The 69358-nt window shown below is 52.0% G+C and overlaps 3 protein-coding genes across 4 annotated transcripts in view; 2 read left to right on the forward strand and 1 right to left on the reverse strand.

The window, feature by feature from the left end:
• Positions 1–1060, reverse strand: part of CIB3 (calcium and integrin binding family member 3) — a 5592-nt gene extending 4532 nt beyond the window's left edge. Inside the window, exons 1-2 of the mRNA XM_025885633.2 lie at positions 1010–1060; positions 772–806 (exon numbers count right to left, since the gene is read on the reverse strand). Coding sequence (XP_025741418.2) covers positions 772–806; positions 1010–1060 — 86 coding nt within the window. The remainder of the gene's footprint in view (positions 1–771; positions 807–1009) is intronic.
• A 10481-nt stretch (positions 1061–11541) lies between these two features.
• FAM32A (family with sequence similarity 32 member A) lies at positions 11542–16050 on the forward strand. Its single transcript, XM_025885398.2, has 4 exons — positions 11542–11681; positions 11801–11942; positions 15450–15503; positions 15787–16050. Exons 1-4 carry the CDS (start codon positions 11608–11610, stop codon positions 15853–15855), a joined length of 339 nt encoding a protein of 112 aa, XP_025741183.1. The 5' UTR covers positions 11542–11607; the 3' UTR covers positions 15856–16050.
• A 3022-nt stretch (positions 16051–19072) lies between these two features.
• Positions 19073–48229, forward strand: AP1M1 (adaptor related protein complex 1 subunit mu 1). Of its 2 annotated transcripts, XM_025884854.2 has the most exons (12): positions 19074–19233; positions 24778–24934; positions 26961–27028; positions 28670–28800; positions 29783–29930; positions 39201–39327; positions 40421–40563; positions 41028–41099; positions 41484–41642; positions 46468–46593; positions 47147–47222; positions 47352–48229. In XM_025884854.2, exons 1-12 carry the CDS (start codon positions 19192–19194, stop codon positions 47372–47374), a joined length of 1272 nt encoding a protein of 423 aa, XP_025740639.1. In that variant the 5' UTR covers positions 19074–19191; the 3' UTR covers positions 47375–48229. The 2 variants fall into 2 exon arrangements, with proteins under 2 accessions (XP_025740640.1, XP_025740639.1); XM_025884855.2 differs by lacking the exons at positions 24778–24934; positions 26961–27028 and having other exon boundaries at positions 19073–19233.
• The last annotated feature ends 21129 nt before the right edge of the window (positions 48230–69358 follow it).

A 69358-nucleotide genomic window follows, 5' to 3' on the forward strand; every position in this document is an offset into this window, starting at 1 on the left:
TTGGAGCTCTGCCCATCTGCAGAGCTCAGGTCAGCCTCCCCTGCCCAAGCCTCAGTTTCCCCATCAGTAATCTGATCGTGATGGCCAGGGTGACCCTATGAGCTGTCCTCACCCAGACAATGGGGCTCACTGGTGAAAGGTGTGCCCATCAATAATGGATATCCCGTGCCCATACAATTGGGGCCTTGGCCCCTATCACTCTGTATCTGAACCCCGGCCAGCTTGGGTTTCACACCTCCAAGTTCATGGGTCAGGGCCTCTGGACAATGGCCCCATGAGCTGAGCAGTAATGTGGGATACCCCACTATGCCTCTCTCGCTCATGCCAGCGACCCGCAGCAGCCGCAGCCTGCCTACCCGCACCCTTACCTTGATGCCACCCCCACAACCCAGAGCTGACTCTAGCCTCTGCCCCCTGGTGCCCAGCCTCCAGTCCCAGCCTCTTCACACTGGCCTCAGGGGGATCTTTTTAACATGCTGATCTGTCTCCCCCACCACACACACACACCCCTCTCCCCGCTCACATACTCTCCATGGCTCCGCACAACCCTTGGGAGAAAGCCCAGGCTAATCAACCTAGAGACCGTGACAATATGACAAGATGTGGCTTCTCAGCCTCCCCATCTCTGCCTCCATCCACTGACCGTGCCCGCAATCCCTCCCTTTGTGTTTTAACCACCACGCAGCACTCAGTCCTGTCCAATTGCAAACATCCTCCAACAATGGAGAGAAAGTTATTACCAGGTCTTCCTCCCTTTCTGCCCAGACTGACCTCATGATTTCCTTCCTTGTGAAGAAGGTGCAGTCCTGCGGAGAGAGATGTTGGCTTGGCCCAGAGCCTGCCTCAGGGGCCTCCTCCCTCTCCCTCCCACTGCATGCCCATCCCTGCCTGATGCTGCACACAGAGCTGCACCAGGAACCCTTGCCAACTGCACACCCTGGACAAATGGTGCTGTCCCCACCTCTCAGGCAGGGAAACCAAGGCTGCCGAACCTGCCTATCACCCCTACCTGATATGCTTCCAGCTGCTCATGAGTGAAGACTGTCTGCTTGTTGCCCATGGTGAAGACCACTGCCAGGAGTCTGGGACAAGCTCCCAAAGCCCCCAGTCTCCTCAGGACCACACAGGTTGCCAGGCTGCAGCACACCAGCGTCTGGGCAAATGTCCCTGCCCTGGCTGTCACCTGCCCACCCGCCCTGTCACCCCCAGCCTGGTGAGATCAAGTTACAGCTGAGCTCTCTGGGCAACTGCCCGAGTATGTCCATGGCCACTCAGGACAAGAAGGACTGTAGGAGGTCACAGAACAGCAGACCACATCTGCCACAACTGGGTGAGGCTTGGGGGGGGTATGGGGCCCCTTCTGGAGACAGACAGGGTGATGGAGAGACTGCAAGCAGATCCCAGCTCAAATACTAGCTCTCTACCCACTAGCTGTGTGCCTTACACAAGTCACCTGACCCTCTCTAAGCCTTGTTTGTAAGATGGAAGTTATATTAGTACCTAACTCATTGAGTCGTCCTGAAGATCTAACGAGATCATTAATGCAACCAAAGAAAAAATTTTTAACTATTGGGTTTAAGCCAGTTTTAGGCACTGGGAGCATAATAACTGGGTGAACAAGCTAAATGAGGTCCCCAGATGTGCACTGGAGATGATGATGGTGATGATGATGATGATGATGATGTTATAGCTTAAGAAAAGTGATCCAAGGTGTAAGTGAGAGAAACAGTCAGTTAAATAATACCAAACAGAATTCTTTATTGCAGGACTTGTCAGAGCCTTTAGCATGCTAATGTTCACCACGCATCCTTAATGTAGCAGCTGCCAACCTTATTAAGACCCAGGATTCTTTTGGGCAGAACACCTGGGAGTCGAAATTCTTAACCTAGTGTTCCATGCTCTTCTTCCTCTGGGTCTGTCTTGTCTCTCCACTTTCTTCTCCTGCTAAGCCTTTTCCATTGCCACACCCCAGCCCCCTTGAAGTGCTCTTGGATCTTCCCCTTCCCTCATCCCCACTCTCTCTGGCCTGGACGATCACAGTTCTTCCCAGTCTCATCAACTCTCTTCTGCCCCAGTGTGTGAAGCCACCTTGTAGAATGTGACTATGATCAGGCTTTAAAGACCCCTTTTGGATGATTTAAAAGAAAAAAAAAAAACCTGACAATATCAAGTGTTGGAGAAAATGTGAAGCAACTAGAACTCTTATTAATTGCTGATGGTGATGCAAAATAGTTCAGCCACTCTGGAAAATGGATCGGAACTTTCCCATAAGGGCGCTTGGGTGGCACAGTTGGTTAAGCCTCTGACTCTTGGTTTCAGCTCAGGTCGTGATCTCAGGGTTGTGAGATTGAGCCCTATGTGCAGCTCCATGCTCAGCGCAGAGTCCACTTGAGATTCTCTCTCCCTCTGCCCTTCCTGCTCTTGTTCTCTCTCTTTCTCAAACAAATCTTTTTTTTTAAAGATCTTATTTATTTAGATGAGAGAGAGAGAGAGAGAGCACGAGTGGGGGGGGAAGGCCAGAGAGAGGGAGAAGCAGAGTCCCCTCTGACCAGGGAGCCCGATGTAGGGCTTGATCCCAGTACCCTGGGATCATGACCTGAGCCAAAGGCAGATGCTTAACCCCCTGAGCCACCCAGGCACCCCTCTCTCAAATAAATCTGAAAAAAAAAAGAACTTTCCTATAGTTAAACATACACTTACCATGTGACTTAGCTATCCCACTATGAGTAGTCATCCAAGGGAGATGAAAAGATGTATGGGCACATGAAAACCTGTACATGCCCACAGCATGGAGAAAACATTTGCAAATCATATATTTGATAACTTACTAATCTCCAGGATATATCTAGGACTCCCACGAGACTACAATAAAAAGACAAATCGCCCAAATAAAAAAAAAATGAGCAAAGATTTGGGGAGGGGATGAATAGATGGAACACAGAGGATTTTTATGGTAATGATTTTTTTTTTTTAAGTAGGCTCCACACCCAGCATGGAGCCCAGTGCAAGGCTTGAACTCACAATCCTGAGATCAAGGCCTGAGGTGAGATCAAGAGTCACATGCTTAGCCAACTGGGCCATCCAGGCGCCCCTACGGCAGTGAATCTATTCTGTATGATACTGTAATGGTGGGTACATGTCATTATATATTTATTCAAAACTATAGAAGGTACTACACCAAGAGTGAACTCTAATGTCAACTTTGGATAATATGATGTGTCAATATAAGTTCAACACTTGTAACAAAGGCACCAATCTAGTGGGGGAAGTTAATAGTGGGGGAAGCTGTGGGTGTGTGTGGGCAGGGGCACATGGGAAATCTCTGTACCTTCTGCTCCATTTTGTTGTGAACCTAAAACTGTTCTAAAAATAAAGTCTATTAAAACAAAACAGAACAGGTAAAGGATTTGAGGAGACATCTCTCCAAAGAAGATATACAAATGGCAAATAAGCATATGAGAAGATGTGTAACATCATTCATTAAGGAAATGCAAACTAAAACCACAATGAGATACCAATTCAAACCCACCAGGATGCCTATAACAACAAAGACGGACAATAGCAAGTTGTTGGCCAGGATGTGGAGATACTGGAACCCTCATACACTGCTGGTGGGAATGTAAAATGGGGCAGCTGCTTTGGAAAACAGTTTGGCAGGTCTTTAAAAAGTCAAACATAGAGCGCCTGGGTGGCTCAGTCAGTTAAGCGTCTGCCTTTGGCCCAGGTCACGATCCCAGAGTCCTGGGATCGAGCCCCACATCAGGCTCCCTGCTCCGCGGGAAGCCTCCTTCTCCCTCTCCCACTCCCCCTGCTTGTGTTCCCTCTCTTGCTGTGTTTTTCTCTGTGTCAAATAAATAAAATCTTTAAAAAAAAAAAAGTTAAACATAGTTATCATATGACCCAGCAATTTTCACTCCAAAGTGGAGAGAATTGAAAATATATGTCCACATAAAGACTTGTATGTGAATGTTCATAGCAGCATTATTCACAATAGCCCCAAAGTAGAAAAAACTCAAATGTTCATCAATGGATGAATGGATAAAGAAATTGTGGTCCATTCATTCAACGGAATATTATTCAGTCATATAAAAGGAATGACGCACTGATGCACGCCGCAACGTGGATGAGCCTTGAAAACACCATGCTGCGTGAAAGCAGTCAGACACAAGAGGCTACATAGTGTGTGATTCCATGTATATGAAACATTCAGAGTAGGCAAATCCATAGAGGCAGAAAGCAGATTTAGTCATTGCTAAGGGGCTGGGGCAGGGGGATGGGGAATGACAGCTCAAGGGGGTGGAGTTTCCTTCTGGAGTGATGAAAACGTTCTGGAACTAGATATCGGTGATGGTTGCACAACTCTGTGAAGGTGATAAATCTCACTGAACTGCGCACTCTAAAGGGTGACTTTTATGGTATGTGAATTATATCTTCATTTTTAAAAATACCTGTACATGAAGAGTGATAGCGACTTCATGCATAATTACTAAAAACTGGAGACAACACAAATGTTCTTCACCTGGGACATGGTTAAACAAACTGGGGTCCTTCCATACGATAGACTACTACTCAGCTATAAAACGGAATTAACTACTGATATACACAAAATGAATGAACCTCAAATGTGTTATGCTAACTGAAAGAAGCCAGACTCAAAAGGCTACCTACTGGATGATTCCATTTATATGACATACTCAAAAGGACAAAATTATAGGGACAGAAAACAGATAAATGGTGTCCAGGGGCTGCAGATGGGGGAACAAGGGAATCTTAGGGGTGATGAAACTGTTCTATATTTTGGTTGTAGCATTGGTTACATGGCTGTATTCATTTGTCAAAACTCATAGACCTGTACACCAAAAAGAGTGAGGGTTTTTTTGCATGTAAATACATTTTTAAAAATGAAAACGATAAGAAAACTAATTAGCAAAGCCCTCCTTACTCCCCAGTGCCTCATGGTTGAAGTCCAGGTTCCTATGCTTGACCCCATCAGGCACTCTGTGATTTGGTTATGTGCTCCCCCTCCCCCCCCACCACCCATCAACAATTAGTTTACTGGGCACCTAATGTGTGCCAGGCGCTGTCCTAGGTCCTGATAGTACAAAAGCAGTGCTCTCGTGGAGCTCACGTTCCGGTGGGCAAGCAATCAAATAAACACATAATTAGTCAGGGGTGCTAAGTTCCAGGAAGAAAAACAAAACAGGGCAAGGATATAGAGAGAGAAGAGGTTAGGCTAAATAGGTTGGGCCCTCCCAACCTATTGGTTGCCCCCTGATGAAACGATATTTGAGTAGTGACTGAAGGGAATTGAGGGAATAGTGAGTGGAAAGGGAGTTCTTGGCAGTGGGAAGAGCAAGTGCAAAGGCCCTGAAGCTGGAGTAAGTTTGACACCGTTGGAGGAGGGCAAGGTGGTGGTGCTGTGTTGGAGCTCAACAAGCACTAATTACAATTAGTAAGCTTCTGCTCATGTCCGTCAGCCACCAGAGGCTGCCTCTCTGACACCCAACTCCAATCATGGGATTTTTTTCTTTTTTGCATGTCCAAGAAATCATTTTTCATGGTATAAATAAATTAACTTTATCTTTGTATGGATAAATCCCAGCTTTATTATGATAAATAATATGCAATAATATCCCCTTAGTAATATAGGATAGAGAACTTAGAATCATAATGACAGTATGGTGTTTCAATATTATCAGGGGAAAACAAATCAAAACAACAATGAGATATCACTGTCAGGATGGCTATTATCAAAAAAACAAAAGCCGACAAATGTTGATGAGGACGTAGAGAAATGGCAACCCTGTGCACTGTGGGTTGGAATACAAAATGGTGCATCCACTATGGAAACCAGTATGGAGGTGCCTCGAAAAAATAAAAATGGGTCTCCCATAGGATCCAGTATACATCCAGAAGAATTGAAATCAGGATCTCCAAAGAAATATTAACACTCCTATGTTCATTGCAGCATTACTCACAATAACCAAGATATGGAAACAACCTAAATGTCCTTGGATGGATAAAAGGATAAAATAGGGCATATACACACAATGGAAGAAAGAAGGAAATTGTGCAATATGTGACAACATGGATGATCTTTGAGTGCATTTACTCAGTGAAATAAGCCAGTCACAGAAAGACAAATACTGTGGGATTCCACTTATATGAGGAGAAAAAAGTAGAATGGTGGTTCGCAGGGGGTGGGGGGAGAGGGAATGGGGCTTACTAGCCAACACGCACAAAGCAACATTTATCAAGCAAGATGAATAAGCTCTAGAGGTCTACTGGACATTATAACCAGAGCGAGTGATAATGCATTGTACACTTAAAAATTTGTGAAGGGGTTAAATCTCATGTTGAGTGCTCTTACTGCAATAAAATACAATAAAAACAAAATGTAACCACCATATGACCCAGCACTTGCACTCTGGGACAATCCCAGAGAAATGAAAACTTACGTTCACACAAAAACCTGTAATGGATGTTTTATTCAAAATAACCCCAAACAGGAAACGATCCACATATCTTTCAATAGATGAATGGTTAAATGAACTGGTCCATCCAGAAAAATACACATAACATTTACTATTTTGACCATTTTTAAGTGCTCAGCTCAGCGGGATGAAATACATTCACACTGTTGTGCAGTTGTCACCATCTGTCCCCAGACCTCTTTTCATCTGGTAGAACTGAAACTCTGTCCCCATTAAACAGCTCCCCATTCTTCCCTCCCCCAGTTCCTGGAACTCACCATCCCACTTTCTGTTTCTGTGAATTTGCCTATTCTGGAAACCTCATGTAATGGAGTCATACAGTATTTGTCCTTTTGTGTCCGGCTTCTTTCACTCAGCATGTCTTCCGGGTTCATCCACATTGTAGCGTGTGTCAGAATTTCTTTCCTTTTTAAGACTAACTAATATTCCATTGTATGGATAGATCACATTTTGCTTATTCATTCACCTATCAATGGACATTTGGTGTCTCCACCTTTTGGTTATTGTGAACAACACTGCTATGAGCATGGGTGTATATATGCAGTCATATCCTTTTTTCTGTGTCAGGATCCACATTGCACTTAGGATCTTAGGCTCCTGATCTTCAGTTTGTTTTGTTTTGTTTGGTTTTGATTTTTTAGTCTTTTTTTTTTCATGACCTTGATAGTCCTGAAAAGTACCAGTCAGGTACTTTAGAGAAGACCTCAGAGGTGAGGTGTCCTCCTCACACATCATACCTGGGGTTACTTGATAGCTATATGACGTCACTGACAACGTTGACCTTGATCTCTTGGGTAAGGCGGTGTTTGCCATGTTTTTCCACCCTCGGGTAACGCTTTCCCTTTCCATACTCTACTCTTCGGAAACAATGCAGATTGTGTTAAAGAGATGCTCCTTATCAGGGTCCTCAATGGCACAGAGGGCGATGCTGTGTGATAAAGCACCAGTGTGGACACTTACAGTTGGACAGTGATTTCCATGAGTTGTAACTGTGTACGAAGACACTTAGAAAACCTTAGCTGACTTATTGTATTTTCTTTGTATGTCTATGCAAGAATAATATATAACAAAAATCTCTGTGTATTTAAATCTCATGACTCTTTAAGTGGATATAAAGTAAAAAAATCTAAGTGCACAAAAGCACAGGAATTTGGCACAAATCCTCCCTTGGAACATAAATTATCAATGGGGGCAATATTGCTCCTAAGGTGGCGAAAATTGGTTCCGGGAGGAGGGGATGCAAAAACCTTAGACATTTCAATGGTTTGTGGCCCTCCAAAGCTCAATCCTTGACAAAAACTACATTGTTGGTATTTAACTTTTCTCATTAAATTAAATCGAATTAAATTCTCTTTAGGGGATGATAATGAAAAAAAAAGTTGAGAAATGCTGTCATAGAGGTTTACAGAATAGTGACACATCTTACAATGGATGGCCTCATGCTGTGGTGACAAAAGCAAGGCTGGAATACTCAGCATAGGCCAGATTACAGTTTGTGCCTCAGTTTCCCTACCTGTAAAATCAGGACGGTTTGTGTAACAGGGCGGCTGTGGGAGTAAATGTGATGATCCATGTAAATCCATATAAAGTATCAGCAGCAGCAGCCCCATTTTATAAAAGAGGAAAGAGAAAGTCAGAGAGGTCAAGCCACTTCCTGCAGGGCACACAGCCTTAGAAGTGCCAGCGAGGAGCTTCAGACCTGCTAGGTTGGCTGGGGGAGAACAGATTTCCCCAGCTGAGTCTGTCCCATTCCTGCCTGAGGAGCTGATTCTGTCAAGGATCACCCCACCAGCAAGCCTGGACCGGCCTGGCTGCACCAGGAGTCCATTCTTTCTGGAGGCTCTCTTCCAATTCCTGAGCACAAAGGGTTGAGGTTATGGCTGGAGAATTGAGCAGTCGCTTACTGCCCCCTGCGGGTAGAACTAGAAATGTCAGGCCCCGAGCCCTCTGGCCTGATTCCCGGAGGCTTGCTTCTCCCTCCTCTGCACTCCCTCAAAGTCTTTGGCGCAATTTGGGCAATTATGTACACAAATGTACATAATATTGGATTATGTATATATAATATACAGGTTATGTATATATAATATACAAATAGTATGGTAGTATATAATACTACGGATTCAGGCCACTGCAAATGTGAGCTGAGATTTGAGGGCATGTAGATGGGCGTTGGTTAGGGAGGGCTCACTCAGCTCCAGGACATCCTTGTTAAGAGATTCAAGATCTTTTGATAATGTCGGAGCCTACCCTGGGCTCCCGGCTCCGCGTGGAGTCCTCTTGAGGGTTCTCTCTCTCTCTCTCCCTCTGCCCCTCCCCCCACTCGCACGCAGGCTCGCGCGCGTGCTCTCTCTAAAATAAATTTTAAAAATCTTTTTAAAAAAAGACATTTTGCTAAATGAAAAACTGAGGGCAGAAATAAAAGAACATTGCACTGACCTACAGATGTTGGCATACACACTTTTTGCTGAAAAATATAAAAATGAAACTGCTAATCATTTTGGAAAGAGATAGGAAGGGAAGTTTCTAGTTTTTTTGTTTTCTTTTTTCTTTTAAACTTTTCCATACTGTGTGGTTTTCTCACATGGAGCATACTATATATATTTTTATATTTTTATATATATATATTTTTTTATGTATATATATTTTTAATGTCAGCAGAGTATTATGGGAGATTTGGAGTCTCTGTTTCCCTCAGTATTAACTCAACATACAAAAGCAGTCACAACATTCTGATGGGGAGAAGGTCAGTAATAAAACAAGGATAGAATAAAATCCCATTTTATTTATTTATTTACTTATTTATTTATTTTAGAGAGAGAGGAGGGGCAGAGGCAGAGGGAGAGAGAGAATCTCAAGCCAACTCCATGCTCAGTGCAGAGCCTGACTCGGGGCTTGATCCCACGACTCTGTCAGGCAAATTACCTACCTAGTGCTGATCAGAGAATTCCTGATTGACTGGTTTAAGATTTCATTTCTGAAGAGCCAAAACTGTAATTAAGTCTCTGTTTGGTGATGTGGGGATTAGCATAAGGCACTTTGGGCTTGTTGCCCTATTTTTTTTTTTTAATGTGTATATGTCCCAGCTAAGGAAAAGGAGAGACCACTCTTTCCAAATCAAGTTCCAGACCTTCCACATATTGAATTGAGAACTATGTACTACTTAAAGTACAATAGTACTGTATATCACACAAAAAATGAGAGAAAAGCTATAAGGCCTGACAGCATTTTCATCCAGGGCCAGAGGAAGATGACCCCACATTGAGAAATATAATGCTTAAAAGGATGGAAGGAAAGAAAAATAAGAATGTTTCGGTTACAACAATAGCCCTACTTGTTCATTAAGCCAATTACTTGTGATATCAGGGAATTAAAAAACCCAACTCATTGGAGCCCCAAGTGTTATGGCACTAGGAGATCAGGGTTTTTCAGTGCATCCTATGCAACTATTTTCTCTTATCAAACCCTCAAAACAGAGTGGCTGAGACTCAACATTTTATAATGAGAACAACCAAACCTTGCTACTGTTCTGCTTCAGGTAATGAAGGCATCAAGAGTGAGCCCAAGAGAAATGAAACTTATGTCTATACAAAGACTTATATACTGATGTTCACAGCAGCTCCATTCATTAGGGCTCCAAGCTGGAAACAACCCAGGTGTCCATCTACAGGTGAGTGGATAAAAAAATATATATATATCAAATATATGTATACAATGGAATAACACTTAGCAATGCAAATGGAGTACTTTTATAACCAACAAGAGGGAGCACCTGGGTGGCTCAGTTGGTTAATGGGCTGTCTTTGACTCAGGTCATGATCTCAGGGTCCTGGGATCAGGCCCTGTATCTGGCCCCACATCAGGCCCCACATCTCTTGCTCACTCTCTCTAGCAGGCTCTCTCTCAAATAAACAAAATCTTAAAAAAAGAAAGAAAGAAAGAAAGAAAGAAAGAAAAAGAAAAGAACTCTAGCTCGAAAGAACATATACAGTATAATTCCAGGCATATATTTCCATGTATATGAAGCTTCTACAAAAGGCAAATCTAACCTTTAGTGAGAGAAAACAGGTTTGGAGTTGCCTGGGGAGAACAGTAGGGAGGGGTGGTTAACTGGGAAGGGGAACAAGGGACTTTGTGGTGATGAAATGTTCTAGATCTTGATTGTGGAGGTGATTACATAGGTGTGTAAACATGACAATATTCATCAAAACGTACAATTAAAATGAGTACATTTTACTGTTTATAAATTATACCTCAATAGAATATATTTAAAATTTTTTTTCAAATGCAATTGACATGTATGTCACCTAATACCACCATTCAGCAAAACCTGAAAAAACTAGTTAAGTACCCATTAGGTTTATAAAAGTAGGTTATCTATTAAACTCTCAGGGGTGCCTGGCTGGCTCAGTCAGTAGAACATATGACTCTTGATCTCGGGGTTGTGAGTTCAAGCCCCAGGGTGGGTGTAGGGCTTACTTAAAAATAATACCTTAAAAAAAAAAACACCTCTCAAAATACAGCAATAAAAGAACAGAACATCCAAGTGCACACAAAGCACTCAAGAGAACACTGCGTTTTAGGAAATGGGGCTTTGGGGACACCCAGGTGGCTCAGTCGGTCGCACATCGACTCTCGATTTCAGCTCAGGTCATGATCTTGGGGTCCTGAGATCGAGCCCCACCTCGGACTTCGGGTTAAGTGTGAAGTCAGCTTGAGATGCTCTCTCCCTCTGCCCCTTCCCCCACTAGCCATTCGCGTGTGCTGTCGCTCTCTCAAATAAATAAATAAATCTTAAAAAAAGAAAAAAGAAAAGAAAGGAAATGGGAGATCTCTCAAAGGAGCTTCTTGAATTCCGATGGGCCCAAGGCCCTAGAAACCGAAAGTGGGCGTCAAACCGGAAGTGTGGCAGGAGACTGGATGCAAAGGATGAGGTCCAGTCAGACTCTCCAGGCCCCACCTACAACCGGAACTTGCGACCCAGCTCCACATGCCAAGAGCGCAGGCGCACCTCCTAACTCAACCAATCAAGACGAAGTGAGGCGGGCGTTCCTACGTAAATGGCGCACTCAAACAGGAAGTGTGGCAGTTTACTTACAGAACTGCAAGTGGCATCATGGCGGCGTACGAGCAGGTTCAAAAGGGGCCCCTGAAACTAAAAGGCGTTGCAGAGCTCGGCGTCACTAAGCGGTGAGTCCCCGGGAGCACCGCAAAAGCTTGTCTTCTGCCCCCTTAAGCCTCTTCTAGAGTCCCCGAGCTCTTGCTCTCTGATCCGCTCTCACCTTCTCTCCCCGCTTCTCCCCTCTCAGGAAGAAGAAAAAGAAGGACAAAGACAAGGCGAAACTCCTGGAAGCGATGGGAACGAGCAAAAAGAACGAGGAGGAGAAGCGGCGCGGCCTGGACAAGCGAACCCCGGCCCAGGCGGCCTTCGAGAAGATGCAGGAGAAGCGGGTAAGGCGGGTGGGGAAACGGGGGATGCCCCGCGCAGCAGGTCTGGGTCTCCGGAGGTGGAGGGAGACGCAGGGCCGGACGACTCGAAATTGGGGTCAGCCTCGGGCCTCTCGGAGGGGTGGTGAGTGGTCAGAGAGACCTTGATTCCGGGAAGATGCTACGTGGGTGAGGAAGAGTCCACGGTTGGGGGAGCTCCCAGGACAGGAAGAGCTTCTGGTCAGAGCGGATGGCAGAGAAAGCTAGAGCTGGCGTTGAAAGGCCAGAACTGGAGACCGGATTTGGATTCCACCGCAGTGTCTCATTTGCCCCGTGACAGGATTAATGACTCATCTTTCTGCCTCAGTTTACTTATCTGTAGGAGTCAGGATAGTGCTTTCTCCTAAAAGGGATGGGAACTTTAGATGAAGTCATGCAGATAAAGCATTTGGCACTCGGTATAGCAAAAAGTCAGAGCTCAGTTGATGTTCGCTGTTGACATTAAATGGTGATGCTCCGGGCTATACGGTTCCACAAAGTCTGTTTCCATGATGACTCTGCTTGACAGATTCAAATAGGTTGTATTTGTGTCCTAGGTTCGCTCCCACGAAGACATTTGGCAGTGGTTGAGGACATATCTGTTTGTTAAAACTTCAGGGTGTGCTGGTGGGGGTGAGGGGTAGTGGGATGAGGCCAGGGCTGCTGCTCAACATCCTACAGTAATCAAGACAGCACCCCCCACAGCAAAAATGATCTGGCCCAAAATGTCAGGTGTCCAGGCTGAGAAACCCTAACCCTGATCTGGGTGATTTGGTCCAGTAACATCAGGAAGAGTTAACTCATCACTCTCAGGCTTAATTGAAAGTCATTCAAAAAAAAAGTGAGACTCACAGACTTTGACAAGACCAACCTGGGTTCCATTCTGCCTCTACCTCTTGGTGGTGGTGTAACCCTGGGCAGGTTGGTTAACCTCCCACACCTCATTTTCTTCGCCGGTAAAGTGGGGCTGAAGTCCTTACCTAACAGGTTTGTGGTGAGAATTTAACAAGTGAATGCACTTAAGTTCCTTCCCTGAGGTTATAGTCCCAGGCTGGGCTGGGATGTGACTCCTGAAGTGAAAGTGGGGTGGGGGAGAGTCTCATCAGGTGATTAATAACAGTGGCTCAGAATAGGACAGTAATAGTGGACGCAGTGGAAGGTATCAGGTTTGGGATCGATTTTGGAGCAAGAACGGCAGGATTAGTCGATGGATTGGGTGTGGACTGGGAAATGAGGAATGACCAAGATTTTTGATGGGAGATATTGGGTAAATGAAGGTGCTATTTACTGCAGTAGGTAAGACAGCAGGTAAAGTGGGCTTCTAAAGCAGGGCATCAAGACCTTGGTTTTATACTATATGCTGGCTAATTGAACATTAAAAAAAAAAAAAAAGACCTTGGTTTTAGAGAACGCTTGAACGTTTGAACAGCTGTTAGAAAGTCAAATGGAGAATTCTTGTGAAGAGTTTGAGATCTGAATCCGCAGTTTGGAGGAGACGTCTGGGCCTCTCCTGCAAACATTCTGGAGCTGCTGTGGGACTGGATGAGATCCTCTGAGGAGACACAGTGACAGAGATGAAGTCCAGGATCTGAAATTGGAAAGGATCACGGGAAGGAGGAATACCAGGAGAGTGTGTCCTTAGGAGCTGAGTGGAGAAAGTGTTTTAAGAAGGAGGAAGGGATTGACAGTGTCATGCTGCCAAGGGTCTTATGGGGTGAGTACCTAGAGCCCTTAGTTGGCATTTGGAATGAGGAGGAAGAGTGCTGATTAGAGGGGATCCAAGGGAGGGCGGGGAGAGGCAGAGGTGGAGACAAGATGCAGAAATAACTCTTGGGAGATCTATCAAGAGGAACAGAAATGAACCTGTAGCTGGAGGGTGGTGGAAGGTCAAGGGGAATTTTTTGTTGCTGGCATTGAAAACTGGAAGTACTGCTGTGTGTTTTGTTTTGAACCAGGAGAGAAACAGGAGAAAGTGTGGGCAAAGGTAGGTAGAATTGGGAAATGCGGATTCCCCTGTGGAAGGGTGTTTGATTGAGCACAGTGAGCACGAAGGCTGGACAGTTCTTGGAAGACGGGCCCATGGAGCAGGGCCCCAGCCTGAAGGGTTAGGGCTTGGCATCTCCAGCCCCATCACCCACTGTGCAGGCTGGTCCTCATGTTCTCTGTGAAGTGGGGGTGGCGACAGCACCCAAGAACTTGGTACATGAAGTGGGGTGAGGGAAGGCAGAGCCCTACCGAGTGCCTGGCTTTGGCGGCAGCTGGTCAAGTCAGTGTGGCCTCTCTTGTGAGGAGGCACAGGCCCCACGGGGGCTCACAGCATCAGGAAGAGAGGCAGGGTCAGCCGGGGGTAGGGGGGCAACTGGATGCAGAGGAAGACGGGGCAGCAAATGAGATGAGGGACAGGGAGGAGCAGCCAGGTGGGGGCCAACAGGGTCCTATCGTGCGGGTTGGCTCGGCTCACCTGGATAGTTCTCCTGCTTGCCTCACTTGGAATCTGTGCAGTCAGATGGCAGCTGGGGTTGGAGGCCCAGCTGGGCTAGAACATCCAAGATAGCTTCACCATCACATGTCTGATGCCTTGTTGCTCTTCCCATGGCCTCTCTTCCCATGTGTCATCTTATCTTCCAGGTCCTTTCTTTCCAGTAAGGTCATCAGACTTACTGCGTGGTGGCTGGCTTCCACGAACACAAAGCCAAAGGCTGCCAGGTGTTACGGCTTCAGCCCAGCACTGGCACTGCATTCTGTTAAGTGAACTGAGTCACAGGGCCAGCCCAGAGTCATTGTGGCAGAGAACTGCACTAGAGCACCAATACCAGGCAGCATGGGTCACGGGGTGTGGGGGGGGGGCACCAAAGTCAGCTGTAGACACCCAGTCAGTAAACGTAGAGCCACGTGCAGCCCCAGGTTTGTCTGGCTCTGCGTCCCGTGCTCTTAGCTCTTACGAGGTCCCCTCCGGTGTTGGGAATGAGGGGCGGGGCAGGTCATGGTGGTGCAGGATACCCATTCCACAGTCAGGTCACACTCATCAGGGTGATCTGGACATCGGAGCCCTCGTGCCACTGTGTCACCAGCACCTACTCCCATGAGCTCCTACCATGTGTTGGGCCCTTCACCTTCCTCATTTTTCATCCGTCTTCAAACCACATCTGAAACTTTCTTTTTCTGCAAAATGGGAATGCAGTCAGTTGCCCAGGGATGCAGGAAGCACACATAGAGCTCCCAGCAGAGTCTGTTCATGTCAGCGCTAGTTATTCCTGGCCACTCTGAACCAGAGGGCAGCCAACCGGGGTCCCTGGTGGGACATGTTGGGGCTGGGTGTCGCTGTCGGACCAGCCTGAGTAGAGTTAAGGGAGGAACAGGATGTACACCCTGAGACCTGCAGTCGTGCTAGGTGTGAGCGCCAAGCTGGTGGGGACTTCCGTCTTCCACCCCATGCTGGCCTGGGCTGTGGCAGGTGTCTGAGCTCACCTCCCATGTCTATCCTCTCTCCAGCAAATGGAAAGGATCCTGAAGAAAGCATCCAAAACCCACAAGCAGAGAGTGGAGGTAAGTCACATGCCCAGTGGGGAAGACCAGGCTATGTAGGGTCCCAGCTGGGCCCAGAGGCTAGGAGCCTGGCAGAGGGAGCCCTGGGAGTGGTGGGGTGGGGGGTGGGATAACCCAACAGAAGCGACACCTCCCCAGGGTCATTTAAGGATGAACCCAGGGTTCAAGGCTGGGTGGCTTTGAGAGGAGGGGGCTCACTGAGGAGAGGCAGAGTGGGCAGTGCCACACAACCCCAGTGCCCTGTCTGAGGCTGTGCTGATGTGGGTTTTCTCGGCTTTCCCAGGACTTCAACAGACACCTGGACACCCTCACGGAGCACTATGACATTCCCAAAGTCAGCTGGACAAAGTAGCCTCCTCACCCAGGGTATGGAGTGGCATCAAGGGGAAGTGGAAGGCAAAGTTGGGGTTATGTTTCGTGCCTTTGGTATTTTCTAGAAACATTCTTTTACACACACTCTTGCGTCTTCTGCTGAGACAAGTGCTTTCCAAAGCAGTGTGCCCTCTTTTCTGGAACTTGATTAAAGTAAGACTGTCTGTTTACTCTATTTTGGTTTGTCGGTAGCATAGAAGATAAACCTTTTTAGGCTGGACTGGAAATTTTTGCAAGTTTATCCAGAGATTAAGGTTATTTCTGTGTGTCACAGAAAAGTGTCTTTACCCCCCAAGCTGCATCTAACTCTGATAGTCAGCCAGCTCTCTTTCCCCGGATGAAACAGACTCCAGAAGATAAGGAGCTTATACCCCCATGGGGCCCTGCATGAGCTGTCCTCCCAGGCTCCCTCTAGCTTGGGGCTTAGGCTGTGCCTTCCCGAGCCTAGGGAAGACACTTGAACCTTCATGGCCTTCGGAATGCCTCCCCAGCCACCCTGGTGTTTGAGACAGTGCAGCCTGGAAAGCGGGACAACCGCCTAAGGCAAGGATGGAATGCACACCTTGTCCCTGTCTGAGCCTGCGGCCGGCATGCAGCCTCTTCCCCTAGTGTCCTCACTCCAGACATGTCTAGAGGGTGTTGCCATGGCAGACGTTGTTACTCAAGCAGGGCATCCCTTTGTAATGGAACCCCGACACAGCCTGCCTCACTACCCTCAACCCAAGGCTCTAAGCATCCCCTGGGTTTATTCAGAGTTGGCACATAACTTGTAGCCCGCTTGGCCTTTCTGGCCTAAGGACACCTCAGAGGTGACATGACCTGGGCAGAGCCCCAGCACAGACCGTGCAGTCAAAGGGGAGGACCCAGGTCCTGGTGCTGGAGAGCCATAATCTCTGAGGACCGACGTGTACCTACTTGCTGAGGATCAGACTGCATATACTATTGGGAGGAAGACTCTCTTGACCCTAGGTAGTGACAGAATAGCAAAGTCAAAAGAGAAAAACCAGATGTTGGGTTCGGGGCTGTCACCTGTGAACAGAATAAAGCAAAAAATGGTTATGAAACAGAAGTCTGAATGTCTTAATTATAAGCGGTTTGATTATCACTAGAAACACTGCTTTTTGGATTTATTGCACATGTAGAATGCGCATACTGCAAAGTGACCATTTACCCTCAACTTGGAAGAAATTAGGTGACATGTTTTTCCACCTGTGGCTTGCAGCCCACCTGAGAGGTAATATACTGTCTCATTAGTAGTGGCTCCTTGGGGCAGGTTCCCTAGAGTTCTCTACTGCCTAGCCGAAAGGCACTTGGAGGCCTTTTCCATCCATGAGTCAGCCGCTGGGGTTTGTGAGCATGATGGGATGCTGTGAGAAGCCATTGTCGGGATGCTGGAAGATAGATACTCCATCTCTCTGCCTACCCAATCTAAAGCCGAATGACTTAAAACAGCAGGATTTCTCTTCGGTGGGTCGACTGCTGGGCTGGCTGGCTCTATGCCATGTGGTGTAGCTCACCTGTGTCGCTGTGTTAAGTTGCCTGGGGCCAGAACAGCTAAGGTGACAGCTACTCCTTCAGAATCTCTGTGTAGTCTATTCCATTGGTCAACACAAGTCACATTGCCAAACCCAGTCAGGGAGAGAACTCCATGGGTGCGGACACCGGGAGACATGGTTGATTCGGGCCATCGCTGTTAGTCTACCACAACGTTTCTCGAACTCTCATGGATGTTAGACTCTTCTGGGAGCATTAAGAACCACCGATGCTGCCTGGGGTGGGGTTCAGTCCCTGAGATTTTCCCCAGAGCTCAGATGACCCTAACAGGCAGTAAAGTTTGAGAAACCCTGGTCTACTGCAATGGGTCTGGTCTTTTCTGAGATGGTGCAGAGGTCAAATCTGGCTTATGTATTAAGTGTAAATGCCAAGACGGTGATTTGAATCCCTCCCGCCCCACGCATGGAGAATGGAGTAATTTATGTAAACAGTGTTTACTGTGATGGTGCTCTTGGCACTTGGGTGTCTTGTTTCTTCAAAAGACTTTTGTCCAATCTGTTCCTCCCAGCCCTGCCCTCCCCATACTGATTTTAAACATCTAAACATTGCCTAGAGCAAGGCTGAAAGGAAATGCTCCATAATGAGAGGGGTCATCTCTCCTGGGTGGTTTTTCTTTGTCTCTTACACTTTTTGGCATTTCCGTGGGTTTGTTTTTTTTCCCCGTGAAGTGTATAATTTTGTAATTTTTAAAAGACATGTTTTCCTAAAATATTGAAATATTTGGGGCAAACTATGAGGCTAGGTATAATAGGGTATTGTACAAGACAATTGTCAAAAACTCTCTCCTAGACGTTTTGTGAAAGAATGCTTCCAGCCCAGGATTTACTTGTCTTTAAATACTCCAGTTTTCTCCTCTGGATTTTCTTGCACTTCATTTCTATCCTAAGCCGAGGATATATTGCAAAAGCCATCTTTCAAAACCCCAAAGGAGATAGAAGGGAAGATCAAAAGTCAGAGGCAGGCAGCCTGAGTAAAATGGTCCTGATGCTGCAGGGTTGGGGTCCCCAGAGCGCTGTGATGGTTCACTAGGACAAAATGCAGGCATATCTCCACAGCCTGAGTGTTCATAAAGGCAGTGAGATACTCAACTGATGGATCAGGGGGCACAATGTGCATCACCCACTGCGGTCACTACCTACAGGAATGAGAGAAGTGCTTTTCACCGAGGTTCGGCGGGGCATGGTTTTCAGATCATAAATAGGCACTGACAGGTAACAAGTAGTGACTTGTTGGTAAGGCTTGAGGGCCATTCAGAGAGTTTGGCCTCTTTCCAAGTAACCACCACCTTCCCTTCCCCTATAAAGTGTATAATAATTAGTGACTATATTTGTTCCTGGAACCCCCACCAGACTATGAGTTTCCTGGGACTGGGCCCAAGGTGGGTTCTACCACCTGTATGTCACCTCACTTGGCCCACGGAGGCCGGGCGGGGGTTTCCAGCTGCCCTGGTCCCTTCGCCCCACCTGGCACCTGGAGAGTGCCTGGCGTCAGTCGGCCCCGCCCCTCCGGGCCTTACTTCCGGATGCTTGAGGCAGGAGCGGGAAATAAGGTCACATCGGGCGTACTGCGCCTGCGCGCACTCCGCCTCGCGCCTGCGCCTTTCTGGCAGCCCCTCCCCGACCGGACATAACGGTCCGCGCGCGGCTCCCCGGACCGGAAGTGGAGGCGAACTGTCGCGGGACGCGCCCGGCCTTGCTCAACGCCCGGCAGTCCCCGCCGTCGCCGCCGCCCTCGGCAGCTGCCGAGGCGTCCCGCAGCCGTCATGTCCGCCAGCGCCGTCTACGTGCTGGACCTAAAGGGCAAGGTACCTATGGCCCCCCACCCTCCCCGTTACCAGGCAACCGGTGGGGCCTCGCCCTCTGGGGGGGACCCACCCTGTTCCTAAAGTAACCCGCCAATGGGACCCACCCTAGTCTTAGGTGGGGAGGCTGGTCGGCCTCACCTGAGGGCCCCACCCTGTTGCTAGGTAACCTGGCGGGGGCTTCGATCTGGGAGCCCCGCCCCGTTGCTAGGCACGCCCAGCTGCACGGCTCTCCTCCCACTGTGGGTCGGGTGCTCAAGCCTTCGTGGGGGCATCGGGGAACCTGAGGCAGCGGGGAGGGCGGGCCGCAGCCGGTTTCGAAGCCAGGACAGGCGCTCAGGGACTGTGCGACCCTTGGCCAGAGGTGGTGAGGCGTGTCGGGGACAGTGTGCCCTCGGGCGAGTCCCGCCCTCTTTATCTGGAGATTTCTCTTTGCCAGTCCCCGCATGGATTCTAGGATTAAGTGACGCGTGTGGTGGGAGGGCCATTTTACAGAGGGAGAAACTGAGGCACAGAGAGGCGCGCAACCTGCCCAAGGTCACACCGGCCACAGAATGGCCGGTCTAGGAATCAGCTGATATTTGGGGAGCACCCGTAGGGGGTGCTTAGGCTTGGGCTGCCTTTGGTGAACAAAATCGGAGTCCTGGAGCTCACAGTCTGGTGGGAGAAAGGGACACTGATAGAAAGCACACATCTATGTCAGTTGCCATGATGAAGCAGTGAGAATGTAATAGGAGACTATGCCTGGGCTCGGGGTCAAGGAGGGCTTCCGGGAGGGAGTGACAAATCTGGCAGAGACCTGAAGGAAGAGTTGCACGTGACTAGGACCCAGGTGCCATTCCCAGGGGACTCTGGGAAAACTTCTTAAAGGAGGGATTTCAAAGCCTTTCCAGGTGGGCTGCAGCCTTCCCCCAAGTCTGTCCTGGCTAGAAGGCAAGTGAGTATTGGCCTCTTGCATCTGGAAGTAACAGGAACAGTACCAGCAATGCTATACAAGTCCCGCATGGATCACTGGAAGAGAGGTGGGCCTCGGGCCCAGGGGGGCAGGCAGGAGTTAGCTCAGAAGCAGTGGGGAGTGACGAGGTGAAGTGGCTATCCCTTCCTGCCCCCCTCCCAGAGTACCCTGCTCTAGCATTTTCTGAGAGTCCCTTGAGTGGGTCGCCTGCCCTGGATGCCACCCAAAGTCAACAGCTAGTGAGGCCCAGTGCTGGACTCCCTTCCCCAGCCCTCAGGCAAGGGAAGATACAGGACACACCAGGGGCCAGGTGGGTGCAGTGTTCCCAGAGTCCTCGTAGCATGTGCTCTTCCTTCCACACTGGACACTGTGTCCCGAGTTCCCAAAGGCTACCTTATCTCAGATCTCTCATTCCTTCAGCAAACAATTCATGAGCACCTAGCGTGCACCAAGCCCAGTGCCTACTCTTATCATGACTATGCAGTTAGGGCTGAGTTCAGAACCCATCTCTGCTGCGCAGCTGTGTGACCTGAGGCAAGTACCTTCTCTTCTCTGAACCTTGTTTTCCTCACTGGTCACGCAGGCTGGTTATGGTGTTATTGTGCAAACTCTCCGAGCAGATGTTTGAGACAGGCTAGCACCACCTATGGCCCACAGTCCTTGTTAATCCCGTCTAGGGCCTCGGGTTCTAGCACGGGAGACACGGAAGCTGATGGATCCAAATGGTCAGATCTAGGTAGCTTGCAAGGGCATGGACACAGCCCCACGTAGTATGAATGCCAACCTCAGTTTTGGTTGCAGAAGGAGAGGTGGTTACGGAAGGCCTCCCGGAGGAGGGAGGTGCCAGAGCTGGGACCAGGTGACAGTCAGGTGGACGAGGAGGCATCGCAGTTGGCCTGAGGGGTCAGGGGCAGCCTGCTGGGGCTGGTGGGCCAGAAGACCCGGGTAACACTGGAGCCTGGAGGATGGCACCAGCAGGGCCATGGGTGGTTGAGGATGTCCAGATGGGAATGAGGAACAGAGGGGACCGGTCTGATCCCAAGAAGGAGGAGCCACCAGAGGAAATTGTAGCCTGGGAGGAGCATGACCAGACCTGCCTTTCGGGAAGCTCCCAGGGCAGTCATGGACTTGCCTCCGGTCCTCAGCAACTATCGTGCTATTTATTACTCCATTCCACATGGACCTCAGGTTTTAAAAGGACCTTTTGTGCAGACTATATTTAATAAAAAGTAAGGTAATGGCACATTAAGAAATTCATGACCACACGTCTGTCTGCCAGCCAGAACCTCTGATCACCAAGGAAACCAGCCACATTTAGCTGCTAGAAAGCCCTCATGGTTACTTCTTTGCCTTTATCTTTCTTGTTTCTCTGCAGCTTCTAACACCACTACCATACTCCCCAGTGGGCTCCCATTGGCCTCCGAGTTGCTACTCCCTCTTGTTTTGCCCATTTCTGTCACCGTCTCCTGGCCGCTTCCCTTGGATGTTGACTCCTCCTGCTCAGGCCTAGGAGTCCATCCGCACTGTCCTTCTCCTTGGGCAGCCTTTGACCCTCGTCCGTGTGCCAGTGACTCAAGTTTGTACCGCAGTCCAGGTACTTATCTGGAGATCCACTGTTCTCTGGGATACCTCGGAGGTCCCACAGCCACCACAAACCTGGCATTTCCCAAAAGGAACTTGCTGCCACCCCATACCTGCTCTCTCCCCATCTCAGTGAGTGACACCACCGTCCATGGGACTGCCCTCATTTGGAGACCTGGGCATTATCCCCGCCTCCTTTCTCTCCTCATGCCCATGTTCACTCCACAGACATTCGCTGAGCACCCACTGGCATCAGGCTCTGTTGTGGGTGCTGGGACACGGTCGTGAACAAGATGGAAGTGGTCACCGTTCTCAGGGAGTCTTAGACTCTGGCAAAAGGGACAGACCATAAAAGAGGATAGAAATTATAGTGCAGCAGTGTTCTGGGCAGTGAAGGAAAAGTGGAGTTGGGGTAAGGAGGGACAAAACACGATCTCTTTGGCAGGGCAAGCAAGGAAGACTTAGAGGAGGTGCCACCTGAGGTGAGGCTTGAGAAATTAGCAGAGGCCAGGGCATTCTGGGCAGAGGGAACTGCAAGTGCAAAGGCCTCGAGGCAGGAACAGATGTGGATGGTTCAGAGAGCGGCTAGGGGACCGGGATGGCTGGAATAGGGTGACCCGGGGGTGAGCGTGGGGGCCAGATGGACAGAGAGGCATGGGCGGGGCCATGAAGAATCAGTTTGCCGTGAGGTTCAACTTGCAGTTTGTTTTCAGCACGAGGGGAGACTGGGGAAGACAGCAGTTTCAGCACGGAGAATCCCAGTCTTGAGTTCTTAAGAAGACCCCTCTCGCTTTTTTGTGGGGAAGGAATTGTGGGGGTCAAGAGCAACCATAAGGGTCGGGGTTTGTCACCTCAACATTGCCTGCCTCCCTTCAATCTGTCCTGTCTCCTGCCTTTGTCCTCTCATCTGGGACGTGCAGCCCAAGCTCTGAGGTTGTCCTCACTCCACCTGACCCGTGCTCCCCGGTCCCACCGTGGGCTGCACCCCTGACTCTACCCTGTGGCTCCAGCCACCCTGGTCCCTCTGCCTCTATCCGCCCTGTCCCCTCGGGCCTCAGTTTGAAGGTCACATCCTCGGGAGGCTCTCAGTTCCTCCTAAGCAAGCGTCCCAGTGCAGGGACTCTGTTTTGGTCACCTCTGTGGCCCCAGGCCCAGCATGGTGTGCGGTAGAGGGCGCCCAGTGCCTGCTTGTTGGATGAGCTGGCCTCTTTGCAGCCCTGGTAATGGAAGTGAGCAAGGGAAGTTGCTCTCTGCTCTTTCCTTTGAGCATTCTGGGGGCTTGGGGCTCCCTGCCAGCTGCAGCCCCCGGAGCTGTATACCTGGGGAAGAAGATGGGCCTTGGGAAGCCCAGGAAAGCAGTTTAGGGAGCAGAAGGGGCCATGCAGGCGGTGAGAACTGGTTAGAATCTGGACTCACCTTTGCTGGCTGTGTGATCTTGGGCAGGTGGTGCCAGTTTTCTGGACACCACCGTGTGTCTCTCTCAGAGTAACAGTCCCGCCTCGTGGCAGGGCCGGTATGTATTCCCGGCAAGGAGTATATGACAGGGCGCACGGGAGTCCCTTAGCCCAGGCCTGGCCCATGTTCCCATCAGCTCACCCGCTGGGTGCTGGGTCCCTAAGGCCTTCTGGACCTCAGCGGGAAGAGGACATAGACCAGGAAAGGGAAACTAGGAAAGAGGTTCTCATTTTGACGCTTTTTCTCCGATTCTCTCTCTGTCCTGGCTTGAAACAACAAAGACAGTGTATTTTGTGGAACTGCAGGTTCTGAGGCCGGCGCCGCACAGCACGGTCAGCTCTGCAGGGCCCCGCTCAGCTCAGGGCTGAGTCCTGCAGCGGCTGTCCCCCCAGGCTCATGGGAGCAGCTCTAGGCCGTGTCTCCACATAGAGCCTCTCGCAGCCTGGCAGAGCCTCGGCCACCTCCTTGTCCCTTCGGGGGGTGGGGGTCGCTTACGTGGACCAGACTGCATTTCTTTGATGAGTCCAGTCACTGTGTAAACCCAGGAAGCCGTACACACACACTCCATCACCCCCTGAGGCTTCCTCGCACCCCTTGTGTCCAGCCCGTCCCCAGGCTGCCACTGACGTGCTTTCTGTCACCACTTCCGAGGGCTTTCTGTAAGTGGAATCCCATGAGACCGGATATGCTGTCCGTTGTCTGGTCGCTCACCTGGCCCGGTGGTCCTGGGAGGCCCTTGTGCTGCCGCCCGAGTCAGTAGTCACTCCTTCTCGTGGCTGAGGAGCCTTCTGGGCTGTGGATGGACACAGTTCTTGTTTCCGTTCACCTGTTGGAGGACATTGGCTCTCCCTCCAGCCCGATCTATGTACAGTAAAGCTGCAGTGGATACGGGTCTTCACATGGATGTACGGTTTCGTTTCTCTTGGGTAAATACTTTCCTTAAGAGAGGAATGGCTGGGTCTTAAGCTAGGTTTACCTGTGTGAGAGCCTGCCAGACTTTACCAAAGTGCTTGTCCCATGTTAAGTCTCCGGGAGCAGTGCGCGAGGGTTCCAGATGCTGCGAGTCCTAACCCACAGGCTATGAAAGAGTGAGAAAGAAGGAGCAGCCCTAGGAGGAGCTTCTCCTCAGGTCTCAGTGGGTTCTGGTGGATGTGAACACTCAGCAGTGTCCCCTGAATGGGCACCCTGACACAGGCAGAAAAGTGGGGTACATTAGCATAGGAAAGGCTCTGGGAAGGTCTGCAGCGAGAGCCTACAGGAAGTTGTTTTAACCTGGCATCTCCCAGTTGACTGGGTCCTGGACCGTTGCGCCATATTCCCCTCCCCTGCAGAGCACCCGGTTGGCCCCTGTGGAGTTCGCTTTGGGAAATGCTCTCCTTGAGGAATTCCCTGGGGGACAGAGATCAGCATGGCCTGGAGTCTCTGATGGACAGGGGTGTGACTAGGGTCCCTGCGGTGAGGGAGGTTGGTGTTCTCACCTCCTCACCCCAGCACCTGGCTTGTGGGGCTCGCAGTGAAAGCAGTGTCATCCCCTCCCCCCCCCACTCCCGGCCCAGGTGCTCATCTGCCGGAATTACCGCGGCGATGTGGACATGTCAGAGGTGGAGCACTTCATGCCTATCCTGATGGAGAAGGAGGAGGAAGGGATGCTGTCGCCCATCCTGGCCCACGGGGGAGTCCGCTTCATGTGGATCAAGCACAACAATCTGTATCGTATCCCTTTGCAGGGGAGCTCCCAGGGGCCTCCTGTGTGCACGCACACACGTGGGCAACCGAGAGCTTCCAGTACCCGGCCTCGCCTGGCCCTGGGGCTGGCTCGGGCACCCCCTCCCGGAGCTCCCTGCGGCCTGAGGGGATGAGCGGGGAACACACAGGAGCACATGTGATGGCTGCTAGGAGAGGAGAGGGTACGGCAGGGGACCTCATCTAGTCTGGGGATCCAGGAAGGGTTCCCTGAGGAGGTGACATCTGGAGGAGACCTCAGGAAGACCAGGTGTCCACTCTCCAGAGCGGTAGGCAGACACGAGGAACGATAGGCCCAGACAGAAGCTCTGCAGAGAGAAAGCGAGGCTCATTCTGGAAGCTGCAGTAGGGGTGGCTAGAGCACTGGAGAGGGAGCGTGTGGTGGGGGTGAGGCCCAAGTGGTCAGCAGCTCTGAGGGGTCTCCTAGGATATCACCTTTGATGGGAAGCCCTTGGAGGGTTGTAGGCAGAGGGGTGACACAAAGCCAGATTTGCGTTTGCTGAAGGTGTCTGGCTGCAGTGCAGAGGCCAGACTGCAGGGAACAGGAGCGGGTACGGGGAGGGGGCGACGAGGCTGGGGTTAGAGTGTGCACGTTAACGTGCCCATCGCTAGTGCCTCGTGTGCACATTACAGCGAGGGTGCTGGCCTGTGACCCTCGTCTGGCCCCCTGAGGTCCAGCTCCTGCAGCCTCTGTTTCTCCTTCCCCTTGCTCTCTGGAGGGCCTGGGGGGCAGCTCTACAGAGTACCCCAGGCGGCCTGTAAGCCAGGAGTTAGCCATCTGTGAAGCCGCCCTGGGTCTGGGCGGTGGCTGCCCAGGTGTGGAGGTGGCGGTGGTGTGAGCTCAGCAGGAGCTGTCTGACCAGTTTCCAGCTGGGCCCCGGTTTCATGCGTGGGCAGCCAGGGAGGACACGGCAGTGCCTCACCTCTCTGGGTTCTGCTGCCCAACACCCTCTTCCTGCTCCCTCGTTCCACTGTCGGGTGACAGTTTCCAGCAGGGCCCAGCCTTGAGGGCCTACTGTCCCTCCTTAGAAAGCACCTGAAGGGCATGTGGTCCCAGGCAGGAGGAGGGAGGCCAGCACTCCTTTGACTGGCCCAGCATCCGTTTCCTGGGTCCCTGCTCTAAGGCAGGAAGTGAGGTGGACATGGGCCCTGCCATCCCTTTCCCCTGGAGCTCCCAGCTCAGCCCCAGGGTCCAGGTGGCACAGGCGTGTCATGAATGGGCACGTCCAGGGCACAGCACATGGACCGGCAGTGGAGGACCCAGCCTACCTCCTCAAGGTAGCTTGAGGCTCTTTAGGGAAAGAAACAGGAAGTGCCCAGCACATGCTGACCCTTCCCTATGTGGGAGGGAGAGTCTGTACCACACACTTTACACACATCACCTTGATGAATCCACTGTCATGCCCCCATCAAACAAGTAAGAAAATGGAGATGGTATTAAAAAAGTTTGCTTGAGGAGCCAGGGCTTGCAGGAAGGGCTCGAGCCAGCGTTAGCCCCAGCTGCTCCTGCTGGAGCCTGGCTGGGCAGCGGTATCACATAAGCCATTGGTTTTTGGGGAAGGACCAACTGTGGTCCTGCTTTCTGCTCCCAGAAAGAGCCGCTCTGCCTCCCCACCCTGGGCTGTTCACCCCACCCAAGGTGTACCCTTACCACCATGCTGGGCTTTGGCTCTCAGCTCAGATTACCACCTCCTCAGGGCAACCCCTCACCCCCAAGCCAGTGGCTGGGGTGGGTTCTCTGTGTCCCCTGCTGCCTCTCTGTCATGGAGGACTCCCTTGGGGCTGGGGCCACGTCTGGTGACTGCAGTGTCTCAGGCCTGGCTCAGACCATAAGCCAGTAACCCCCTGAAGGCCAAGTGAATGGCTGGGGGTTGGGTTGAGGGACGTTCTGAGCCCAGAGTGGCCGTGGGGGTCCTCCCAAGACCTGCAGTGAATCGGGGTCTACGAGGCAGCAGCCCAGGCCTCTGAACACTCCTTAACTGGGGCCGCCATGCAGTGGTTGCCACATCCAAGAAGAACGCGTGTGTGTCGCTGGTGTTCTCCTTCCTTTATAAGGTGGTACAGGTGAGTTGAGTCACAGTCCCCCTCTCTGCTGTGGGCCTCCGCCCACCAGCCACCCGAGAGCTGCAGCCTCCCAGGGAGTTCTGGGGCTAGAACCCCAGGAAATGGGAAGGGGGGGCTCCAGCTGCCCCGTTTGTGGGATTTTTATGGCCTTCGGTGTCCCTTTGACATGGTGAGGAGGGGAAAGTGAACAAGAGGCGGAGCTCAGGGCGGGTCAGTGCTCCCTGACTCCAGGAGGGACAGCTGTGCCCCACAACTGGCTGTGGAAGGGTGGCAGGGGGCCAGCTGAGAGTCAGAGCTTAGGGAGGTAGGCTAGCCAGGAGGAGGGCAGAACCAAATTCTGCTCAGAGATGGGGAGGCAGTGAGAGCAGCACATGCAAAGGCCCTGAGGCAGGAGGGCGTGTGGTATGGTACGGTCAGGGACCATCAGGCTGGCCAGTGTGCTCAGGACGGTGAGGGGCTGAGGTCAGCAAGGTGGGCGGGGCTGGACTGTGGGGTCGGGGACGCACAGGGCCTAGTGAGGAATTCGGATTTCATTCCAAGCCTGATGAGAGATGGTGGGGAACTTTAAGCAGGAGACTGACAAGACCTGACTGGAGTTGAGATTGTCGGGCTGGTTGCTAAGTGGAGGAAAAACTTGAAGGCGACAGGGAGGCCAGTGAGGAGGTTGCTGTGGGCTTCCAGAGGAGAAATGGAGGGGCCTGGCTGGAGCAGGGGCTGTGGGGTTGAAGAAAGTGGAGAATCGGACCCAGGAGGCTTGGGGTGGGCGCAGGAGAGCTGTTGTTCTCAGGCGGTGCCACGTGCAGCTAGTTCAGGAGCCACTGTGCTGGACAATGGGAAATAGGTTGGTCTGGGCAGTGGGCAGGAGAGCATGTGTCCCCCTGGGGAGCCCTGAGTCTGGGCTGAGGAGTAGCCTTCGTGCCAGAGCAGTGGCTCCGTCACAGGAGTGACTTCCGAATAGAGACCCAGCGGCTGGTGCCAGAGTGCAGAGGGACATCCACGGACCAGAGATGGGGAAAGGGGGAAGGAGGGAGGTTCTCCTCCCTGCAGCGTTTGGCATTTCCTTTTTGCCTCGGTGACTTTCCTTCAGGGTTGGTGCTAATGAAACTTTTCTCCTTTCCCTTCTTTGATCCTCTTAATTTTCTGTTGAACGGGGGGGGGGGGGGGCGGGGCATGTGTCCACAGCTCAGGGGAGTTGGAAGAGTCTGGAAGAACCGCTTGTTCTGACCCCAGTGGCTCTTTTCCCTCACCTGAGTCACTTGTGACTCAGAGGCAAAGGGTGACAGTTAAGAGTGGGGATTAAAGAGAAGCTCTGATGGGGCCCTAGACCTGGGGAGGGGGGACCATCAGGGAGGAGAGGAGAGGGAACCCACAGGGGTAGAGATGCAGGGCTTCTGCCCAGGCCCCCCCATCCCCCCCGAGGATGCCTGCCCCACCCGCAGCCTGCTTCCTGCCGCTCAGGCAGCCAGGGTTGTCCTTCCGCCCACGGTCTCCGAGCCTGAGGCCTGGCGTGTGGCACGTCGCCACGGCTCGCACATGGGCAGCTGCAGTTTGTGGGCATAAAGGGCATGTGGCTTTGTGTGGGCGTCCCCCCTTCCTTGGCCCCGTCTCACCCCATCGCTGCCCCCACGGCCCTCACCACAGGTGTTTTCAGAGTACTTCAAAGAGCTAGAGGAGGAGAGCATCCGTGACAACTTTGTCATCATCTACGAGCTGCTGGACGAGCTCATGGACTTCGGCTACCCCCAGACCACCGACAGCAAGATCCTGCAGGAGTGAGTGGGCAGGGCGGGGACCCAGGCCTGGCAACATCGCATCGTTTATGTGGTCAGGTGTGGAGACAGGAGGAAGTGAATGTGCCTTCATGTTGGGGGCCGCCACCCCGTCTCCAGCTGTCCCTGGGCGGTTGTAGAGTCTTCGCCGCTCAGTGTCCCCACGAGCACGAGCAGGTCCCTGGTGCCAGGTGGTGCGCTAAGTGCCTTGTCATTAGGGAGTCACCTACCTTTGTCTTCACTGTCATACATGACACGCATTCTTCTCGGCAGTCCAGCCCTGCCCTCCACACCGGGGCAGGTGGATCAAGTCCCTCCTGTGCACCAGGCCCTGTTGCGAGTGCTTCACCTTCACTCCTTTCAGAGCGAGGGGCGCGGCTCCCCATTTTACATGGCACAGAGGGGCACTCGGAGAAACCATGTCACTGGCCCACATCTCGTGCCTGTTGTTCCCCAGGTGGGATCGGGGTCACCAGCTTCCCCCCCCCCCCCGGGGGGGGGGCCCCCCCTCCCCCCCCCCGGGGAGGGGCTGTTCGTGCCCCCCCCTTTTTTCCTCGCCAGTGCTGTCTCCTTGCCTGCCCCCCCCGCCCCCCGCAAAATGAACGCTCTACGCTCATTGTAACTTGAGTTTGTTGGGGCTTTTTGGATATCGTAAGATATTCTTTTTTTTTTTTTTAAGATTTTATTTATTTATTTGAGAGAGAGAATGAGATATATATAGAGAGAGCATGAGGGTCAGAGGGAGAAGCAGACTCCCTGCTGAGCAGGGAGCCCGATGTGGGACTCGATCCCGGGACTCCAGGATCATGACCTGAGCCGAAGGCAGTCGCTTAACCAACTGAGCCACCCAGGCGCCCCGTAAGATATTCTTGTATTAAAGAGCTCTGGTGAAACCAGAGCCTGCCTTTTCTAGAACCTGCTACAGGGAGGGGCTGTTCTCAAAATGTTGGTGCCCCAAGTCCTTACCCTGGGTGTGGTTCCGCAGGTACATCACTCAGGAAGGCCACAAGCTGGAAACGGGGGCCCCAAGGCCTCCAGCCACCGTCACCAACGCAGTGTCCTGGCGGTCTGAGGGCATCAAGTACCGGAAGAACGAGGTGTTCTTGGATGTCATCGAGTCCGTCAACCTCTTGGTAGGCTTCCTTTCATTTCTTTTCTTCCTTTAGAGAAATTTTGTCTTCTCCATGATTGAAATAAAAGCAACTGGACTTTTACAACTAGCAAGGCCCTAAGAGACATTTACTTTCTGTGTGACAGCTGATCAGCAGGATTCAGTTTAGGCCCCTCATTGCAGCTGGGGAGCCTGTTTTCTCTTCACTAGCTTTTGTTTCTACTTAGAATCAATGCAAGCACATCGCGGTTGTTGCTGTTTAAAGCAGGGTGGAAAGTCAGAAAGCAAAGGCCTCTATGTTCAGAGAGACCACCTCACTTAAGATTCATTATCATCCTTTCGGGCCCCATTCTGTACATTTACAAACACGTGCTGTCTTTCTGTAAAGCCAAGAGCATAAGATGTGGTTCTTCCACAACTTATTTCGTTAGTGTTGTTTGACTGTTTTGTGCACATTGTTTTTTCCTTTGATGTAATTTTTTAAATTATCACTAAATAAAATTGACCTTCTTTTCTGTTAATTTTAGCACATGTACAGATTTTTGGAGCCCACTGCTATATAATCAGGATGCACATCCCCTCTAAAATCCTCCCTCCACCCCTTGGTAGTCCCACCCTTCCGCCTCTCCCCTGCCCAGCAGCCACCGCTCAGGTCCCCATCACTATCCAGTAGCCCCCCATACTCCAGTGTTTCTCTTCCCCAGTCAACCGTGGTCCGGAATCAGACGGTCCGCCTCCTGACTGTTGCCAGGTCAGCAGCAGCTTCACGCTACATCACAAGGCCCATGTCATTCACCTCGCTTCGTGTTGTCATGAGGGCATTTTGTCCTCTCTCATCATTACAAGAAGAAGGGTGGGTCTGGTACAATCAGATGGTTTTTTTTTTATTTTTTTATTGTTATGTTAATCGCCATATATTACATCATTAGTTTTCAATCAGATGTTTTGAGAGAGAGAGAGAGAAACCCCATTCACATATCTTATATTGTTCTAATTGTCCCATTTTATTATTAGTTCAATGTTCATCTCTCACTGTGCCTCATTTATAAATTAAACTTTATTAGAGATATATGTGTATAGGAAAAAAACATAGTATATAGAAGGTTTGGTACTGTCTGCGGCTTCAGGCGTCCATGGGGTCCTGGAATGTATCTCCTGCAGATAACGGACGGCGGGCAGCGGGGGGGGGACTTCTCTAATGTTGTCTTTTTGAGATTGTCCTATGAATGGAATCATACAGTATGTGACCTTTTGAGTCTGGCTTTTTCTATTTAGCATAATGCCTTTGAGATTCATCCAAGTTACTGTTTTTATCGAAAGTTTATTTCTTCTTATATTTACTTATATTTATTTTATATCCTGAACCACACCTTGTTTATCCATTCACTGATTGAAGGACTGTTGGGTTGTTTCCAGTGTTGGGCAGTTGTGAATAGAGTTGCTGTAAACATTTCACGTACAGGTTTGTGTGCAGACAGAAGTTTCCATTTCTCTAGGGCACATACCCAAGAGTGGGATTGCTGGGTCATATGGTAAGTGTATGTTTAACTTTATAAGAAACTGCCAAACCATTTTCCAGAGTGGCTGCACCATCTTTGCCTTTTCACCAGCGGTGGATGAGAGTTCTGGTTGCTCCACATCCTTGATCAGTGTTTTGATTTTCACCATCCTAATCAGCGTGTTGTATTAGCTCATCACGGCTTTAATTTGTAAGTTCCCTAATGACTAATGATAACCACCTCTTCACGTGCTTCTTTGTCATCCATAGATCATCTTTGGAGAAGTGTCTTTTCGTGTCTTTTGAGTATTTTTAAACTGGGGTTTTTTTTATGATTGTTGGATTTTGAAAGTTCTTTATATATCCTGGTTACAAGTCTCTCATCAGATACGTGATTTGCAGATGTTTTCTCCCAGTCCATCACTTGTCTTTTCATTCTTTTGGTGCAGTGTCTTTCACAGGACATAAGTTTTCCGGGTTTTTTAAAAAGATTTTATTTATTTATTTGACAGAGAGAGACACAGCGAGAGAGGGAACACAAGCAGGGGGAGTGGGAGAGGGAGAAGCAGGCTTCCTGCGGAGCAGGGAGCCCGATGCAGGGCTCAGTCCCAGGACCCTGGGATCATGACCTGAGCCGACGGCAGATGCTTAATGACTGAGCCACCCAGGCGCCCAGGACAAAAGTTTTTAATTTTGAGGAGGTCCAATTATCGATTTTTTGGTCTGTGTGCTTTTGGTGCCATGTCTGAGAACTCACTGCCAAACCCAAGGTCATATAGGTATCCTCCTAAATTTCTTCAGAAAGTTTTATAATTTTATATTTAGATCCATGATCAGTTTTGAGTTAAGTTTTATATAAGGTAGGAGGTTTATATGCAATGTTTTTGCATCTAGAACAGTGTTCCAATATCATTTTTTGAAAAAACTATCCCTTTCTCCATTGAATTGCTTTTGTATTTTTGTCAAAAAGCAATTGGCCATGTTCATGTGAGTCTATTTCTGGACTCTGTTCTGTTCCATTGATCTGTATATCTGTTCATTAGCCCATACCTCACTGTCTTGATAACTGTAACTTTATTTCAGATTATATGATCCTGCCAACATTCTTCCGTTTTCAGAATTGTTTTAGCTATTTAGTTCCTTTGTACAAAATTTTAGAATCAGCTTATCTATATCTACAAAAAGATCCTGCTGGGATTTTGCTGGGTATTGTATTAAATAACTTTGTTAATCAGTGTGGGAGAAAATTGATATCTTTAGTATATTAAGTCTCAGAATCCACAAATGCTGGATTAGTTAGGTCATCTTTGATATCTTTCATCAACATTGGTAGTTTTTACCATGTATACTTTTTTTAGAGTTATAACTAAGAGTTATAACTAAGTAATAACTAAGTATTTCATTTTTTGAAGGTGTCGTAAATTGTGTATTTTTTATTCTATTTAGTAGAATTCACCTGTGAAACTATCTGAGCCTAGAGATATCTTTTTCAGAATTTTTTTTTTTTAAGAGAGAGGAGGGGCAGAAGGAAAGAAAATCTTCAGCAGGCTCCACACTGGGTGTGGAGCCTGACTCGGGGCTTGATCTTAACCACCCTGACATCAGGACCTGGGCCAAAATCGAGAATTGGATGCTTAACCAACTGAGCCACCCAGGCACCCCTTTTTCAGAATATTTTTAACTACAAATTTCAATCCTGTAATTCTTATAGGATTATTCAGATTTTCTCTTTCATCTTAGGTGAGTTTTGGTAGTGTGTTGTTTTTAAGAAGCTGGTCCATTTCATAGGAGTCATTGAGTTTATCTGCATAGTGTCATTTATAGTATTCCCTTATTGTTTCTTTAATGTCTGCAGGGTCTATGCTGATGTCCCCTCTTTCATTCCAGTTATTGGCCATTTATGTCATATTTCTTTTTTCCTTGTCAGTTTTGTGAGAGTTTCATCTATTTTATTGATCTTTACCAAGAATTGGCTTTTGCTTTCATTGATTTTCTCTGTTGTTTTTCTGTTTTCAGTTTCATTGATTTCTGCTATTAGCACTAGTATTTTCTCCTCTGTGATTTGGGTTTATTTTGCTCTTCTTTTTCTAGTTTCTTAAGTTGGAAACTGAAGATACTGATTTGAAACCTCTTTTCTAATATAAATATCTAGTGCTTTTAATGTCTAAGTAATGCTTTAGCTGCATCCCGTAATTGGTATGTTGAATTTTCATTTTTGTTCAGAAAAAGTTCAAATTTCCCTTGAGACTTCCTTTTTGACCCATGGATTATTTAACAAAAGTGTGTTGTTTAATTTTTATATGTTCACAGATACTTCTGTTATTGTCACTGATTTTTAATTTAATTGCATTAGTATCTAAGAATATACTTTTTAAATGTCAATTCTTTAAATTTGTTAAAGTTTATTTTAATGAACCAGCATATGATCTATCTTGGTTAATTTTCCATATGCACTTGAAAAAAAATGTATATTTTGCTATTGTTGGGTTGAGTGTTCTGTAAATGCCAATTAAATCCTCTTGGTTGGTGATGTTCAATTCTTCTAGCTTTTTTTGCTAATTTTCTGGCTACTCGTTCTACCTATTATTGACAGAGTATTAAAAGCTCCAGCTGTTAATTGTAAATTAATGTCTTTGCTTAGCAAATTTTGACATTGTGCTGATAGGTGCAAGCACATTTAGGATTCTTATGTTTCCTTGGTGAACCGACCCTTTCTTTTGTCATTATATAATGTCTCTCATTATCCCTGGTAATTTTTTTGCTCTGAAGTCTATTTTGCTATTAATATTGTCACTCTAGAATTCTTTTGATCAGTGTTTACACATTATATGTTTTTCTATCCTTTTACTTCTTTTTCTAATCCTTTTATTTTATTTTTAAAGATTTTGTTTTTTAGTAATCTCTATCCCCAATGTGGGGGCTCAAACTCACAACCCTGAGATCAAAAGTACACTCTACTGACTGAGCCAGCCAGGCACCCTGTCCTTTTATTTTTAACTTACCTATATCATATATCTTGTAGACAACATATAACTGGGTCATTTTTAAAAGGGTTTTATTTAAACTCCAGTAAGGTAACATACAGTGTAATATTAGTTTCAGGTGTACAATATAGTGATTTGACACTTCCATACGTTACCCGGTGCTCAAACTGGGTCATTTCTAAAAATCTGTTCTGAGAGTCTCTGTCTTTCAATTGCTATGTTTAGAGCATTTATACTTACAGTAACTATTAATTTGTTAGATTAAGTCTACTATTGTATTATTTGTTTTCTTTTCGTTCCCTCTATTTTTCATTCCTTTGGGTTTTTTTTTTCTTCCCTATCCTTCTATGGTCTGTTTGAATATTTTTAGCATTCCATTTAATTTCTTCATTGTGGTCATTACTATATCTCTTTGTATAGTTTTTTCTAGTTGTTGCTATAAAATGCATACTTACCTTTTCATCATCTACTTAGAATCAATATTTTATCACTTCACTTGGAAGTGAAACTTCCAGAAACTTTCCTACCTCTTGATGCTAGAGTTGTTCCATATATTCATCTAGATACATTGGAAACCACATCAGACAGTGTTAAGACTTTTTTAAAAAGATTTATTTGAGAGAGCAAGAGAACGTGAGTGAGAGAATGAGGGAGAGCATGAGCAGGGGGGAAGGGCAGAAGAAGAGGGACAAGCAGACTCCCCACTGAGCAGGGAGCCTGGGATCATGACTTGAGCCAAAGGAAGACACTTAACTGACTGAGCCACCCAGGTGCCACAGACAGTGTTAAGATTTTTGCTTTCAATTCTCAGACGTACTTGAAAGCAATCAAGAGGGGAAGAATAACAGTCTTCCACGTAACCGAGACATTTGCCACTTAAGTTGCTTTCCCTTGATTTCCTGACTTTCCAGGTTTCCTTCTGGGAACATGTCCCTTGCACCTAAAAAGCTGCTTTTAGCAATTCTTTCAGAACAGGTCAGCTTGGTTTTCCCTCCTCTGAGAATGTCTTCATTTCATCTTCATTCTGAAGGATATTTTGACTGGGTAACAAATTCTGGGTTGGCAGTTCTCCTTTGGCACCTTGAAAATGTCCTGCCATCCCTTGGGGCTCCGTGCTTCATGATGAGAAATCCACAGTCCCTGAAATTTGTATCCCCTGTAGGTAATGCATTGTGTTTCTCAGGATGCCTTCCGGATTTTGTCTTTGTCTTTCATTTTTAGCAGATAGATTACGATGTGTCTGGGTATGGGTATCTTTGGATTTCTACTGTTTGGGATTTGTTCGGCTTCTCAAATCTGTAGGCTTATGTCTTCTACCAGAATTGGGACATTTTCAGCCAGTGTTTCCTCAAATAGGTTTGCATCATTTCACTCTTTCTCCTTTCTTTTTGGACTCCAGGGACATGAATGTTAGACCTTTTGTCAGTGACCCAAGGGCTCCTGAGGCTCTTTTTATTTTATCCCATCTTTTTTTTTTCCTTTTTGTTGTTTAGATTGGAGGATTCCTTTTGATCGTCTTCAAGTTCACTGACCCTTTCCTGTTTTGTCCCCATTCTGCTGTTGAGCCCATCCAGCAAGTTTTGTATTTCAGTCATTGTATTTATTAGTTCTAAAATTTCCATTTGATCCTTTTTCCCGCAGTCTGTTTCTCTGCTGAGACTTTCTATTTTAACATTTGTTGTCAGGATGTTTGTGATTTTTACCTAGCTATTTAAAGTCTTTGTCAGATAATCCCAGTATTTGCATCAGTGTTGGCACCTGTTAACTGTATTTTCCATGTGAGCTAAAATTTTCATGGTTCTTTGTATGCCAAGTAGTTTTAGTTTCGATCCTGGACTTTTTGAATATTATAAGATTCTAGGTATTGTTTAGATTATACCAGAAATGTCAGTATTTGTGTTTCAGCTGACAGTTGACCTGGTTAGGTTCAGGCCACAAGTTGTAACCCCCAGTCTGTGGGCCATGAGATGAGTATCAGTTCAGTTTTCAAAGCCGTCATGCCATTTGCTATTTGAGCTTATCCAGAGTATGCTCCACCTGCTGGTCGGTCTGGGACTGTGCAGTTTGTCTCTCAAAGTCTTTGACATACTAATTAGGATCATAGCCACTCAGGCCCAGTTCTAGAGCTCTGGAGACATAAACAACTGCATGGGTTTGTTTTCCTGGACTCCTTATTCTTAGCTATCTTTCTGGTACTTTCCAGCTGCTTGGGGCATCCCTTTTTGGTTCTGTGACCACCTCACTGGGGGCTCTAGATCCCCATTCTGTTGTGCTTGTCTGCAGTGGGCCCCCATCCTGGGTTTGCCCCACCCTCTGGGAACAGCAGCTGGGTTGCCTGGGGCCTGGGTGTGAGAGAACAGATAAAAGGGAGGAATTAGGGGATTTCTGTACTCGCTTTAAGAGGCGGGAGTTCCCCTTCTGGCCCTGAAGCCAGAGCTAGAGGCTTCCACGAGCTCAGTCTGCACCCCAGTGCTCACTTCCACTTCCAAGTTTCCTCTGCACTTTCCCACGGAGGGGAGGCAGGGAGGGCGCTGCTCCCACCGCGGTTCTTCCCGCATCCACCTGCTGCACCTTTCAGTCTTCCATGGTTGCCCGGGCACCCTGCCCAGGTTTGTTGTTGTTGTCAGTGGCAGGGAAAGGGGATGCAAGCTGACCCTGTGTCACCTGCAACCTGCTTCGTCTTCACATCGGAGATTACCATGACTGGGCCAATCCCGTCATGTGGCTCGCTCAGGTGTGCCCATTTCCAGCTGCTGCAGACAGTGCAGAAATGAGCGAGCTTGTTCATCCTCAGACTTGTGTTTGGGATATGTCCCGTACCTGGGCGGGATTCCTGGAAGGGTGAGTTCCCGGTTGTGGAATTGTCGAGAGTGCTTCCCCAACACATTCTCCCAGTGGATTTAATGTAAGCATATTTGTCTTCTTACTATTTAAGTCGTGGAGCAAGACAGTGGCCTCAGTAACCACATGCCCCTCCTGTCTCGGGACCTTTGTCTGAATTGTTCATGAGCCCACAACATGGTCCCTCTAACTCTAGAGTGTCTTGGGGTAGAAAAGCAAATCCCAAGGAGCAGTTTCCAAATAGCTGTATGTGAAAGCACTAGGAGTTCAAGGTGTATCCGGCCCCAGTGCACCCCAGCGTGTGTCTGTGCCCGAAGGACCCCTGATCTTCCATACATGGGGCAGCATGAGGTGGGTGTGGATATCGCAGACGTGTCGGAACACCATCTTCCTGAGTCTGATTGCAGAGCTGGCAGCTGAGTCAACATGGGCCTCCAGATTCTGGTCCTCAGGACGTAGTGATGTCCTGAAGCAGCTCAGCAGACATCTCTTCTGCGCCCACCCATCCTGGTTGCTGCCTGCAGGGCTGAGATTAACCTGGTGGGCTGCACGGCTTTTCTGCTCCCCTACTGAGCCTGCCTTCCCAGCGTTCATGACCTCACATGGTCAGTTACAGAGTGCTGTGCAGTCCCTACTCCCCAGGAGGAAGACAGCCCTCCCAATCTAGGGGCAGTCACAGCTGGAAGCATGGAGGGCCCCCTGAGTAAGGCCAGTCAGAGTGCCAGAGCCTGGCCAGCCAGCGAGGGCCCATGTTGGCACGTGCTCTCTGAGGACCGTCTGCCCCCAGGCACTGTCCTTGTGCTGGCCCAGCGGGGAGGAGCCCGACACAGCCCCTCACCAGAAGGGGGAAAGAGATGGGTGGGCAGACAGAGCTGTTGAGGGGCAGGGGAGGGAGAGGTGGCTGCTGTGTGCTGTGGGGGCAGGGAGCTGCCTGCCAAGTGGGGACAGTGAGAGGCCATGTGGCCGGAGTATAGTGAGCAAGGGGGGGGTGATGGAGCCAGACCGTGCAGGGCCTGCTGTCCTGTTGTGTGCCTTTCCTGGGGTTGTCATCTACTTGGTGCCTTAGTTCTCTGCCTCCCTCAGAGGCGGAGCGCTCGCGTGTTTGCATGTGGTGCTTTCCAGACACTTGAGTTAAAAGCTGGACAGATTCTCCTCCTCCTCTGCAGAGAGAGAGGCAACTCGGGCCCTGCACCATGTGAGTGTGGCTGGGCCCTCTGAGGAGTGGCCCGTGCGGCCCCGAGGCGCCTGCGTTTGCAGCCCTGGCCCTCACCTGTGGATGTGGATGTGCTGATAAGGGGTGGTGGTCACAGCTGTGGCCCTAGTGCCTTTGCCAGCCACCGTGCGGCCTCTGCCCTGTGCCTCAGTGTCCTTGTATCTAAAATGGGCATGTGAAGAGGTGCTGCAGCAGCCTGGCTCCCTCAGGACAGTCTCAGGGCTTGCCTGTTAGCCCGCCGTGACTTCTCATCGCACTCAGATGCTTCCTGGTCTGCACGTGAGGTAGAGGGTCACCCGAGTCAGAGCCCTGGCCTGCAGGCTGTTGAGGCGCGCAGAGCCCCGCCTGGCGCAGAAGAAGGGCTCAGTCAGTTACTGTCATGACTGTATCTGTTTAAATGCACGGTTACTTTGGATCAGTGGTATCAGACTTCAGGGCACCCTGGGGAGCACCGAGGGGTCAGGGCCCTGAAAGCCCCATCTTTAGGAAGTAGGGACATAGGCTGGGTGGCCTCAGTCCCCACATGGAGAAACAGATTTCAAGAAAAGCAAGTGTGGCCTGCTCCGAGAGAGGCCTGCCTGTGTAACCTGAGACTTGAGAGGGCAGGGTCCCTGTGTCGGCCTCTGTGGCCCTGCACAAAGGCCGGATGGGAGGAAGGTGAGGCTCACCCAGCTCAGGGGATGGTGAGAAGGGCATTGAGAATGGGGCAGCTGGTGAGCAGGGACCTCCCCTCACGCCCGCCTCGCCATCCCCCAGGTCAGTGCCAATGGCAACGTGCTGCGCAGCGAGATCGTGGGCTCCATCAAGATGCGGGTCTTCCTGTCAGGCATGCCCGAGCTGCGCCTGGGCCTCAATGACAAGGTCCTCTTCGACAACACAGGCCGTGAGTACCCCGCCAGCCCCACGGCGTCCCTGTGGCCAGAGCGGGCCTCGCGCTGAGCTCAGAGCAGCGCTGAGGGGATATTGAGCTGCGTGAGGGAACACGCGGATCTCAAGCACTTGCTTCAGACACATTTTCACGTTGCGGACAAGATAACTGTGAAAACTAATACATCGATACCTGGACATAGAAAATACAGAAGAGTGAAGATCCCAAAGTCAAGTCCCCCTACCGCCCCCCGGGCTAGAAGACAAGGGCCAGTGCCTTAGATGTTAAGTTCAGGGAGGGTCACGCAGCAGGTCCGAGACCCTGCGCTACACCATCCTGGAGGGAGCTGCGGGCTCAAGGTTAGGCCTAGTCCTCCCCTCCCTGCGGAGCTCCTGTCCCCGCGTGGGGCACGGGGTGGGGGCTGCTCTAAGGCTGCACACAGTGGTTCCAGCTCTCACCACCTGGCCTGGACGTGGCACTCGCTGTGCTGGGGCAGGGGCCACAGTGACCGCAGAGCCCCGCTTACTGAGGTTCTGTGTTTACAAACGGGACCGCCAGCTGCGGGAGCAGTGGCCGCGCCGTCGGACTTCACCTCCACAGCAGCAGGACTGAGGGCCTCTCTGGTGTCAGCCCATCAGGGCGGCTCCTGTCCCTGGCTGGCCCGGCCTGCACAGCTCCTCTGTGGGCTGGAACACCAAGCCAGGAACCAAGAACCCAAGGGATGATGAGGATGGGGGCCAGGGCGCACTGGGAGCCCTGAGCCATCACCGTGCATCCCCAGCCCGGTCTGTTAGTCATTCGGCAAATGTGTCCCAAGCGGCAGCCCTGGCCAGACCCTGAGCTAGCTGCTGCGCACTCCGAGTGAACCAGGCCGCCCAGCCCTGCCCTCAGCAGGTGCCCAGTGTCAGGATGTGACGAGGCTTCCAAGGGGCTGAGGAGGGACAGAGGAGGTTGTCTGGGAACCTGGACCCCTTGGCCTTTGTGACCCACAGATTTGAGGGGCAGCTCTGCTCTGCCAGGGGTGAGCCCCAGGCAATGGGAGCGTTGCTGACAGAGTGACCCAGAGGGCCTAGGGTCTGTCCCTGCCCTCACCCCTGCCTCCCCTCAGGTGGCAAAAGCAAGTCCGTGGAGCTGGAGGACGTGAAGTTCCACCAGTGTGTGCGACTCTCGCGCTTTGAGAATGACCGCACCATCTCCTTCATCCCTCCAGATGGCGAGTTTGAGCTCATGTCCTACCGCCTCAACACCCACGTGAGTGCACCCACAGGCACCCGCCCCCGGGACGGGCTGCCACCCAGACGGCAGTGGGCAGTGTGTGGAGGCCCCAGACAGGCTCCCACCTCCTCCCCGGTGGGTGGGAATAGTCCCCCTCCAGGATGAGTCTCACATCCACAAGGTGATACCCAGGGTAGGCAGCCGCTCCCACGGGCTGCCCAAGCTCCACAGAGCCCATGTTCGACAGCTTGGGGCTCTGAACTTTCTGAGGGGCCAGACCCCATTCTAGGCAGCCCCCGTGATGTTTTCTGCATTTTCACAGAGGCCCATCAGTCTCTATGTCCATCCCGGTCTCGCTGTGGACTCCTTCCATAGGGCGTTGGCATGCTGGGCTCACACCTGGGCACATGGTCCCTTTCCCCAGGCCTCAGTTTCCCCTCTGTGAGATGGGCTTCTGTAAAATTACCATGCATGAGTGCCACCTTCACTCTCCCCAATAGGTCAAACCCTTGATATGGATCGAGTCCGTGATTGAAAAGCATTCCCACAGCCGCATAGAGTACATGATCAAGGTGCGTGCACATCCCACACACAGCGTCAGCCTGGGGACACGGGCAGTAAGGGGGGTTGGTGGATGGCCCTGCCTATTCAGGGCCTTTGGCACAGGGTCCTAACCAGGGCAGGGGCCCCATGGGGCTCTGTGCTCCCTATCCTGGGAGATAAGGCCTGTGGCTGAAGCTTGTGCTGCCTCACTGTGAGCCAGAGGGAAGCATGGGGAGCCCTGAAAGTCAAGGGGACTGGAGGGCATAAGGAGACTCTCAGGTGGGTGAGAGGGTGTGAGCTGTGCCTGGAGGACTGGGGGCCGGCTTGGTGGGGCCCCCAGGCCAGGCCTGGTGGGGGCTGGGTTGTCTCACCTGCGCCGTCCACAACCTTGGCTGCACTGGTCTCATCTGCAGGCCAAGAGCCAGTTCAAGCGGCGGTCGACGGCCAACAACGTGGAGATCCACATCCCCGTGCCCAACGATGCCGACTCCCCCAAGTTCAAGACGACGGTGGGGAGTGTCAAGTGGGTCCCCGAGAACAGTGAGATCGTGTGGTCCATCAAGTCCTTCCCGGTGAGTGCCCTTTTCAGTGGATGCCCCTCTTAACGTCCGCCCACACCCCACCTGCTCCCTGTGCCCATCACAGTACAGCAGCCTCGAAACAGGGCACAGGGCCTCGATCCCCAGCTGGGGGTTCTGGGAGGCCAGCAGAGGAGAGCTGAGGGGCTGGCCGAGCAAGGAGGGAAAGCTGGAGCTGGCAGAGACAGCTTGCATGTGACCAGCCTATCTCCAGGGTCAGGGCATCCCCCCGCCCTCTCTCTGACACTGGTTCAGAACTCAGCTTCCCTCGAGGGGACCAGACTGCCTCAAGGCCTGAGCAGCGTGGGTTTCAGGAATCCAGCACCAGCTCCAGGAATGTAGAGCACTTCATGCTGGCATAGCTGCCTGGCTTGTGTTCAGGATTTTCAGCACTGGAGTCTGGGTTTGCCGCAGAAGTGCCCAGAGAGCCTGGAAGGTGGATGTGTGTTCCTGTGCCAATTATGGCCCATTGCCTTTTTCTCATTATAAACAAGATGGAGCTCCTTTTTTTATGTCTGGGGGCCATTTGCATTTCTTTCTCTGGAAACCGTAGCAGCCATCTCTTGCTCGTTTTTCTTTCAGGTTTGGTCATTTTCTTTGTTTCCGAGAGCTCTTTGTATATGGGCAAGTTGAGCACTTTTTCTTTGATATAAGTCACAAATGGTTTTCCCCAGTTTAATGTTTATCTTTTGGCTTTGTTTCTGGTGGTTTTTGCTGTGTCATCTTTTTTTATTGCTTCTTTGTTTCATTATTATTTAATGTAGTCAGATTTCCTGGTCTTTTCTTTTTATTGCATCTGAATTTTAAGTCATGCTTTGAAAGGCTTCACCATTCCCAGATGTAAAGGAATTCACCTATATTTGCTTCTAGAACCTGTACAGTGGCATTTTTCACCTTAGATTTTAGGTGCTTTCAGAACTAGGTCTGGTAAATGGTGGGAGGTACAGGTCCAGTTTTATCTTTTCCAAATGGCTATTCAGTTTTTGAACATCATTTACTAAAAAGTCCATCTTCTCCCCTGTGGTTTGAAATGCCATGTTTATTAAATATCAGAGTTTTACATGGCATTAGATCTCTTTCTGAATGTTCTGTTGTCTCTCTGTCCACGCAGCAAGGCCATATTTTAACTCAGAGCTTTATTCTCTGTTTTAACATCTGATAAGGGCAGCCCCCCCCCCCACATCGCTTGTTTGTTTCCTGGTGATTCTTCCTTGCTTACTTGTTTGGTGTTCCTTTTGAATTTTAGAATCAGTTTGTTTGCACCAAATTTATAAGTCGAGTAGGAAGAGCTAACACCTTTATGAGGCTTTGTGCCTGTCTCACCTCAGTGCTTTGGGGGCTGTCTTCGTGTTTACTGTATACACCTCACATAGCCTCTCCCTTGGTTTAAAAAGTACGTTCATTGAAGTACAACATGCAGAAAAGTAGACAGATGAAATGTGGACAGTTCGATGAATTTCCTCACCAGGGGACACATTCATGTGCCTGGAACCAGATGAAAGCCGCAGAACTGCCCGCCCCGCCCCGCCCCCCCACCGCCCCATCCTCAGGAGCCCCCAAGGTGCCCACCAGTTTGCCCGTTTCTTGTTAAGATGAGCCTTGAGTCACTGTTCTGGTGAGTGGGGTCTTGTCTTCCACCGTGTCTTCCAGCAGGTAGCCACTGTTTGCATGGTAATTTCACGCCCTGATTCCTTACCGGGTGTCTGCTTTAGGGTAGTTTTTCTTTCAATTCCTGTGGGTTTTCAGATATTCTTTTGTATCATTTGCAGCCAAATGCAGTTTTCCCTTCTCCTCTGCTCTTCTTGGGCATTTGATGGCTCTGGCACCTCCTTGCTTTGGCTGCTCTCTCCAGGACCTGTAAGTGGTGGTGGACAGTGGCCTCCTGGTCTTGCCCCCACCTGGAAACACCAGCCATGTCCCCTCCAAGTGCGACGCCACGTTGGGCTGTGGACTCGATCCAGCCCTACTTTACTGCGGTTTGGGCACAAATGGGTAACAGACTTACCCAGGTGCCCCTTCAGTGTCTGTCAGTTCAGGTCTGTCAATGGGTGGAGCTGGACCATCCCTGCGTTCTGGTAAGCTCCACCTGATCGAGGTATCTTTCCTTTTCAGTGCACCGTTGGATTCTATCAATGACATTGTACATAACATTTTCACTTCGATAATCACAACGGAGATTGATTTTTTTTGGTGCACTCTCTGTCAGGTATTAGTGTTAGACCTGCTTCGTAATTACTCTGTGTCCGATCTCTGTGCTGCAGAACCGTTTAAGTGGCCGGGACATCATCTGGTCTTGAGAAGGTTGGTAGAATTTGGCTGTGTGACCTTCTGGATCTCGACTACTTTCTCCATCTCTTTTCTGGAAATCGGGTCCTTCAGAGTTTCCATTTCTGTTGGAGACTGTTTGGGTAAATTATATTTGCCTTCAAAATTATCCATCCTAACCAGGTTTGCAAAGTTGGAGAAAGTGGTCTTTTTTTTCTTTTCATTCACTCATGATGGTTACTTCTTCCTTATTCTTTCTTCTTGTGTGTATTTGGGTCTTCTGTTTCCCTGGATAAGGTTGCCTAGTAGCTTGTCTTTTTGTTTTTTCTTTCCAGGTTTGTATTTTAATTTTGTTGTGATATTTTTCTGTCTTTTATAAGTCTTTAATTTGCATTTCTTCATCCCTTCTTCTAATTTTTTCAAGTTAGATATTTTCATTTGATGATTTTGCTTTAAAATTTATATTAATCCAAGTATTTATATTAATCCAAGATGTTCCTCTAAGCCCTGCCTTAACCTCTGTAACCCATAGATTCTGACATGTAATATTTGACTTGCTCATCTAGAAATTCTGTAACTGGATAGAGGATTGTTGTTGTTTTTTTAAAGATTTATTTATTTATTTTAGAGAGAGCAAGCATGAGCCTGGGGGAGGGGCAGAGGGAAAGAGAATCTCAAGCAGACTCCCTGCTGAGTGTGGGGCCCAATGCGGGGCTCGATTGCAGGACTCGATTGCAAGACCCCGAGATCATGACCTGAGCTGAGGTCATGAGTCAGACACTCAACCAACTGAGCCACCCACGTGCCCCGGTGGTTCTTTTTAAATTTCCTAGGGGGTAGGCTTTCTGATTTTCATTTCTCCTCACCACCGATTTGGAGCACTAAACCCAGAGAGTGTTATTCTTACTGTTTCTACTTCTGGGATTTCTCGAAGTGTTCGCTGTGTGCTAACAGAAGGTCAGAGTTTGTAAATACCGCAGGTGCACTGGGGAGGAAGACGAGGCTTCTGTTACCGGGGTACGGGGCCCACGAGGTCGGCCGTGACGCCGTGGCAGCATCCGCCTGCTCAGCGCTGCCTTCCTCTGGTTCCCTTTGCACGTCATGTAGCATCTGCTTAACAGAGGTTGCCGCCCTGTTAGTTGGCGCTCGTAGACACTCGTGACTATTATACTTTCCCTGTGGATCGTAGGACTGCAGCCTCTAGGACCGTGGCCCTCCCTTCCTGCCCTGACGGCAGCCCCTGCTGTGTTTCATCTGCCCCTCGCTGGCGCGCCTTCACCCAGTCTTCCTGCTGGCATAGCTTTTATCCGCTTTTGCAGCACAGAGCTGTGTTTTGGTCTGTGAGCCAGCCTGTAGGTCTTTCTGGTCCGGGCGAGCATTAAACCCGTTGACATCGACACGGTGGACCCAGGGCAGGGGAGCAGACTTCTACCGCTCCGCTGGGAAGGCCTGCCCATCTGCATGCGCGTTTGCTTTCATTTTCCCTTTTGTCTTCATAAGGCTCAGATTTGGGGTCTGGTTATTGTCTCATACACAGGCTGGTGGAGCTGATTTTATTCCTTTGCCGCCTGCTTTGTCTGCTGCTGGGACCACATTATTCTCCCCTCGTCCCAGAGTCTTTACTCAGCACATGTCCCTGCCTCAGGCAGAGCCCCCGCTCTCGCACTGGCCCCGGCGCTGGTGAACAGACTGGCACCATCCCAGGGCCGGGAGCCTGAGCGCAGCCCTGGGGAGCTGGGGCTCGGCTCTGCTCTACCCGAGACGCACAAGGACGGCCACCGGCCCTGGTGGGCAGCCACTCCTGCCAGAGCCCCGGGGGTCAACAACTGCAGCGTCCTGGTGTGGCCGGAGCTGAGCTCTCTCTGCTCCCCACTGCTCGAGGTGAGACACACCGGGCGCCTGGACCGCCAGACCGAGATGCCTTCCTCCTGCGCCGGACCGGGCTTCCAGGCCTTCCTGGCCCTGCCCCAGGCCCCATCTCTAATCACTGCTCAGCCTCCGGGGCCAGAGCTGCCCCCTTCCTTACCCTCTGGGACAGGACGCCAGTCTAACTCATCAGTCAGCCCCTGACCTCGGTCTCTTACTTTTGTTACCTCCCTCTACTCACCATCCCTCATTTTGACCTTCCCCCCCCCCCGCCCAGCTGCTTGCACACGCTGCCTACTAGACTTTGGGCACGTGGGGGTGTTCACTCGGACTCTGGCCTGGGCAGGGGGGCACGTGTCCCATGGTGGCACTGTCTGTGCCCCCTCTTCCTTCCTGAGGCCTGTCCTGTCAGGCTGGGCTTCCTTGAAGCAACTAGTCCTCCCTCCCGGAGAGTTTGTGAAACTCCTGATGCTTGGAATTCACCAGTTTTCCCAGCATGCCTCTGATCTGCCCGGCACAGCCGGCAGGACAGTCCGTGAGGCCTGGGGTAAATACAAGTGCGTTGGAGGAGCTGAGACCCCGGGTGTCCACAGCCATGCAGGAAGGGGCTCAGTGGCCACGCCAGCAACCTGGAATCCTCTGGGGGCAGCTGTTGGCCTGACCGTCTCTACCTCGTGTGCTCCTCCAGGGGGGCAAGGAGTACCTGATGCGGGCCCACTTCGGCCTGCCCAGCGTGGAAGCGGAGGACAAGGAGGGCAAGCCCCCGATCAGCGTCAAGTTTGAGATCCCCTACTTCACTACCTCTGGCATCCAGGTACGCATGGCTGGGGTTGCCAGGGCCCCGGAGCAGACATGGGCAGGCCCAGGTGTCCGTCCCGGCTCAGAGAGCTGCAGACGACAGCTTAGGTGAGGGTGCCGGTCAGCCTGTCCCGGGCCCACCGCGGGGCTGCCCTGCTTCTGCCTCCCTCCACACCTGTCAGTTCACACCTGACCCTGTGTTTCGGCTCCAAGCTCAGAGATTGGTTTGACCCCCAGAACTAGAGTCTGAGCCTCTAGTGTCCACGCACTTGCCACCGTGGGGCCTGTTTTTCCTAGGCACCTCCACGGCAGATCTGTGAGGGGAAGTGCCTGAGAGTACACACACACACCCTGGCTCTTTTCCCCCCCTTCCAGCAGTGACCCCTCCCTCCCACGGCGTCTGCATGCTATGGACAGGCACCCGCCCCTCCCGTCCCCTCCCACTGCCCCCTGCCCATGCTGGCCCGCTCCTCATCACAGCCTCCCCTCCCTGGCCTCTGTGGGGAGTGGTGGGGGGACCAGGAGGGGACAGCGTGTACATGCTCAGGGCCCTGCTGCCTGTGCCCTAGGTGCGCTACCTGAAGATCATCGAGAAGAGCGGCTACCAGGCTCTGCCGTGGGTCCGCTACATCACTCAGAACGGAGGTGCGTGCAGCCCACCCGTGCGTGCTACTGAGAGGGTGGTGCACGTGGAGCAGCCCCAGGGTTGGGGAGGGCAGCCCCTCCCCACTCAGGTACAGTGCAGAAAACCAAGGCCTCCCTCCCTGATTCTAGATTACCAGCTCCGGACCCAGTGAGGGGCCATGCGGCCAGCACCCCCGGCCCCGGCGCTGGGGCTCCTGGCAGAAGCACCAGGAGGAAGCACCTGCCAAGCCTGCTGGATGGAGGAGGGGCACCCCTGGCCACCGGCCACCCTCCCGGCTCTTCCCGGGGACCCTTCCTTTTCCAGGCACACCTGCTCTGCCGTTGCCACTCTCGTCTCTGGGCCCCTTCTCCCGGAAGAAGCTCATCTTCGAGAAGTCTTGTCTCTCTGCCCCCTGAGTCAGTTTGAGGGGAAGGAAACGAAATCTTTCCCTCTAGAGATCAAATACAGCCTCTTCTGTGCTGGTTAGCTCCCAAGCACCACAAAGAGGGGGAAGTGCCCACCCGGCCGCTGGCTGCACATGGCTTCTGGCCAGGCTGGCCGGGCCGCCGTTTGGTTGCCGTTCTGTTGAATGTTGTAGGTTCATGAGTGTTCCTAGTTTCTGTCTCTTTCATTCCTTGTTGTTCACGTGAACCTCACTGCGCCTCCCGCCCCTCGTCCTGAAGGTCTCGGGCAGCACTTAGTGAGGGCAGAGTGCCCTCCTCCTCAGCAAGGCCCACACGACACTGGGTTCCCTTCCGTGTCTGGCCCGACCCTGGCCCGCGCCTCTGTGGCAGAGGCTCGTCGCCTCTCGCCCGAGGCTTTGGCGGAGGTGCCTTCCCAGGGTCCGCTGTGCCGTGTGAGGCCGTCACTCAGCCGCATCAGTGTTTGTCCCCCCAGGGAAGTGGTGTCCAGCGAGGACCGCTGCCTCGAAGGGTCGGGGGGACAGGTCATCCACATCTGTGCTTGGTCACCCACCGCCACCCTGCCTGTGTTCATGTCATGATTACATTAAAGTCCATTTCGGAAACACACTGCCTGCTTTCCCTCAGACACAGCATGTGGCCGACTCCTCCTGGGTGAGCAGGGGTGGGTGCGGGGCTCACATCACCTCCTGCCCCCCCGACGGTCTTCCTCAGTGTGTTCCTCAGAGCAGCGGCGTCCATGTCCCCTTTGAGCTCATTTGGAACGCACATTCACAGATCCACCCTGACCTGCTGAGAAAGAGTTCACAGGTTCCACGGATTCACATGTGCGCTGGAGTTTGAGAACCACTGCCTGGTCCACAGAGGGGATCATGGGGGGCACACAGGCAGGAAGCACCCTGTCTTCCCACAGCGGGCACCTGCCTCACCCCCCCCCCCCCGCCGACGTCTGTGCCGCTGGCCCTGCCTGGATCATCCCCTCTTCCTTCAAAGACTGTGCTCCCCTGGCCCTCTCCCGTATCACCCAGCTCCCCCTTGGAGGACTGGTGGGCATCAGCCCAAGTAGGAGCTTGTCCTTTCAGCTGCATTGAGTTAAGGATACCACCCTGGCCCAGAGCTCAGGCCAGAGCTGCTGGAGGTACGCTTGATGGCCCCTCCCTCACTGCCCACACCCACATCCACAGCCTGGCCTCCCTCCAGAAGAGAGCATGGGTCCAATAGCATTTCCCGTCCTCACTGCCACCCCTGGAGGCCAAGCTGCAGCCTCCAGAGACCCTGTGGGACACAGAGGTCATCCGCAGTATAGAGGGGGGGCCTCTGTTCCCAGCAACGCTTAGGACACGGTTGTCTGCAAGCCCTCCCGCTACTAGCACATGGTATGTGGTGTTTAGTATATGTAAGAGAAAGACAGAATGGGGCTAAGCATCCATCTCAAGAAGTCGGGGAAAAAAACAAAAGAAGCCTAAGAGCATAGAAAGAAGGAAAAAATAGCAGACATGAAGGAAGTAGAAAACATTCAATGAAAAGCAGAAGCACAAGGTGGTTCTTGTAAAAGATGAATGGAATTCAAAAGCTGCTAGGAAGTTGAATCAAGATGGAAAGAAGGCACAGGTCGCTCTCACCGGGAATGAAAGTTTACTACAGCTTCTCAGACAAGGAAGTTACAGCAGGACAGCCACCACCTCACAGGGCGTGCGGGCCGCCGTGTGCTCCGGAGCGCCAGCCACCTGGGGGAGGGCTGTCCTTGTCTAAGCCACCCAAAAACCCCGGAGGGGGCGTGGGATGCTGGGAGCGACTTCGTGCCAGCACACTTGAAAATGTTAACATGGGTACACTCCTAGAGAACAAAAGCTGACTCAAAAAGAAGGGAAAAAATCTGAGTAGTCCTATGGCCACTAAAGAACCAGAGCTGGTCAGAGCTCCGGGTCCAGAGGGCCTTATTAGGAGAGCTCTACCCAGCACTCGAGGGGAAAAAAGAGAATTGAACAAACACTCCCGGAGAGTAGAAAAATAGGAAACATTTCCTGACTCATTTTATGAGACCAGCATTTCCTCGAAACTATGAAACAGGAAAATTATAGACTAATCTCACTGATGGCCATAGATGTGAAGATCCTAAATAAAATCGGAGGGGAATTGGCGGTGTATACAAAGGACCTTATGTCTAAGGTTAAATCTTAGGTAAAATGGTTTAATGCTAGAAAATGCGTTAATCGAATCCACTGTCTTAAAAAGAGTAAGGGAGGAAAACATTTATGATCGGTTCAATAGGTGCAGGTAAAGGGTTTGATAAACATTCATTCATGATCAAAAAGAATAAACAACACATGCCAACTCCAAACTATTGACAATGGTACCCCCCAAAATGAAGTACCTGGGATTAAAAAATATACAAGGCTCTCGAGGAACTTTATGGAGGGTGTTCAGGGAAGACCTAAAGGAGAGGGGGGCACATCCTGGTCATAGAATGGACATCTGTATCAAAGATGCCAACATTCCTTGTGGTCGGCAGAGTAACGGGCTCCCCCCCCCAAAGACATCTGCGGTCCCCAGAACCTGTGAATATGTTAAATTGCCTGGCAAAGGGGATTAAATTTGCAGATGGAATTACGGTTGCTAATTCGCTGACCGTAGTGGAGAGGTTACCCTGAACCATCTGGTGGGTCCAATGTAATCACAGCGGTCCTTAACAGCAGAAGAAGGGGACAGAAGAGGGAGAAGCAGAAAGCGGTGGTGTGGGAAGGACCCGGTCTGTGGTTGCTGGCTGTGAGGGTGGAGAAGGGGCCATGGGCCAAGGATGCAGGCCGCCTCCAGAAGCTGGAAAAGGATGAGACGAATTCTCACCAGAGTCTCCAGCAGGAACACAGCCCTGCTGACACCTGGGCTTTAGCCCCGTGAGACCCTTTCAGACCTCTGACCTCCAGGATTTAAGTTAATAAATCTGTGTCGTTTTATGTTTGTGATAATCTGTTACAGCAGCAGTAGGTGACGAATAGACTTCAAAACTATGTATAGGTTGAAGGCATTCCCATTCAAAATCCCAGTCAGGTTTTTGTGGAACTTGATAAGCAAATTCTAAAATTTACATGGAAGGTCAGAGCAAAGAATAAGAATCTTGAATGGGGCACCTGGGTGGCTCAGTCGGTTAAGCGTCGGACTCCTGATTTCGGCTCAGGTCATGATCTCAGTGTCGTAAAATTGAGCCCTGTGTCGGGCTCCGCATTCATCGGGGAGTCTGCTCGAGTTTCTCCCTCTCCCTCTGCCCTTTACCCCACTTGCGCGCTCTTTCTCTCAAAGAAAGGGATGACCTATTTGGGTATCAAGGCCTACTTCATCGATAGTAATTAAGACACATACAGTGTGATTGCTTTAGAAGGAAGTTCGAAAACAGACTTCAATGAAACTGTTCTTTAGGGATGCTTCCATCGTAAGGGGCAAATCTAAAGAAGAGGAAGTCAGAATGGGTCTACCTTGGGTGGAAGAGGGGAAGGCACAGGGGGCTCTGGGGTGCTGGCCGCTCTCTTTCTTGAGTGGGTGGTCTTGACATGGGTGTTTGCCTCGTAATTCTGTTGAACTGTATGTTTATGTTTTATGAATTTTACAGTATGATGTTATGATATTTAATGCATCAAAACTCAGATGAATTTAATGCCACTTAACAGTTCCTGACCAAAAAAGGATGGAAAACCCCCAATTCATTCTTTTAAGCAGCCGGCACTTGAATGCCAAAACCAGTTAAGGATGGTAGAGAAGAAACCGTGGGCGAAACTTACTTATGAATAACAAAACTCCTAGACAAAATATTAGCAACCGGGATGGAGCAGTGGGTAAACCGTATCATATGCTGTGACTAAGCGGGGTTGATTCCAGGAACATGAATGGGCTCCTCAGAGGCCACTCAATCCCTATAACTCATCCCACCACCAAACCAAACCATATCCGTAAGTTTGAGAAAGAATTGTTGCCACAACAGACATCCCTAACAGACACAGCAATAGGAGGGAGCAGCTTCCCTACAACAAACGATCCCATTTTCCACCAAGCATCAGAAAGTGCCCCTCTTGGGCGCCTGGGTGGCTCAGAGGGTTAAGCCTCTGCCTTCGGCTCAGGTCATGATCCCGGGGTCCTAGGATCGAGTCCCGCATCGGGCTTCTTGCTCAGCAGGGAGTCTGTTTCTCCCTCTCCCTCTGCCTCTGCTTGTTCTCTCTCTGTCTCTCTCGCAAATGAATAAATAAAATCTTAAAAAAAAAAAAGTGCCCCTCTTGTAGCAGACAAGCAGGGAAGGAAGGTTTGCCTGGTGGCTCTTTCTCTAGCAACGCGCACAGCAGGCAGGAGGGGCCAGGACACGGGGCCCCGAAGCCCCCATGATGTGACAGGTGCAGCTGGGAGGTGCTGAATCTCACTTAGAGACTAGTGAAAGTGATGCTGTCACTGCCGTCCTGCCGCCCCGGCCCGAGTTCCATCATGCCCCTGCACCCCCTCTCGTACCAGCACAAACATTCAAGAAGGCTCCCTATAGCCCTGTAAGAACAAACAATGGGACTTGGCCCAAGTGCAGCCAGCGGGGAGAAGGGCGGAGCAGCTGTGTGTCCATCCAGGCAAATATTCTGCTCACTCGACCAGCCAGGGCTGGGTGTGCTGACACGGCCAACCCCACAGCTATGCTCAGTGGTTCCCACCAAAGCTGAACATTCACCCAGCCTGCGACCCCACAATTCCACCCCTGGGCATCTACCCAAGAGAAGCGAGCACATGAGTCCCCGAAAAGACATGGAAGCGAATGCTCACAGCAGCTGGACTCACTGTGGTAGCCCCAAACTGGAAACACAAACGGTGGGGGCCCCACTCAACCCCCTAGACACAGCGATGAAAAGGCACAGAGGCCTGCTCCCCACCACGCGGAAGCGTCTACTCCTGGGGGCAGGAGGCTGTGGACTGGAGGGAACCTCTGGAATGAAGGGAAGGTCCTACATTTTGATCTGGGTGCTGCTCCCGCTCGTGTACAGGTAGGTAACACACGCTGAGATGGACATCTAACACACGTGCACTTTACAGAGTTCATGTGTGTGTGTCACACCTCAGTTCTTCAAAGCTTAAAAAATAAAAATACTGATAGTTAAAAATATAAACGATATTAATGAAATCAGCCAATTGCAGGAGGATGTCATCCTGTTATTTATATAAAGTTTAAACTCACATAAATCATGTTGCCTATGGCCAAGAGTAAGTAATAAAGTATAAAGCACGTGAAGGAAGGACTGACTCCCAATTCTAGACAGCAGTACGTTCCGGGGCAGGAGAGGGACGGCCGGAGACCACGTGCCTCCACTGCATCTGTCAAGTTCATTCCTTCCGGTCAGTGGTGCATAAATGGATATTTGTTAAATTATCACCCGTGTTTTTGTGATGGCCTACGATGGCTCTTAATAAAGGTCGCAGTTCAGACCATGTTTCTCCCCTGCTCAAACTCCTACCATGGCTCCCCAGTGCCCTTGAGAATAAAACCCCTCGTCCTGCAGGTACAGCCCAGTGTCCACTCTGGCTTCCACTCACACCCTCCTTCCCTCTGCTCCTGCCACCCCTGCCTCTTTGCCCCAAGTTTGTCTCCCCCTCCCCCCCCCCCCCCCCCCGAGCCTCTGTACACGCAGTTCCCTGTCCTGGTGCAGCCTTCTCTTGCCTGCCTTCTCGACACTGACAGTTCAACTCAAATGGCATCTTCCCCCTGCCACTCCAGCTTGTCCCTACATGCAATTGTCCTTTGTCCCACATTTTCCTGTGTTCCCCATCTGCCTTAGAAGGCCCCCAAAGGCAGGGTCCCCTGTCTGGTTTGTCACTGCTGTGTCCCCAGGCTCCAGGGTCGTCCGGGGCTGGGACAGAGATGTGTGGACATGCCCACAGGTTCTGCCAGTCCTCGCCACAAGGGGGCGCCTACAGGTCAGAAATCAAACCTAGGACTAAGCCCCTGGGAGAGGTGGGCGGGGCAGGCCCTCTCTGAACAGGGGGGTGCCCCAGACCCCTGCTAGCCCTCCTGGGGGTTCTCATTGCAGCCTGACTGTGACAGATGTGCAAGTGGAGGCTTGGAAAGGTCACAGAAAGGTTACAGGTTCTGAATGTGCCCCGATGGCCCAGGGGCATCTTCTAGGACCCTCTGGAAGAAGCTAGGGAAGCTAAAGATGGGGGTCGGGGGGACTGGGAGCTCTGATCTTGGGGTGGGGCCTGTGATCCCCACTGGCCACTCTGTCCGGGCTAGAAGGACCAAGTCAGGGCCAGTCAGGGATCAGGCTGACCCTCCCAGACTCAGGGAACCTCCGCCCAGTCCCTGCCTGATCCCTGCAGCCCCCATGGTACACAGGGGGAACCGAGGCCCAAAGACAGGCCAGAGCAGTCCCCTTTGCCCAGTGCTGCCCACCCACCTGCTTCAGCTGCCCCCTGGGGTGGGGAAGGGGGCTTGGGGGGAGAGCAGCTGGGTGCTCCTCACCCACTTCCTTCCAGCTCCTTATTCAACAAACAGGGAACTGGGTCTGTCCCTCACTCAGGTTTTCCCGGGGTCCCCAGTCCAAAACTGAGCCCCACAGACCAGCTTCCCTTGCTGTGTGACCTTGAGCAGGCTCCTTTTCCTCTCTGGGACTATTTCTGTGTCCATGTTGGGGCTTCTGCAGGCCACTTGGTTAGAAGAAAGAGTCTCTTGAAGAAGGAAGTTCCAGGTTATTGTCAACCAGGTGGGAGCTCTTGGGTCGCCCTCTTTAGGGGCCACGATCCTTTCAATCTCTTTGGGTCCCCGCCTTTGGCTTTTTGGGGTATATACTTGGGAGTGACATTGAGGATCATATGGTAATTCGGGCTTAATTTTTGAGGAATTTCACTAAATTTTTATAAGGTTAAAGGGTCATGACACCTGGAAATACCGTGCCTGGAAATTTCTGGCAAGTTCTTTTGGATGAGCTCTTTCCTCTGCGCCCACCTGCCTCTCCCATCAGCCCCTGCTCTGCCCCGACTGACCACAGTCCTCCCAGGGACCCCAGCCCACCAGCCCCCTGCCCGCCAAACCTCAGAGCAGCGACTATACACTGCTTGACATCCATACACCCACACACTTTCTTTTTAAGATTTTATTTATTTATTTGAGAGAGAGAGAGAAAGCAGGGGGAGGAGCAGAGGGAGAGGGAGAAGCAGACTCTGTGCTGAGCACAGAGCCCGACCTGGGGCTCGATCCCAGGACCCTGAGATGATGACCTGAGCTGAAATCAAGAGTCCAACACCCAACTTACTGAGCCGCCCAGGCGTCCCTGACCCACACACTTTTAATGCTACTGATAGTTCGTGTATTTAAAATCTACCCAATTTTTTGTTCGCTTAAGTGACTATGTATATTCACTTTTGGATCAAGATATAACAGGCAGCAAAATGTGCGCAATACTCAGATCTTGTATGAAGACTGATGCACGTTTACCTCCGTGTGTTCAGATCAACACAGAACACCCCCGCAACCACCCCACCCCCACAGGCTCCCTCCCTAGGCCTCCCAGAGGGAACCACGGTGCCGTCAGCGAACACCACTGCTTTGTCTCCCCTGTTCCTGAATTTAGACAAACACAATCCCACAGTGTGTCCTATTTCGGATCTGACTGCTTTGGCTCGGCTCTGTGCCTTTCAGATTTGTCCATGGGGCGCCTGGGATTCACCGGCACTTACTGTTAGCAGACTTTTTCACTGCAGCTGGGGTTCGTGCACGTTCCAACCACACTGCAATCCAGACCACCGGCCGCCGGTCAGGCTCCAGTGGGGTGAATCCAGTGGGGTGCCGACCACACCCCCTTGTCGAGCAGGCCTTCTGTCCTTGGCTTCTGAGCCACCGCCTCCTCCCGTGTTCTCCCACCGCTCCACCTCCACCCCTCAGATGGATCCTTTCTCTACTTGACCTCGAAACGAGGATGTCCTCAGGTCCTCCGGCCTCCCAGGAAAAAACCACAGGGTAGACGGGTCCCCAGAAGAACTCGGTGTCTTTCCTGACTCCCTGCTCCTCATCCTCACTCTGAGGGGCCTCTCCTGCTTCAGTGAGCACGGGCCTGGCTATTCCACGGCACAAACGGGAAATCGAGGCTCACCTGCCTCCATATCAATCAGTGATGTTCCTGCTCTTCGCACCTCCTGAATCTCACCTCCCTTCCCACCTCCCCTCGCCTGAACCCCTGCACTGGATGAGCCCAGCTTCTGACAGCTCCCAAGCCCCCAAGTTGGCGCATACCCCTTCGTCCAGCCCACCAAAGGGACGCTCCTTAACCACGAGGTGCCAGCTCATGGCGCTTCACCAACTCCCCAGCCTTTGTCCCCTGACCAGACCCAAACCCACAGGCAAGTCCTCACCCCATCTGGCTCCTCTGCCCTCTCCAGCCCCTCCTTCACACTCATTCATTCAGGTATTTATTGAGCACCTGCTGTGTACTGCGTCTTGTTCTCAATGCAGGGAGGCAACTAGCCCGGACAAAACCCCTCCCCTGGGGGGGGGGGCAGCGGGGTGGGGGTGACAGATATCTCCATGCTCGTGGCATGTGGGGGCTGATGGGAGCATGGAAGGTCCGGCCCTGGCACGAACTCACTGTGGAGCCTGAGGCTTGGGACAGGGGCAGAGGCTTGGCGCCCAGGGTTGGAGCACAGAGGGTTTTAGGGTTTCACAGCTTCCCCTAGCAGCTGATGGGAGAGAGGACAGGGGGTCCCTGCTCAGGCAGGAGGGAAGCTGGGGGCCAGAGGCGGAGGGCGATGGAGAGAAGAGGTCAGAACTGGGGTGTGGCCAGAGCGCCGAGAAGGCTGGAGGACGGTGGAGCTGCCAGGCCGCGTGGAGGAGCCTCCCACACCCTCTGGGCAGCAAACACATCCGACCTGGGGATTCGGTTCCTCAAAATTGCCACATAGGCACGTGGGCACACAGGGGAGCAACGTGCACGCAGAGATGCCCACACAACTCACGGACACACACAGCACTCAGCACACGCATCAGCGCCGCTACACAACAGACACATAGACATGCCTAGCCCACATGAACACACAAAGAAACACGTAACAGAGACACAAATACAACACACAGACACACACGCTCGTTTTCAAAGCTGGCCTTTGGAAGGACAATCTTTTCTGCCCCTCCTGCAGGGCCCCCAACTCCCCACTCAGGGCCAGGCCGGGTTCAAGTGTCGCCGAGTCGGTCTAATGTCCCTCTCTGCGCCTCGGCCCCGGCCCGGTCCGGGCCACATGACGCATATCCTGCTCTGTGCGACACAGCGGGGCCTCCTTGGGCCACACGGAAGGTGTGGGCACAGGGGAGTCGACAGTGCTTATTGAGCAAAGGGGTCTTGGTCCCCTAAGTGTCCCTTCTCTTGCTGCTGCCCTACTCTCCTACCCTCAAAGCTGGGCTCCCCACTCCCCAACCCCTCACCCCAGCCTAGCTTCGCTCCTTGACGGAGATAGACAGACACTCCAGCTCCAAGGGGTCAGGGATGAGCCAGAGGAAGGGCTGGGGGGTGCAGTGGCAGAGCTAGAATCGACCCAGGAGATCAGGGAGGGCTGCCTGGAGGAGGAGGCATTAGTACTGGGTTTTTGCAGGTTGAGCTGGAGCTTGCCAAGGGGCTGGGGAATCCTCTAGTGAGAGGGACACCCCAGCAACTTCTTCTAGTGCAGTCTGAGCCCACAGCAGCTCCAGCGGGAATGATCATCAGTCTGGTTCCTCTTTTTTTTTTCAATTGTGGTAAAATATACAACCTAGGAGTCACCATCTTTAAGCGCAGACTCCAGGGGCATGAAGTACCACGCACATCGTTGTGCGTCCATCACCACCACCTGTCTCTAGAACTTGGTCATCTTCCCGAACTGAAACTTGTGTCCATTAATTAAACACTAAGCCCCCACCCCCTCCCGCACCCCCTGGCGCCCACCATCAACTGTCTCTGACTCTGACGACTCCAGGGACCTCCAGGAAGTGGGATCGTACGGTATTTGTCCATTCGTGACATGATTTCATGCAGCACAGGTCCTCCAGGTTCACCCACGTTGTGGCCTGTGTCAGAATGTCTGCCCTTTTTAAGACTGCATAATATCCCATTGCGTGTATGCACCACGTTTTGTTCACCCATTCATCGGCTGCAATTCTATTTTTAATTTTTGAGGAACTGCTGCAGGATTGGCTGCTCGCTTTAAAACCGGTGTTCCTCGGTCGTCCCATCTAAGACCCGCACAGCCCTCTCTGTCCCTACCTCGGTCGGAAAAGTGGGGGCTCTCCTCCGCTGGGCCCCTCGCTTGTTTCACTCACCCCTCAGCTCTCCTCTGAGGGGCACTGACTGCTACTGAGCCCATTCCACAAAAGAGATCTGAGGTCAGAGAGCCGAAGGGACATGCCCAGCGTCACTCAGCAGGTCCCAGCTCCTAAGACCCACAGCCTGGGAGCTTCCTCTCCCCACCAAAGCCCAGAACACTCCCAGCCCCCTGGCGGTTCCTGCCCACCCCCCACCCCCCAACCGGCTCAGACGCTGAGAGCATTTCCCAGCCCACTCCTGGCTCCGCTCCCTTCCGAGAGAACAGGTTGCCGCTGGCCCAGAAGGGCCCGGGTGGAGGAGCCCGGCTATGTGAGTGGGTGTGTGCGGAGGCATGGGATCACGCTGCGGCCCCCCGCCACACCACCGCTTGGGAAGGGAGGGGCCGTGGGTTCCAGACGCAACAGAGGGGGCCTGGGAGGCGTGGAGGCCGCCAGACCTGAGTGGGACCTGGGCTTTCAGGCCTCAGTCCCTCATGTGGGAAGGGGGCTCACAGTGGCCCTTGCCTCTCAGGGAGGCGTCTCCGAGGGGACTTGGGGGACATTGCATGGAGGGCCCCAGCAGGCTGGGAGCGCGAACGCATTCCGAGGCACTGGTGTCAACATGGACCCCACCCAGCTCCAGCAACTGGTCTTCCCATCAAGCGCTGATTGTGTGTAACGGGGGAGCCCATCCTAGCCGCAGCCAAAAAAAATCAGAAGACAAGAGAGTGCAAAGGTTCACCATTTAAAATTTCTAAAACCAGCCAGAAACCATCCCTAAGAAATTGCCACACATTTTTTCAATCTTTTTTTTTTTTTAATTCAGGTGCAATTCACAACATGAAATGAACCATTTTAAATTAAGTGGACAATTCAGTGGCATTTTGTGCGTTCACAGAGCTGTGCAACTAGCACCGATATCTAATTCTAGAACATGTCCATCGTCCTGAAAGGAGACCCCGTCCCCGTTGGCAGTGTCTCCCCATTCCCCTCCCCCAGCCCCCCAGGCTGCTTTCTCCTTGGATCTGCCTGCTCTGGGTGTTTCATATACATGGGATCATGCTCCACGTGGCCTTCTGTGTCTGGCTTCTCTCACTCAGCACGATGTTTTCAAAGTTCACCCACGTCGTAGCCTGTGTCAGAGCTCTGTCCCTTTCTATGGCTGAGTACTATTCCACTGTACGGATGGGCTGTGTTTTGTTTATCCATTCCCCCGACAATGGGCACTTGGGCGATTTCCGCTTTTTGACTGCTGTGAATCGTGCTGCTGTGAATATTCACGTACATGTATTCATAGGAGCCCCTCTGACACGTGGCTTTGCAACCTCCCACCAGGCGATCGCTCAGGCCCCACAGAGACAGTGCTGATTTATTGAACAAAGTTCCACCTTTGGCTCACATCTCTTGAAAAACATTAAAGACGCCCAAACCAAAGGTGCCCTCACCTCCTTCCCCGCAGATCCTTCCTGTGTTGTGCACAAAAGCCCCAGACCTGAGCCAGCGAGGGAAGGACAGGGTGAACGAGTGGGGGATGGGGCCTCTGGGGTGAACAGTCCTGGGCTCTGGCACCCTGGGGGAGCCTTGGCCTCTCTGAAGGCAGCAAGGGTGCGGACAGCCTCCCTGAAGCCACAGGGCAAGACAGAGGCAGGGCCAGAGACCCTTTCTCAGACCCCGGCCGGCACCTGGGGACTCACTTTTGACCCCAGCCCCTGCCTTCCCGGTGGCTCCGGTCAGAGCCCCAGCCACCAGGACCTTGAGGCCCTCTCCAGACACCGCAGCGGAGCTGATGTGACAGAGGTGAATCAGAGTGTGAATGAAAAGAATAACATTTAATTTTGGCAAATCAGGTCATAAAGCAGTGTAGGTGCAGTGAATTCGCAGGACACAGAAGGGCGAGAAAGTGTGTCACACCTACACCAAATCAAGCATGTGGAGTTATTAAGGTAGGCCACCGTAAGCCACAGCAAAATTGATTCTGAAATCTAAAAAGTCCCCAAGGACCCGGGGTCCCAACTGAGAGGGGACATGTCTCCCCCGGCCAGGAGCTCAGGTCTTGGGCAGTGGGTGTGAGATGAAGAGCCGGGTTTCAGAAGCATAATTTCCTCTGGGAATCTGAGTTTCCTTCTCTGCAAACTGGGGAGCGTGGCACTTTGATTTCAAGCATTTGCTCACAATGTTCCCTCAGCCTGGCCGTCCCTTCCACGAGTTCTGCCTGGGGAGCTCCTACACATCCATTAAACCCCAGCTATGACTCCCCTCCTCCAGGCAGTCGTTCCAGATGGACCCCTGGGTCCCTCCAGCTGAGTCTGGATGTTGCAAAGCTAGGGAGTGTCTGTGTCAAGCTCTGTATTCCCCAGACATGGGGGTCTTTGAGAGGCCAGGCTGGGGGACCGGGGGTGGGGAGGGTTGCAAGAAACTGGAGACACCACCATCCCCACTTAATGGGTGAGAGTAATTTTGAGAGGGGCCCAACTGCCCAGGGTCACACAGCCATTTAACCCCAGATTTCACAACTCAACTTTGGAGCAGTTGGACTCCACGTATAGTGCTCCTTCCCAAAACATGTGTTGGCTGAACAACCCACCACCTGCCAGGGGCTGCTCGCCCTGACCCCCTCCTGGGTCCCTGCAGCTCCTGTTTGGGCCAGAACAGCCTGTCCTCTGTGTGGGGGGGGGCTGTCCTCCCAGTGGCCCTGGGGTCAGAGATAAGGCCACTGGGCCCCGCTATCAGCAGGAAACATCTTGGCAGGACAGGAAGCCACGGCATTGGCCAGCCGCACCCTTGCCCGCCTCGGCCTATCCGTGGCCAGATATTTTGGGAGCCACTATATAAACCCCGACTCAACTCCGAGCTGTTCCCGGGGGAAGCCTGAGCCTTCACGTTCCTCGGCAGCCCCTGCCACCGGCGAGGCTGCGGGGACACGGGCATCTGGTGGCCCAGAGCGGCGGGGGCTGTTGCCGGCCGAGTGCCGCTGCCCACTGGAGCCCCCCCCCCCCCACCCACAGCTCTGGATCCAGAAGACCCCTCTTCGGTCCTGGGGCAGCCACTTGCTTGCTGAGTGACCCTGGACAAGTGTTTTCATCTCTCTGTGCCTCAGCTGCCCGTCTTCACAGCCTTCCCTTGGTCCTGCCCCAGGAAACACGGATGTGCCTCCTGAAGCTTCTGGGCCCGAAGTGGCACCTGCTCACACCTACCTGGCAGGGCCCAAGCATCTGAATTTTAAACTAGCCTCAGACTGAGATCCTCATAGAAGCTCAAGCTGCTCAAATTCAAGGACATCTGACTGGTCCAGTCTCTCTGCTCTCCCAGGCTTCTCCTCACCTTCCCCGGCCCAGCCCCCAGCCAGACCCTGCACAAGTGCTGGAGCAGAGAGACTGCACTATGAGGATGCGGCTGTAGACAGCCTCGTTTTACAGAGGAGAGGACTGAGGCCCAGAGAGGGGAAGGGATTTGCCTGAGGCCACACAGCAAAGCGGAAGCAGGGGCGCATCGGAACCCAGGCCCAGGGTCCCTTCCCGCACCCCGTCCCCCTCACAGGAGGTTCAAGGGGGGGGGTCAAGGGCAGCTCCAGGGGTCTCAGGCCAGCCGGGGGCAGGCCTGGGATTCAAGCTCGGGTCCACCGGCTGCCCACCCCCCACCCCTGGTCCCAGGACGGAGCCACCCCAGGCCCAGTTGCTACTGCTCAGGGGGATGACAAACATGCACATTTCACCTGGGACAGTAAAAGTGAAACGCAGAAGTGAAATAGAATACTCAAAGAGCTCAGTGGGGCTTGGAGTCGGCTCCTGCTCTCAGACCCTCAGCCTTTTCCTGGTGAGAGGTGAGGGGGTGGGACGGCAAACCAGGCGGGGGAGGCCAAGCGTGGTTATGTAAATGGCCGGCCCAGCACCTGCGGGCGAGTGGCGGAGCATGCCCAGCCGTCCCCACCCCAGGCAGCTGCAGCTGGCGAGAGGGAACGGCTGTGCCAGATATAACCCGACCTGAACTCCACCCAAAGCCGGAGCTCCAAGCCAGGCCTGTACCTGGAGAGCTGGTTTTGGCTGGATGACCCGGGCAGGTCATCCCAGTTCGGGGCTTCATCTCCCCCCAAGAAAGGTCTCAGTGTGGCTACATGTCCCCGAAGTCCTCCTTGCCTACCTCTCTGCAAGGCCTAGTGGGGGGCAAAAGGCAAAGCTGCCCCGTCTTGGTCAGCCTGGGTTCTGAGCTTCTGCTTGGTTTGCTGCCAAGGGGGCACTGGGCTGGCATCTCTCTCCTGACAGGATGCTCACTAGCACTCAAAGCAGCCTGCTTTATGGCCTAGAAACTGGCTGATGAGAGTTGGTGGCTCCCTCTGAGTGGGCCCCCACCCCACCCTGCTCTGCCATTGAGCCACCTGGAGCAGGTGACAAGGATCTGGTCTGTTCTTGTCTAGTTAAACACCTTGAAGCCTCCAGTGCCCTCCCCCAGGGCACGATTCAGAAGCGTACACACACACACACACACACACACACACACACACACACACACCCTGTAGTTAAAATGCAGATTCTTGGGCCCCGCCAGGTAGGTGTGAGCAGGTGCCACACTGAATCCTCTGCCATATGTCTACCCCCTTCCAAACCAGCAGGGCAGCTGCCTGCCTGCTCTGGCCAGACCAGCATGAGGAAGGAAAATCACCTCCCTCATTCTGGAGTCTATCCTCTATTAATGCAACCCATGAACCCAGCAGCTTATTGAGCAGCTATGTCACAAACAGAGGGCCCCTCATGTAATCATTCATCATCAATTCAAAAGGGAGCTTTATCAGGAAAGGATGAGGCTGGGAATGTTCTCTTTCTTGACCTAGGTGCTGTTTACATGGGTGTGTTCACTTTGTGAAAATTTTTTAAGCTTTATATGTGGGATTAGGCATTTTTATGTCTCTGTATTACTCTTGAATAAAATGCTGAAGAAGAAGAGAAGGAAAGAAGGCAGTCTGACATCAGGCCAACACTGGCACACGAGCAGGCAGTAAGTAGATTGTTTGGGGGCATGGGTGGACGCAGGAAGAGCATCCCAGGCGACAGGCACAGCAGGTGCAAAGGCCTGGGGTCCTGAAGGAGCCTGATGTGTTTAGGGATCTGGCAGAGGCCCGGGTGGCCCAGGTGGAGGGCAGGGACTGGCCACGTGCAGCCTCAGCAGCCGCGGTCGGCACGGGACGCTGCTCCAAGACCAATGCGATCCCACCAAGATGTTTAAGTGGAGGCTGACGACGACGGGTGGACACGTGTAAAGGCCACCAAAGTCAGAAACAGGAGCAAGTGAGAGGTGCTCAGCCCATTTGCCGTAGAGGGAAACTGAGGCCCAGTGAGGCCAGGCTGCTTGGCCTCCATGTCAGGTGGAGCCTGGTCTGGCTCTCCCAGGGCCTCTTTTTTTTCCCAGTCCAACGCCCCCATGCACTGAAACCCCCCTGGGTTTGAGTCCTGGTCCGAGCTCGCTGGCTCCTTGTCCTCCTCTGGGAATTAGGGGTCTGGGAGGGGGAAGGGAGGTCATCCGCTGCAGGGGGCGCTTGGTAGGCAGTGAGTCCAGTGGGCCCGAGGGCGCCGGCCAGCCCAGGGGAGCGTCTCAGAGCCCGGGACCTTGGGGGTGGCTTTTCCGAGAAGCTCGCGGCTGAGGAGGAAACCCTTTGCCTGCAGTTGTGGTGATGGTGGTGGCACCCCTCAACCTGCCCCGGGAGAGATACTGCACAGTGGGGACAAGGTAGGAGTTTTAGAAAGAAGACGTATCCCAGGGATGCAAATTCAGGTCTATGGGAGTAAAACCGAAGCAGAGAAGAGAGACCGACCGAGGAGCCACGAGTCAGGGGCCGCCCAGTACCAGGCGGCCGTGACCCTGCCTGCCTTGCCTGCCCCTCACTGTGGCTCTGGGACGCCGCTGCCACCCCGTCCTGTGCCCTCCCTGTGCTCTCCACAGTCACCTCGCTCATTTGGCTTCTTCTGTCCACTGGCCATCTGCCATCAGTCATCGGGAGGGCAAGACCTCCTTGGCTGCTTCCCCATCCCATTCCTGGCTCCCAGCCTGGACCCTGGCACTGGGAGGTGCTCAGTAAATATTTAATAAGTGAATAAATGGTGACAGGTCAGCTCCCCATTTTATCTCAAGGGGGCTTTATCAGCCTGGGCTCGTACCACGGCAGCCGCCCTGAGCCCAGCCTGGCCTCAAAAGTCCAGCCATCAGATTTCTGAGTCCTGGTGTTCTCACTTAAACTCCAGGTCTGGGGTGACACGTCTAAGGGGGGTTCCAAGAGATCATGCAGAAAGCTAGGGACACAGGAAGTGCTCCATAAACAGTCATGGTCATGCCCCCTCAAGACCCACCTTGCGTCCCTGCTGACCCCGGGATAGAGTTCCTGTCCATCCCCCTCTGCCCTAGAGAAAAAGAGGGCAGAGGGAGCTACAGGGACTTGATGGGGGCTGGCTGGCTCCCCCACCTCATGCTCTTTCTAAGAAGCCAGTGGCGATAACATTCCCCCAAAACAGGAACCAGTGTGCTGGGCCCGGTGTTGCAGAAACCTCCAGCAAGGCTGACCTCCATGCACGGTCTGACCCCACAAGCCGGCTTCAGGGCCCACTGGGCACAGCTTGGAAAGATTTTTATGTAAAAGTAGCCAATGCAAATCCAGGGGCCCAACGACCTCGAAAGGCCCCACTTCCCCCTTTACCACCTTAGCCTGGGTGGCAGCCACCTGGGTGTGGTGGGTGGGAGGGCTGATGGGCTGTGCCCACCCTGCTCTGAACTGCTCTGAGGGTCCAGGACCCCAAATCTGCCCTGGTGGCTAGGCCAGAGGGAGGGGGAGGGGACAGTATGTGAGGGCCCCCCCCAGCCCCCCCATTTGGGGGTGAGCACAGAGGCTAGCTCTGATTTTTATTTTATTTTATTTTTATTTAAGTTCTTAATTTTCATTTGATTTTTTAAAGTTGAGATAAAATTCATATAACATGAAATTAATCATCTCAGCCATTTCCAAGCGCACAATTCAGTGGCTTTTAGCACATTCACTATGTTGTGCAACCATTGCTTCTATCAAATTCCAGAACATTTCCATCACCCCGAAAGGAGACCCCATCCCCATGAACAGTCTCCCCCTCTGCTGCCCCCAGCCCCTGGCAGCCACCTTGTGTCTCCACGATTGGCCTGTTCTGGGCATGTCACAGAAATGGGATCCTCCAACAGGCGGCCTCTTGTGTCTGGCTTCTTTCACTTGGCAGTGTGCTCATAAGGTTCATCCACATTGTAGCTTGTGTCCGGCCTTCGTTCCTTTTTACGGCTGAGTACTGTTCCATTGGGCAGGGGGACCACACTGTTTCTGCTTTCATCCTTTGATGGACACTTGGTTGTTTCCACTCTCTGGCGATTGTCAATAGCACTGCTAGGAACATGTGTGTTCACGTTTTTATGTGGATGCCTGTTTTCACCTCTTGGGTCTACACTGAGGCTTGAAGTTCTGGGTCAGATGGTAACTCCATACTCAACTTCTGAGGGACGGGTAAATTCTTTTGCGCAGGGTAGAATCATTCTACATTCTCACCTGCAATGTGGGAGGCTTCCAGTTTCTCCACGTCCTTGCCAACATTTGCTCATCTTTGTCTTTTTGATGATAGTATTCTAGTGAGTGTGGGGTGGAATCCCCTGTCTTACAGACAGGGAAACTGAGGCTCAGAGAGACAACCCATGTGCCCAGCATGAAAACTCAGACGCGAAGACAGAGAGGGATGTGGGCTGCTCCCCGGGAGAATGGGCACACGTGCTTTGGACAAATCCCCTGAGAAATGAATCCAAGCCCTGGACAGGACATTACGGGCTGGAGGCTGTCCCGCGTCCAACAGACCGGAGGCCCAGTGGAACCTCCTCCAGGAACCCAGACAGAGCCTCCTTACATGCCCCTGTGATGGGGTACTCGCTCTCTATAGGGCTGCATCCTGGGACCCTCGCCCCACACAGCTCCCAGGATCAGGAGATTCTTTCTCAGCTGGAGTCTCAACTCTCCCCTTGCTCCCACCAACCTGCCCCCTGACCTTGGGGACCTCCTGCTCAGGGGCAGCCTCACCAAGGTCCACAGACACCACCCGGCCCCCTCTCAAGCACCCTCCAGCTCTCACAGCTGGACCTCCGATACATAAAATCCATCTTTTAGAAAACAGCTGAGCAACGAAATGCACTGTGGGATCCTGGAACAGAAAAAACACCAGCGGCAAAGCTGGTGACGTTCAAATAAAGCCTGGCATTTCATTAATAGTAACGTGAATGCACCAGCGTTGGTTCCTTTGATTTGACAAAGGTACCCTGACAATGTCGAACGTTGATGGGGAAAGTCGAAAGGAACGCATACAGGGTCCCCTGGATGGGGCTCGTGCGACTGGTCTAGAAGCCTAAAATTATTCCAAAATAAAAAGCTTGAAGAGTTTGCTGGGCATGAACACACAGCGGCACCCAGAATCCCGTAGGGGGAGCAGAGAACCAAAATCTCGGAATATGGGATTCTGGCGACCCCCTCCCCTTGCCGTTCCCAACGGCCCTGTTCCAGCCTGGACCACCCCTGCCCTGACTTCCCCAGGAGCGAACTCTTCAAGCCTCCCACTGACCTCCCCCGACCCAAATCAGCCCCCTCCGCTCCCCACATCTCCGCTGGACTTTCTTTCACAACCGTCCACAGCTATTTACTACGCAGCTGTGGGGGTGGGAGGGGTACAGCAGGGGAGCAAGACCGACAGGATTCCTGCCAATGGGGAGAGAAACAATAGACGTCCAAACATGCAAATCACATCAGATAAAGCCTTCGTGATACAGAAAAATGAGTCAGGAGAAGGATGTGGGTGGGACTGGGACGGTTATTTTAGCCGGGAAGGGCCAAGAGGGGCCTCCTTATCTGAGCTGAGACCTGCAGGAGGTGAGGGAGTGAGCCAATGGAATAGCATTCTCCGCAGAAGGAACAGCCCATGCAAAGGCCCTGAGGCAGCACTGTTGCTTGGTGTGATCATGGAACAGGAGGGAGGCTGGTGTGTTGGGAATGGAAGAAGATGGAGTGAGAGGGTGGCCAGGCCCAGACCACAGCCCCTTGTGGGCCTCAGCAAGGGGTTTGGATCTTATTCTGAGCATGCCTGTAGACATACTCAGGACAGGGCCCCCAGCACACTAGAGTTGCTCTGCTGACCCAGCCCTACCTTTGGAGCTTCAGACCCTTTATACCTGCCGTTGGAGGCCCCAGAGAATTCAGCCTTTCCTGAGGAAGCTGGAACAGTGTGAAACTGTGTGGAACAGCATGGATGCATTTGGGAACGAAGGCTGTCTCTAGCAGGGCCGAGGCGAGACAGCCTCTCCAGGATCCGAGTCCTGAGCCAACAACTACCAACCTCAGCCTGAACCCAGGAAGACTTCACTGCCTCCTTCACAGAGACTGGGCTTTGTCTTTGACTTTGGCACCATGCTGGACCGAGGAAACCGAGCTGCTGGCACTTCTTGCCAGCCTCTCATATTTCCCCTGGACAGTCCCAGGCCTGGCCGGGGCTCAATCAAACCACTCCTGAACCCCATCTATGAAGCAACAGGCATTTGAGACCCAACTGGCCAAGCCAGCCCCAGGAAAGGGGACATGAGGGCCGACAGGATGCCAGTTTCCCCCATCTGTGAAATGGACGGAAAAAGCCCCAATGTGCATGATAGCAACCTACGCTACTGTCGAGTGCTGGGGGGCCCCTGCCTCGCCCTGGCGTCCACGAGCACCCTACGCACTCCCCCCTCCACTCCTGGCCATGGCCGGGCCCAGATACTGTTTTGATCTCACTCTGTTCGGTCGACCTGGCACCACAAGTTTGATCTCTGTGAAAACCACAGTTCAGGGGCTGTTATCTGCTATCAGTGGCGGGGTGAGGGTGGTTTTGGGGCCTCGCAGTATGTGTGCTTCTCAGAAGAGCCGGCCCATGTCATCACAGGTTAGCTGGCACAAAACAGCCAGCTTATCAGGCCTCCTCATCACGATCCTGGCCGATTAGAGCGTTTAACGCACCCAATGACTTGTTTACAGGACTTATTTTTAAGATTTTCGGCCGGATGCCTCCTGGTCTCACAGCCAAGGGGTCAGGGCTGAGGAGAGGAGAAGCAGGGTTGTGCTGGGGGGCTTCAGGAAGGCTTCCTGGAGGAAGGGACACTGGAAGGGGTCTTGGGGGAGTGAGTGAGGGTTCATTATAGAAAGCAGGGTGGAGGGACCCACATGGTCAAAGGCTTGGATGGGGGGACCATCTGGCAAGTTCAGGTTCATAAGCTGGAGCTCATCTCAGGGGCAGTGGGGATTTCGCAGTTTAAGCTGGGGAGGGGGAGCTTCAGAACGAAGGTGAAATGCAGATCCCAGTCCTGCCCCCGGCCCTGTGAAGGGACATCAGCTTGCCTCCCGAGCCTCAGGTTTCCCATCTGTGAAATGGGGATGGTGGGAGCACTGACCCCGCGGGGGTGCTACCGGGCAAAGTGAGACCTCTTGGGATGGGCATGAGGGAGAAGCTCCAAGCAGGGACGTGTGGAAGGGGCCTGGACTGGCACTAGTATTGAGAAACGGGAACTCCATGGGGTCAGAAAGTAGATTAGTGCGTGCTTTGGGCTGGGGGCGGGGGGACTAGGGAGGTGATAGCTAAAGGTTCGCTTGCCTCCTGAGGTGATAGAGATGTGCTGAAGTGGACTGTGGAAGTGCTTGCACAACCCTGTGGATAAGCTAAAAACCATTGAATTGACACTTGAAATGGGTGAATTATACGGCATGTGCATTTATATCTCAGTAAAACTTAAAACAAAGGAGGACCTTCCTCTTTAGAGCTGGAAAGTGCAGGAGGCCTCTCTCACCTCTGGGCAGAACTCTGAACCACCCCCTTCCCCAAGAGAGGTGTTTGGGGCGGGGGAGGTGCTGAAGGAGGGAGGTAGTGAGTTCTCTGTCACCCAAGTCAGAACCAGGTGAGCCTCCACCAGGGACTCCAACCAACCCAGCTGTTCCTCCCCCTCCTCCGGCGGGACAGGTGCCAGGAGCCACCCCTCAGATGTGGCATCAGGCCCCGGGCCCCCTGCCCGCCCACGAGACCGGGCCAGCCTGGGGTTTCCGTGCACATTCGCTACCTGTCTACCTACTAAGCCACTTCCTCCTCAGGCTGCCGCCTGCCCGTCTGCCTGTCTGTCTGCTCACCGGGCACCTGGGTTCCCCGGGCTCCTGGCAAGGCCTGGCCCTCCCTTACCCTCCCGCGTTCCCTTGTCCAGCTTCCTTATGAGTGGTCTATGGAGGTGGGACCTCACAGGTCGGGAGGGAGGCCTACTTCAGACCCTTCTCCTAGAAAGAGGGGTCCGGAGTCAGAGCCAGCATTGCCACCAACCCCCCTGGGGGTCCTCCAGGATAGCCGAGATGCTTAGTTGCTACACTTAAGCAACGGGGCTAACATTGCCAACCACACAGAATGACCAGACG

This window comes from Callorhinus ursinus, unplaced genomic scaffold (genome assembly GCF_003265705.2).
Source record: "Callorhinus ursinus isolate GAN/ISIS: 27379988/994484 unplaced genomic scaffold, GSC_fseal_2.0 scaffold15, whole genome shotgun sequence".
In the NCBI taxonomy this organism is placed as follows: Eukaryota; Metazoa; Chordata; class Mammalia; order Carnivora; family Otariidae; genus Callorhinus; species Callorhinus ursinus.

What these genes read in the sequence shown, in the direction of transcription:
- FAM32A (XM_025885398.2), top strand. Translation starts at nt 11,608, where the DNA reads ATGGCGGCGTACGAGCAGGTTCAAAAGGGGCCCCTGAAACTAAAAGGC. An exon ending in AGAAGATGCAGGAGAAGCGG is followed by an intron (nt 11,943 to 15,449) that starts GTAAGGCGGGTG and finishes TCCTCTCTCCAG; the next exon opens with CAAATGGAAAGGATCCTGAA. An exon ending in CCCACAAGCAGAGAGTGGAG is followed by an intron (nt 15,504 to 15,786) that starts GTAAGTCACATG and finishes CGGCTTTCCCAG; the next exon opens with GACTTCAACAGACACCTGGA.
- AP1M1 (XM_025884854.2), top strand. Translation starts at nt 19,192, where the DNA reads ATGTCCGCCAGCGCCGTCTACGTGCTGGACCTAAAGGGCAAG. An exon ending in CAAGCACAACAATCTGTATC is followed by an intron (nt 24,935 to 26,960) that starts GTATCCCTTTGC and finishes GCCGCCATGCAG; the next exon opens with TGGTTGCCACATCCAAGAAG. An exon ending in CTACATCACTCAGAACGGAG is followed by an intron (nt 47,223 to 47,351) that starts GTGCGTGCAGCC and finishes CCCTGATTCTAG; the next exon opens with ATTACCAGCTCCGGACCCAG.